The 72,089-nt window shown below is 43.5% G+C and overlaps 1 protein-coding gene across 1 annotated transcript; it reads left to right on the top strand.

Moving 5' to 3' along the window:
* The first annotated feature begins 35,713 nt into the window (after positions 1-35,713).
* Positions 35,714-67,341, top strand: LOC126236601 (facilitated trehalose transporter Tret1-like). Its single transcript, XM_049946039.1, has 3 exons — positions 35,714-35,772; positions 42,287-43,317; positions 66,689-67,341. The coding sequence occupies exons 1-3, from the start codon at positions 35,727-35,729 to the stop codon at positions 67,028-67,030; spliced, it is 1,419 nt and encodes a 472-aa protein (XP_049801996.1). The 5' UTR covers positions 35,714-35,726; the 3' UTR covers positions 67,031-67,341.
* Positions 67,342-72,089: the final 4,748 nt, after the last annotated feature.

The raw sequence follows: 72,089 nt of genomic DNA, 5'->3' as shown, positions 1-72,089 counted from the left end.
ACATAACCCCATGAAGGCGCTCTCATATTACTCGTCTCTGAATCGGCCATCATGATGTTTTATGAGTGAGAACGGTGAGAGCCACGTCTCTTTCCCCGGACAGGCTCCTCTGGCATGGGAGGGACAACTGTAGCTCAAGCAAGTGGCATTCTAACCATCATCGATCATTATGTCATTTTTTCACTGCAACTCATCGCACTGTCATTCTCTCTGGCTATAGCGATAGAGACAAAATGGCGTTATGACAGAATCTGTTCTTGAGCTCTGAAATACTCTCTGTTTAACAGACAGCCTGCTTCTGTGACATAGTGGCTCTGGATACTGTATGAGCGCATTTGTCATCAATTGTCGGTCCTGTCAACGCTCCTTGCCTCACTGTGGCAGTTTCAGTAATGCTTCTGGATCACTGAACTCGTTTTTTTTCTGGTAGCCTAAGTCAATGAAGTTACATGGGGTTACCTCACAGTGCCTTATTAAGTAGCACAGCGATGCTGACGCTTCTGTCTGTTGTGTTCCGAAGTCTGTTGCATCGACGGTAAGACGTGTTGATATAACGATTGACACACCAGCCCAGTGTTAACTTCCTCTGTTCTGAGCTCTTCCATTACAATTTTAGCAAAATTTTAAGCATGTTTAGTAAGACTATTACACTGTGCAACAGTGTGTATTGATGGGGCTCTGTCTCGCTCAACAAGAAATGATATATCTCGTTGTTTAATCTCAGAATGTAATTGACCAGAGTTTATGTAAACTTTACACAACCAATTTACTCCATTTCATATATAATTGCGCTGCTATATACGAGGGCTATCCTCAAAGTACATTACGTTTTGGAATTAAAAATAAAGTATTGGAAATGTTTTTTATTATATACAGATGAAAGCCACACTTAAATACCACTTTTCTACATACTTGTCATTTAAATTAAGGCACTTATCGTAGCGATGGACGAGCTTGGAAATTACTTCGTCGTAAAATTCGGCCGCCTGCGCCTTCAACCACGTGGTTACCTCTTCTTGCAGCTGTGCGTCGTCATCAACCTTCGGTTTCTACGGCATCATCTTGCAAGATTGCATGAGGATGTTCGCTTAGACGAGCGTTAGAGAAAGTGATGTATGCATGATGTAGCTCCAGCACATTTTGCTGATGTGGTGAGACGAGATCTAACGCACCGATAGGATGTAGTGTACACCACTCCGGTTAACATGCACAGGCTTGCATTCGGGTACGAGGACGACACTTTGAACACCTGTAGCTACAAGTGCAGTCATGTAGTGGTTGTGTTCATTCGAGACACCTGCGTTTCTACCAAAGCACCTCTGATAATTTTTCTTAATGATGCGCAGTATTATGACCTTTTCCTTACTGGGACGACGTTTACACAGAATCAAGTCAGTGGTGCTGGTAATCACAAAGTCGCAATTATCTCTCGAACGGTTCGTTTGCGGACCTCTATTTACTGAGAATTTTTTTATTCTAGTATGGTGTATTTTCACCAGTAGGCATTTACGCCTTAGATGTGATGTCCCCTCTGATCAACGTGGGACAGTTGGCTATTAAACTATCACATTGTAAGTTGAATCTGTGATTTTATTTGATGTTATGGTGGTGTAACACATTGTGTTTCCACAGTTTTAAAAATGCTCGTGTGTGTCGAGTGAAACATGTAAGTACAGGAAATTCCCCGTAATAATTAAGTTTCAGGTAATATACTTGCAGCTCTTTGGTGTGTCTATCACGCCTACTAACGTAGACCACTTAGTGACCCTGTTCCAAACATACTTATTACTCCCACGACGTTTATTTCTAAACTGATGTGCTGATAAATGACCAGACACGTGCGAAATGAAAGAAAAGAAATAATGACCAATTTAGATTTTAAATAGATAGCGATAAGTAGTTGATAACATCGGTATTCCGATACGTGTGCTTGTGTAATGTCGTGTCCGGGTGTCAAAGGAGAACTGCTGCTGGCGCCATCTACGGAAACCAGAAGAATTCCTTTCAGCTCTTCTGAAATGATAACGAAAGTCAACAACAGATGGAGTGGTATGTTAGTGCTCTTAGCGCAGCCTGTTGATCTGAAGAAGACGACTTGCGGGTGTGGGTGGTGTCTCTTCTATCGGTCATGTCCGACAGAATAGACATCACTTGTATCTATAATTCTATGGGCGCGACGGCTGTTTGATGAATAAGTTTAAGTGTGAACGCACAACCAGCGCCCTAACTCCTACGGGAATCAGAAATCTGCGAGTAGAAGTTTAATGGGCGGGGGTCGTTACCGTGCGGCGAGCGCGAAGTTGGAAGTTTTGGTCTGTTCCTCAAGCATGGCACCGTAATACCAACTGCGATTCCAGTTATGTATATTTCTCCTCTGTTCACCAAATCATCGTTGTCTTCCTTGGGCAGGCCCAGATAATAGCCTAAGTCCCTCTGTGAACAAAACAGGGAACTGAAAAAATTTGTAAATCCACATGTTATAATTGGCTTCGAGGAGTATGGTATACGCCTACACTCTACTCCTATCTCTTGTCATTCAGTGCATAGCTACCGACTAGGGGGAATGCATGACATGCCTTAGGTTGACTGTCTTGTGGCTACGTCATTGAAGTGCCCATTTGTACATGATTTGACGACTTTCTCGTTGTGGCTTCCTCTCTTCCCTCCCCTCTTTTTTTTTTTTTTTTTTGTTTCTGAAACTCACAAAGCAATGTTAACCAAACGCTTCATATTTCTAATGCAGTAAACTAAAATACAGTGATCAGACATTACATGCATAACGATGTTCATTTTTGCACTACAGTAAATGCTGCTCCTTCCATGGGAACCATGCCGTCGTGTTCTTCGTCTTGGTGACCTATTTTTCATCCTTCGTTCCATGGAGACAGACTTAAATGGCGTTCTGCACTCAGTGTGCGATAAACGACGTCTACAGCGAGAGAGAGAGAGAGAGAGAGAGAGAGAGAGAGAGAGAGCGCAGTTCACACGTACTGAGACGTGGGCCGTTCACAGATCCCTTGCACATCATTAAAAACGGGTCGGACACTGTCCTTGCGGAGACCAAGCCTTTTAGGCTCAGCTCGAGTAATACACGCTCCCATGGCGTGGGCACACCAAAACGCCCACGAGAGAAAAACAGAGGCATAGCACCCCAGTGGCGTGGCGTAACACATTGCTGCAAAACGGAATGTCAGCCACACATCAGCGTAAAACGACGAAGTCTAGCCGTTTGGGCTCATCTCGAATAATACACACAGCCATGGTCTAGACACAACCGAAGACACCCACTAAAATCTAAACCACAAAGCCTCAGTGGCGTCACGAAACGCAACGACACAAAAGGAACACAACGCTGAGTCGCAGCGGGAAGACGACCAAATCATGGAACCCAAACACTCTGGAATACGGAACGTTTTGCAAAACTGAATTTTCTGCTCTATTACAAATTTAACTCTTCGTCTCAACAATCCTGTCTCTGCTAGATGGACGTCCCGATGATGTCACGCCCGTCTCGCTTTCCCTTCTTCTGTTCTGTCGAAAAAACTAAGTTTGTAGCAGTTCTCTGTAACTTGGACCCTGATAGCTTGCCCATAAAACCGAATTCGAATTAATGGTCCTCCTGTAGGACGACCTCACCTCAACCAATGTCTAATATGGCTTTCTGCTCATTAAAGAAATCCGTTCAGATTGTAAGATCGATCGCCAAATGTGGCGCCACCAAGAAATTGGTTTCTAGTGTCAGTCCTTGACGTATAAATTCGAGTCGCGATTGCCGAGTGGCTTCAGTGTGTTTACCCGCTCATGCTCCCTTAGTCTTCGTTTTTTTTGAGAGACAGATTCGGCCATGATCGATTACGATATTTCAAATGCTGATTCCGATATGGCGGTAACGCGGCTTCCATTGTCCACAATGGCTTTTAGCGATAAAGGAATGCACATCGTTCGGTATGACCTCTTTTTCTTCTAACAACTATCTTCCTATATCCTTATTCTCTAACTAATTAACCCGAAAATTTTGCAGAGATATAAAATGTCTATGACCGAAACCCGACGTTCCATAGCGTGTGCACTGATTCCCTCTCTGTGACTCGCATGCGATCTATATTCTGTGAAGCATCTTCCCGTCGACTGTTACATGGCCGTGCGCTTCACTGCTCCCGTCGTAGACATGTCGGTAGTTCCTGTAGTTTCTTTCTTGTCGGTTAAGTGGTGGAGAATTTCTCCCTGAATCGTAACTGCGCGCTGGACCGTTGCGTCTGAAGTTATTCTGTCTCCCGTGATAATAATTGTTTTTGTTCCCATATTGTCTGTTTCTATGGTAATCTCTGTCATATTCATTACTACGGAAATGCGATCTTTCTCTGTAACTATTACTCTGCCAGTGGTTGTCATATGGGTGGTGTCTGTTTTGTTCACGATTTGCGTTGTAAGAATAGCCTTGTCGTGTCCAGTTATTATTTCTTTCATCGCGGAATTGCGACGGATGTGACCTGTAATTCTTGTGTTCCTGTTTTCGCGTTCCGCGATTGTCAGTGTCAATTTCTAATTCTTGTAAGAGTCCCTGAAAAGCTTCAATGTCGTCTTTGTAACGCCCTGCCAAAATAATATTTCTTAAATGTTCAGGCAATTTCATTAAGCAAATTCGGATGAGTTCTGAGGGGCTGAATGGGTTTGAAAGATATTGATTCTTATGCAACATGTCTTCAAAATATTTCACAAGACTGGAAAATTCAGATTGTTCAAAGTGTTTCATCATCATGATGCTATGTTTTACTCGGTCTTGTGTAGCTTGAGACCAATATGCTGAGAGGAAGGAATGGTAAAATTCTCCTTCACTGTGACAATTGTGCATGACCGATCGCATTCTTACAGCTGTTTCATTCTCTAAATAGCCACACATAAATTCTAATCTGTGCTCTAATGACCAGTTGGGAGGAAAACAATGAGAGAATTGATGGAGCCATACTTGTGGATGAATGTCGTTGCCAGAATTCTTAAATGTTTGGAATTTACGTGTAGTAATGAACAGCTTATAGTCAAAATCCTCATTTCGGCGAGTCACATGTCGGTCATTGTTACGTCGTTTCGGCGGTTCCATCTCAAAATTCGGTGTACCTTGCCAATTTCTTTCATAATTTCCGAAGTGCCCTGAGTTATTATTTTGTGGCTGTTCCGTATTTCTATGTCCGTCTTCCCGTATTGGAGCGCGAGTGGCCTCTGAAATACGTAATTCTTGTATTACCTGTGTCAGCTGATCTTGTACTTCCCGGATTTCTCTTTGGTGTTGCGTATTAATTTGATTCTGATTTTGTTTGAATTTCCTAATTTGTTCGCACTCTTCTGTGTCATTAAAGACTACCGTTTTTGTGTCATTCAGATTATCATCTACCTACGTAGATAAATTATTTAGCTGATCCGAAAGTTCAACTACTTTCTCTGATAATGAACTAATTTCCTCCATGTGTCTTTCTACTGTGTCCTTTAAGTTTTCCCGAGTTTTTGCAAGTTGCGTAACCGAATCGGTATATGCAACTGAGTCAATTTTAGCTTGCAAGGTCTCATTATTTTCATGAACAATAGTTTGCAGTTCTTTTATGGCTGCTTCGTGATTCTGTAATGCATTTTCATGACGCGAAAAAATAGGTTGGAAATGCTCACAGATTTGTGTTTTTACGTCATTACAGACTTTTTGCCATTTGGATTCTATTTTATGTAACTCAGTAGTTAAATATTCACGTGTTTGTTCAAGCGTAGTGTGAAGATTTTGTTCCATTGTGTCTAACTTTTGAAGATTTTGCTGTGTTTGCCCCATTTGTTGTATTAATTGTAATAACAATGCAATGGTGTCTGAAACAGGTTCCTCAGTGCTTTTCGGCAGTGAATTTGCACCAGCAACATTCACATTTTGACAAGCAGAAAATGTGTCTTGACTTATTTGAGAAAACGGTGAGGACCCAAAACCTGAATCTACAGTATTTGCGAGATTGTGTCCTGTCCTTTCGGATTCCTGAGGCAAGCTGTTGCCGACCGATCGATCGATAGTGCTTCCCTGTTCACTAATTGTTTCACTGCCTACACCATTATTTGCAGTCCGCTCCATTTCCCTATGCACAATTACCAAATTACTACTTTGAACATTAGTTAATTCATTACACAGTGGCGCTAACACACTGCTTTCGTCTTCACTGTCATGTCTCAGTTTACTTTGGAGCCTAGTATTACGTTTTTCACACGCCATTATTGTCACAATATTTCACACGATAACACAGAAAAACACAATTTGAAGAGCAAAAATAAGAGAACACATTAACATAGCACTGAAAATAATATCTAGTTAATTGCAAGCGCAGCTGCGAAATACTTGGTACAAATCTACATGCATGCCACAACTGTTTTAATGTACAATAATGAAAAACTACAACTACAAAGGAAATGCTCTCTATGATTACGCGCTAGCAATAAACAACAGCTACACTAATTACACATACTACAAGAAAAAATCAGAAGATTCCAGTGAGGTATCCTCGGCTAAGGGTCGACGTATGAAACGTCCCCTTTGAACAATTATACATGACTGTGCTTAAACTGACACACAATATTTTTAGCGCAACGGAATCTGACTTTCAGTAATCCCTACAAAAGAATGGCCCTGACTAACATTAACGAATACCTTTCACAAATCACTTACCTCACAAAAATCTTGGTTACTCGAACTACTGCAATACAGCGAGCGCCACTACTGCCAGCTAAATAAAAGATTCAAACTACGGAAGGCACTAACTACTGATAGGCATAGTTAGCAAATGAAAGATTTTAATAGAGAACAAACAATGTATTTACCTTAATAGTCATCAAAAGTCATAATATATACAGCAGTTCATGACATACAGTCTTACAAATTTCAAAATTCCGCCATCTCTCTCCCCACATCCACCACTCCTGGCGGCTCACCTCAAACTGCGCAACGCTACGCGCTGTTAACAGCCAACTGCCCAACACTACAATAGCCAACAACAATGCAAACCAGCCACAGACTGCACACAGCTCAGCCAGTGATTTTCATACAGAGCGCTATGTGGCGTTACCAATAAAAAAACCTAAACAGCCTACTTACAACCCCTATTGAAGTAAAACTTTGATTATAATCAAAAATGTTTCAAATGGCTCTAAGCACTATGGGACTCAACATCTGAGGTCATCAGTCCCCTAAACTTCTAACTACTTAAACCTAACTAACCTAAGGACGTCACACACATCCATGCCCGAGGCAGGATTCGAACCTGCGACCGTAGTAGCCGTGTGGTTCCGGACTGAAGCGCCTAGAACCGCTCAACCACAGCGACCAGCCGATTATAATCACCCTGTACATACATGATATGTCCAACATCGTGATTTTGGTTATCTGTTTTGCTGGTTCTAAATTGTTGGCACTAAAGAAACTGGAGCACATTTTGATGAGTATGACATCGAAAAACTGTCTATTGCTTACCACCATACTCCAATGTTATCTACGTACATTTAATACACATTGATTGTACCCTAAAGAAGATCTTACAAACGGCATTCTCCAATAACATGTTTCGGTTTCTACCAGTAAGCCCCACACCCCCACCCCATTGACTGCTTAAAGCACGGGCGGACAACTGGTATTATGTGGTCCGGTTACGGGCCTCGATTGGTTTCAGTCCGGCCCACGCAAGAAATTCTTGGGAGAGACAGTGAAGCACTCTTGTTGTACTCAGACCGGGACGCATTGTGGCCCGTCAAATGGTGGTTCTTCCCTAACAAAATTGTTGAATTTTTTATATTGACAGATCTATGTATTTTTCTGGGTGCTGAATCCGAATTTCATGTTTGCTGCCTAGTCGGAATGACTGACTCAGCATATAGAACAGTCAAAACAACCTACGGTGAAATTAAATGGTTCAAATGGCTCTGAACACTATGGAACTTAACATCTGAGGTCATCAGACCTATAGAACTTAGAACTACTTAAATCTAACTAACCTAAGGACGTCACACACATCCATGCCCGAGGCAGGATTCGAACCTGCGACCGTAGCAGTCGCGCGGTTCCGGACTGAAGCGCCTAAAACCACTCGACCACCGCGGCCGGCTTGAAATTAAATGCAACGGTGGCAACATTAAGAATGCGATGGGAATTCCACTGTTAAATGCAGAAGAGAGAGCAGACAGGTCGAAAGAGTACATCGAAGGCATTATACGGGGGAGGACATGTCTGACGACGTAATATAAGAAGAAACAGAAGTCGACAAGAATTCCAACATAAGAATCATAATTTAAAAGAGCTTTGGACGATTTAAGATTGAATCAGCCAGAAGCGATAGATAACAATCACAATTACTAAAATCACTGGAGGAAGTGGCAACAAAATAGCTATGCATTTTGGTGTGTATACTGTACGTGACTGGCGATAAACCAATTCCCAAGATAGCAAGAGCCGACGAGTGCGAGAATTATCGCACAATCAGCTAAACAGCTCATGCATCCAAATTGATGACAAGAATAATGTACAGAAGAATGGAAAAGAAATTTGAGGATCAGTTAAATGACCTTCGGCTTGGCCTTAGGAAAGGTAGAGGCAGCAGAGAGGCAGTTCTGACGTTGCAGCTGGTATTGGAAGCAAAACGAAAGAAAAAAATCAGTCACGAAATTAACTTTCAATTTTCCGGTTTTATTAATTCTTTTGCTAAATTAAGTCAGAGTGTAGCGAAATTTATTACTTCTGACAAACATTCAGTTTTCACACAGCACGTGTCAGTTGCCACGCTTTTAGTGCTAATTATATGTGCATTGTTGTTGTTGTGGTCTTCAGTCCTGAGACTGGTTTGATGCAGCTCTCCATGCTACTCTATCCTGTGCAAGCTTCTTCATCTCCCAGTACCTACTGCAACCTACATCCTTCTGAATCTGCTTAGTGTATTGATCTCTTGGTCTCCCTCTACGATTTTTACCCTCCACGCTGCCCTCCAATGCTAAATTTGTGATCCCTTGATGCCTCAAAACATGTCCTACCAACCGATCCCTTCTTCTAGTCAAGTTGTGCCACAAACTTCTCTTCTCTCCAATCCTATTCAATACCTCCTCATTAGTTACGTGATCTACCCACCTTATCTTCAGCATTCCTCTGTAGCACCACATTTCGAAAGCTTCTATTCTCTTCTTGTCCAAACTAGTTATCGTCCATGTCTCACTTCCATACAAGGCTACACTCCATACAAATACTTTCAGAAACGACTTCCTGACACCTAAATCTATACTCGATGTTAACAAATTTCTCTTCTTGAGAAACGCTTTCCTTGCCATTGCCAGTCTACATTTTATATCCTCTCTACTTCGACCATCATCGGTTATTTTACTCCCTAAATAGCAAAACTCTTTTACTACTTTAAGTGTCTCATTTCCTAGTCTAATTCCCTCAGCATCACCCGACTTAATTTGACTACATTCCATTATCCTCGTTTTGCTTTTGTTGATGTTCATCTTATATCCTCCTTTCAAGACACTGTCCATTCCGTTCAACTGCTCTTCCAAGTCCTTTGCTGTCTCTGACAGAATTACAATGTCATCGGCGAACCTCAAAGTTTTTACTTCTTCTCCATGAATTTTAATACCTACTCCGAATTTTTCTTTTGTTTCCTTTACTGCTTGCTCAACATACAGATTGAATAACATCGGGGAGAGGCTACAACCCTGTCTCACTCCTTTCCCAACCACTGCTTCCCTTTCATGCCCCTCGACTCTTATAACTGCCATCTGGTTTCTGTACAAATTGTAAATAGCCTTTCGCTCCCTGTATTTTACCCCTGCCACCTTCAGAATTTGAAAGAGAGTATTCCAGTCAACATTGTCAAAAGCTTTCTCTAAGTCTACAAATGCTAGAAATGTAGGTTTGCCTTTTCTTAATCTTTCTTCCAAGCTAAGTCGTAAGGTCAGTATTGCCTCACGTGTTCCAACATTCCTACGGAATCCAAACTGATCTTCCCCGAGGTCAGCTTCTACCAGTTTTTCCATTCTTCTGTAAAGAATTCGCGTTAGTATTTTGCAGCTGTGACTTATTAAACTGATAGTTCGGTAATTTTCACATCTGTCAACACCTGCTTTCTTTGGGATTGGAATTATTATATTCTTCTTGAAGTCTGAGGGTATTTCGCCTGTCTCATACATCGTGCTCACCAGATGGTAGAGTTTTGTCATGACTGGCTCTCCCGAAGCCATCAGTAGTTCTAGTGGAATGTTGTCTACTCCCGGGGCCTTGTTTCGACTCAGGTCTTTCAGTGCTCTGTCAAACTCTTCACGCAGTATCTTATCTCCCATTTCGTCTTCATCTACATCCTCTTCCATTTCCATAATATTGTCCTCAAGTACATCACCCTTGTATAAACCCTCTATATACTCCTTCCACCTTTCTACCTTCCCTTCTTTGCTTAGAACTGGGTTTCCATCTGAGCTCTTGATATTCATACAAGTGGTTCTCTTCTCTCCAAAGGTCTCTTTAATTTTCCTGTAGGCAGTATCTATCTTACCCCTAGTGAGACAAGCCTCTACATCCTTACATTTGTCCTCTAGCCATCCCTGCTTAGCCATTTTGCACTTCCTGTCGATCTCATTTTTGAGACGTTTGTATTCCTTTTTGCCTGCTTCATTTACTGCATTTTTATATTTTCTCCTTTCATCAATTAAATTCAATATTTCTTTTGTTACCCAAGGATTTCTATTAGCCCTCGTCTTTTTACCTACTTGATCGTCTGCTGCCTTCACCACTTCATCCCTCAGAGCTACCCATTCTTCTTCTACTGTATTTCTTTCCCCCATTCCTGTCAATTGTTCCCTTATGCTCTCCCTGAAACTCTCTACAACCTCTGGTTCTTTCAGTTTATCCAGGTCCCATCTCCTTAAATTCCCACCTTTTTGCAGTTTCATCAGTTTCAATCTGCAGTTCATAACCAATAGATTGTGGTCAGAATCCACATCTGCCCCAGGAAATGTCTTACAATTTAAAACCTGGTTCCTAAATCTCTGTCTTACCATTATATAATCTATCTGAAACCTGTCAGTATCTCCTGGCTTCTTCCATGTATACAGCCTCCTTTCATGATTCTTGAACCAAGTGTTAATATGTGCATTAATCTTTCATATTCAGTTGTTACAGTAGTTGTCCATAGGACTGGTGACCGTAATTTTCCCCAAATCTCAAATATGTAATTAACGACAATTAATTGTTAACGTAACGACCGCACATTTACTTTCTTTATTAATTTTACCCTTTTCTCAAAATTAATTTTCACCAATTTCATTTGCATTTTTCCTTTCATTAAGATGTAACCCTTTCCTCCCTCTTGACCGACAAATTAACTTCGGTGACGATTGCTTTTCCCAAATTTCCATTAGGTGCACGCGCTTTAATTTTTCACTGTCATTAAGGTCGATAAATGAGGGGGAGGTTACAAATGATGGCAGGCATATCGAACAAGTCATAACCTAAATTAGAACATCTGTAGTGACGTTTACATGTTCGACTAAGTGTGTGCACGCCGTAGTTAGTAACTAATTCAGTTTCTTTCGTATAGTTCCATAACTGTCATCCTGTAAGTGTAAGTGAATGTCGAGCCCAGAATTGTGTCATCGCTTCGAGTAGTTTTTCCATCTGGAAGAGAAAGAAGGCATTTAGTGATAGAATATGGATACAAAAGACAGATAGGTTGTATAGTGGACTGTTAATGTACAAAGAAATGCCTGAACTGGTGTCATGTACGGGACTTCTTTACTCGTCTCCGTTGGCTGGCAATTTTTCTTGGACTCTAGAAGCTCAAGATAAAGGACCTTGGATAGTTCTTCAACAGAAAAAATTGTAGCTGAATGATTAAGTGTTATGATAGAGAAAAATTGATTAGTAAATATTCATAACGCTACAAAAGTATTGCATGAATTAACTCGTTGGGTCGCCTCATCTGTTTCAGTCAGTGGTATTTGAAGGTCCTTGTCCAGTTCGTCTTGGTCTTCTACGTAAAACTGTCGTTGGAGCACGACCTGTCACATTTCTGGTAGGGTTTCGTGCAGAACAGTCATACTCACCTTCTCCCATACTGACCTTGGCAATATGTCTTGCATTTGCAAAATATGTGCTGAAGAAGCGTTTCGGGAGCCGAGGGTTTCAGCGTGTTAATGAGAGCCAATGAATTTTTTTTAAGCTTCACACCAACTTCTCTAGATGAAAACAGAACAGTATATGATATTGACGGGGTCTTTCCGTTACACAGATTAGTATGGGCGAGAAGGTATACCTTTAAACAAATTTGGTACTCATTTGTCTGTTATTTACGAAGTAAATGCAATCAAAGGGCAACAGTTGTGTTCGATGGGCGCTCGGACGTACAGAAAACTACTAATTCCATGGAGAGCTTGAGAAGGTAGACCAAAAAGCAGTCCATGGAAATATACTTTAGCTGCACCAAGACACTAAGTTTCACAAGTAAATTTTCTGTCGGCTGCAAAACACAAGGATAGACTAATCAATGGTAATGGTAAAATGCAATGAAAGTGTAATCGCCTCCAAGGAGGCAGCTGTTGGAGATACACTGTTAGTGCAGACGGCAGAAACACTGGCTTTGGCTCACAAAAGTGTCGCAACTGGAGGAGTAGATGTTGATCTTCTGGTCATAATGATAGGTCTACAAATTGTCCCCAGCCGAACCAATGCATTTCCGGAATACAGATAGAGGTACAGCCCTTCAGCTCCTCTACTAATTGGGAAATGCACTGAACAAGATAGTTGTCAACTACATGATCTTCTCCACGCAATGAGTGGTCGCGACTCTTCGTCCGTGTTATTCAACCAAGGTTAAATTCCTTAAGACCGTCTCCAAACATTCGGGTCCACTCATTCGTTACTATGTTCACTAGCCCTTCCGCCAAGCCATAGGAAATAATGACTGCTGATGAGAGAATTATGATTGCCCTTGAGGTGGGAACCACCCACCCACAACACTCAACAAGCTGAGTCATAAGCAGTATGTAACATCATCCCTCAAGTACCACCAAACAACTTCTATATCTCTCACTGAAGCTGCAGCTCAACAATACAACCGCAGAAGTTTCCATCAGGTAACACAGTTCAGGCGTTGTCCTCAATTTTTTGCCTCGAAGATCTGCCTGAAGTCATACTATCGGTCGACAGCCCTCAGTTCACGTCAAATGAATTTGAAACACTCTGTGCCTGCAATTGCATCCAGCATCTAACTAGTGCACCGTTCCATCCACAGTCAAACGGTGAAGCGGAATGTTTTGTCAGAATCTTCAAGCAGCAGATGGCCAAACTTCGCACCACACATACCAGGGATGAAGCACAACAACTCTTTCTCGCCTCCTATCGTTCGCTTCCACCAGTTTGACTATCGCCGGCGAAATTGCTTCACGGCCGGCGACATCAGACACTGCTCCAACCTCCTCAGCACCCGGCGCCGGAGGAAGACCGCAGGTATCGCTTCGCGCCGCATGATACAGTGTTTTTCAGGGCTTTTAGCGGCAGCAGACGTTGGCGCGAGGCGAGATCCTTCGTCGACTTGGCACATGCACGTATTTCATTTCAGGCTCAGACGGATTGCAGTGCCGACATCACAAGCAAATTCGCCACTGTCATCTACCCAGTGATCCTTTGTATCTCTTCGCGCAGATGCACATATCCCGAGGACAATGCAGCCAGAGCAGCCACCAGAAGGTGTCATCACGACACCGCGGGAGAACCGCATGGAACCGGAGCCTTCGCCTCCTCCGGCCTGCCTCGTACGACAGATGGAGCTGGACCCTCCCACGCCGCAGCAGCCGACGCCTTCGACATCTTCGTATGGACCTCAGGAGGTGGATGCGTACTCATCTGGGCATTCTCTGTCGGACATTTCCACCAGAGCGAATGTCGAGTGGCGGGGTACGACTGGAAGTCTGACGTTCCCTGGAGGCACAGCTTCCAGGCCATCGCAGCGTCCACGCTCCTGCCTCCCCTCCCGTTGTCAGGCCCCTTGTACGACGGCAGTCCGTCGCTTTGGAGGGGGAAGAATGCTACGGCGTAAAGTCAGGCGCCGGCACGCCAGTCGGGAACGAGAGAGAAGAGATGGCTGTGAGAAGAAGTCAGCTAATCGCACGCTGACCGAACCCTCTCCAGGACGACAACGCGACAGCAGCAGACCCTATGTGAAGAGGACGTAAGAGCCGTGCCCGACTGGTCGCAGCCCAGTTCTACAGCAGCTTCACGAGTAGGAACTTGCACAGAAGCGTCAGCTCCAATCACTTGCTATTACTACGTAACACAGAATTGGGAATTGTTATACTGAAGAGATTTATTATTTAACCTGACGCCCTTTACTTGCGATACATCTGTGTGACACAAAGTATTGTATTTTTTTCATTTTGAAATAAAATTCATTAATACAATTTGTTGGAATGTTGTCTAGCGATGCGAGAAAACAGGCTTCCTACACACCCAATATTTGACGAATAAGCTGGATTAACAAAAAGTATTCCAAGGCAGCATAGAGACTCCACTGTTCTGAATGGAGCCGACTTTTATCCAATGGTCATCGTGCACGATTTGGTGATGTTCATGTGGCTGCCCTTTCCGCTCCTGTATTATTCGAGCCGCCGTATTGCCTCTTGAACCTCCTCGTTGGTAGGTACAATGAAGACGAGGTCGCCTGCATAGCCATGGCATTTGAATGATCGTCCTCGCTGGGTAATCCCTGATAAACGACATTGCAGGGCACATAGAAGTGTTCTAGTGCAACGGGATACATGTTCGTTGAAAGTGATAACTGTGTCAGATTGACCGATATTGATCGAGACTGGTACTGTCGTCTGTCCATCGACGAAGCATCACGAAGTAGGCGCATGATTACGAGGACACTGGCAGGTGGGAAAGCCATCCACTCCATCATCTTTGTGAGGAAAGTCTGTTTCACACCATCAAATGCCTGATGGAACTCCACGAAATCATGGCTCCATGCAATCGGCAGCCAGTTGTAATGACAATGACGTCCCTATAATCACACAGCGTTGATTGCATATTAGTATCAACGATGTCTGTGCGGGAGACAGGACCTGATATAGGGCTTGTCTGAGAAGCATCGCGAGGAGACGCGTAGAAATCTTCAAATTCGAATTAAGTGATTGGTCGATAGTTGTCAGGACGCAAGTCGCCAGAGGGTTTGTGTATAGGTATAATTGAACCTTCTAGAAATTCTGGTGGTGGCAGCGTCGTAGTGGACAGACGCTCCTGATGCACTTCCCTCCATTGTGTCCATATTAAGTACTTGAATGTCCTCTAAAATTCTAACAGCAGGCCATTTGGTCGTGGCGATCGATTGAGAGCCCCATTATCGAGCCCATCAGTGATGTCTTCAGAGGAGATGTTTGCTAAAACATTGTATGCCGCTTGGCAATCAAGGGCACAATGGACCATCTGTAGTACATCTGTAAGAGTGCTCCAATGTTAGGGTGTTCTTCACAGAAGTAATGAAGATAGTGAGCTTCGAAGGCTGTTGCGATGATCACCTGTGAAACCAGATTGGGCATCAGGTAAATCTAAAGAACAGATCAGCACTTCTCGACTGCAAAATGGCTCTGAGCACTATGGGACTTAACATCTATGGTCATCAGTCCCGTAGAACTTAGAACTACTTAAACCTAACTAACCTAAGGACATCACACAACACCCAGTCATCACGAGGCAGAGAAAATCCCTGACCCCGCTGGGAATCGAACCCGGGAACCCGGGCGCGGGAAGCGAGAACGCTACCGCACGACCACGAGCTGCGGACTCTCGACTGCATCTGAGATGTGCAACAGGTACACTGAGGGCGTTTCTCCGTAGATGCTGTCTTGGCATTGGACAAATACGCCTTCCAATTGAGGCCAAGTAAGGGCCAAAATTTTAGCGTTGAAGTATTGAACGTTGACGTGATGTTCAGGGGAGGGTGGGGCTCCATAAGATTCCTGAGGATCGTGTAGTAAAATTCTGTCGTGTTTCGGTGCCATTGCATTCTTTCCTTGTCATATTCGACCAGTGTGCGGCTTGTGGCTGGCTTTGCACATTTTACCCACACAGATGTATGGACAAGTGTCATGTGATGTGCCTTCAGCCAGATTCCCATGTAGTCGTGACCATTCTTCGACATTCTGGTTTCTGTAAGTAGGCACAGTTAAGTTTCCACTGACCCTGACTATGCCATATTGTTTGACGTCAAAGGTTGATTGTGCACACATAAACACTAAGGTCCGAGAAGGTCAAAGGCCATCTTTGCAACGTGAGAAGGTAAGTTACTTAGACGTGATCCACTCGACAGGTTGAGTGGTTCGTGAGGTATGTATATCTCAGGTGATTGCCGTGTATCACGTCCCAGGTGTATACAAGATTAAGTCGGTAGAGTAAGTAACGGAATTCGAGACAGGCGGTAAAATCTGGATATTGGTGCTTCCTCGCGAGAACATAGTTGAAATCTCCGACGATAATTCCGTGTTCATATCGCACCCGAGAAAGCGGCGTGATTGTCTCAGAATAAAACTGTGATAATTCTCGTCGTTCGTCTGCGCCGGCAGTATGCATTAGCAGTATGTTACCTTGTGCGCTCATAAAAGTAAGAACGAATGTCATATAGTCTTAAACATTTTTTGCCTCCTGATCATAATCTGTTCACTGGGTCAGCCTGCAGCATTTCTTCTTCCGGTCGCCCACAAAACGGGGCAGTCAGATCCTTCTGGGAATCATCTGGTGGGTGTACAACGGATTCGTTCTGGAAGCACGACTTTGCCGTCGATATCATCCTTCTCTTCTTACGTCGTTTTGGGAACCTCTGTTTTTGGGGGCGCGAGTCAGAGTCACTTGACAGGATGGTGTCGTGACTTTCAGGAATGAAGGAGGCTGTAGGCACAACCATGGCATCAAGATCGATACCATCTTCATATCCGTTGACATCTTCACCCAGCACTGAGATCTGTAGGTGAGAGGTCTTCTCTCATCTGGTCTCTGCAGATTGTGAAACTTATTGTGCAAACATCTGGAGGGTATCAGGTCTCAGTGCTGCCAAGCAGGTGTGTGGAAAGGATGTCATTACCGGATTGGGATAAGCTTTGTTGGTCCACATCTGTGCAATTCTGCATTGGAGGCATTCATTTTGCACATGTTATTCTGTACCACATTCAGAACAGGTCTTTGGCTGCCTGTCTTATATGACTATGGCCTGGCGACCGCCAATGAAGAGATTGGATGGGACATGCTTCTTTAGCTCAATGTTCCCTTGCTGCATTTTGTTCTAAATTGGATGTATAGTGAAGTGTGCTCATTTCTCTGCTACATGCCTGAATACTGTTCCATAAGGGCGCAGTGCCGCCATCACGTCTTCTGTCAGCATTTCGAACAGGAGTTCGAAGATATGGATCATGCATGATCCCAAGCCAGCCTGTTCAACAGTTACTGGGGTGATGTGGGCGGCTGAATCTCGGAATTTTAGGTCATCTCTCATCCAAGCTAACATCTTGTCAGAAGCTGTGTTGAATGTCAATTTGATGTAAACCACGCTACTAACGATGCACAGGTGTATTCCAATCATGTCTTTGCAGGGAATCTTCGTTTCATCACTTAGGAGTTGTCTTAGAGTGCTTTCAGTCACGCATATTCATTCGAAAAGATGGACTTCAGTGTTGTCTTACGGTAGGAGTCGGCTATTCTATCGCTGATCGTAGCATGCGCGAATACCTCTGTGAAGTGAACAACCGCGAGGCACACACCGCAGAGAGGACGAAAGAGCTCCATCCGCACCACTTTGCTGCCGAAGGCGAACTGGCTATCCGCACACGGCTCATGGCCAGACCCAGACTTCAGTACGTCGTAGTTTCTGCATCGTAACCTGTACTTCTACGCGCACTATGTAATTCCCATACAGGTGACTACATATTAATTGAAAGTCGCTGCCCGGTATCGCCGGATAATTACATGTATGTACGTCTGAAGGGACATTACATCGTTCTTCTTAACAACACAGGCATAGAAATATCGTATTTATCCACCAATCCCAGGCATACAACAAAACAAATAAGTATATGATGCTTTATGGGTTTATTACATCTATCTGTAGCCCCAATTATTTTTACTCCTATTGCTGGCATTACTATTACTTTCGGGTTTTGCTTCAAAAGATCAAACACCTTAATTCCGGCTCTGTGTTTATCAAAAAATTGTAGTCCGCGCATGACGGCAGGTACTTAAATCTGTTTATTTAAGTCTGATTTCGATTCTAGAGTTTCCCGTGGCCAATCCTAGTCATTATCCAGGTCATTTCAGAAAAATTCGTCCGTTTCTGTTCCTGATTGCGATTTATCTATTGCTTCTTTCCGCTCTCCTTTCATCAACATCTTTAATTTCTTTCAATTGATTCCTCGACTGTGAAGATCGTAACTATCCCAACACCGTAAGAATTCTGTCCATTTCATCTATCAATGAATCTTATTCTGTTATAAGATCGCTAATTGTTAATTCTGTCCGTGATTCAATGGAAAGATAGTTATCATCTTCCAAACTTCGAGGAACAATGTGTTCTGTTTGTAACAATATTTCGTCCGAGCTACAGTAACTCACTTCGTTCTCGTCCGACTGTACTACGTCTAATTTTACCTCATTAACATTATAGTCTATGTGGCTTTCTAGAAGTTGTACCAGAGCATCCCACGAAAAACCAACTTGCCCCTTCTCACTATTTTCACCGTTGAATTTGCCACAACTAGCTTGGCTATGTTCGATCAGTACCTCCATTTCCTCCAGAAATGCCTGCACCTTTTGAGCCTTTGTACTGTTCTCAACAGTGTTGAGAAGACTCATATTTTGTTCGCTCTTCCCGTTAGCGCAACTCCAATTCCTTCTCCTACAGTACTTCAATCAGTCTTATATCCGACCGAATTGATTGAACCAAACGTCGTCACATGCCGCTTCGTCGTGCTCAGTAACGGGATTTTATCTGCCTCCAGTTTTTTCTATCTCTGTTGGTGAATCACTTCCTACTGGAGCTTGCAGTTCAATTTCTTCATTTTTTTAATTGGCTTTCGGACCGTGCCATTCAGCCAACCAGGTACAAAAAATGTTATATTACAATCTCACAGTTTGGTTTGACAGTAATTCAAATGGTTCAAAATGGTTCAAATGGCTCTGAGCACTATGGGACTTAACATCTGAGGTCATCGGTCCTCTAGAACTTAGAACTACCTAGACCTAACTAACCTAAGGACATTACACACATCCATGCCCGAGGCAGGATTCGAACCAGGAACCGTAGCGGTCGCGCGTTTCCAGACTGAAGCGCCTAGAACCACTCGGCCACATCGGCCGGCTTCAGTAATTCATGGTAGACATTATTTCAAGTCGGATGTAACATAGGATTAATAAATGACTGATACGACATAAAACAAGATTTACAATAAGTATACTGTGTACGAAAACAAACAAACAAAACGAAAATGGAACACAGGATTCACAGTGGCAGTATACTATAAAAAATCCTACTCCGAACACAAGAACAAATGATAGTGCGCGGTTGGTATACATTTGGGTAGTCCCAATTCATTCCACGTTAATGACTATATATCCAAATTAACAATAAAATGGTCTTTGTATGCGCTGAGAGAATTGTTTCAAAGAGTGCGGATAGAGAAATGAACATTTGTGAAAGTCTTTAAGTACCATCTAGCCAATACAGTATACAGTTCCGTTGTTGGTTTAACAATGGCTGACACTTCTTCTGTGACTGGCACTATCTCATCTTTATTTACGGTAAGCTCTTTGCTTGTGCCTGCATCTACACTCCTGGAAATTGAAATAAGAACGTGAATTCATTGTCCCAGGAAGGGGAAACTTTATTGACACATTCCTGGGGTCAGATACATCACATGATCACACTGACAGAACCACAGGCACATAGACACAGGCAACAGAGCATGCACAATGTCGGCACTAGTACAGTGTATATCCACCTTTCGCAGCAATGCAGGCTGCTATTCTCCCATGGAGACGATCGTAGAGATGCTGGATGTAGTCCTGTGGAACGGCTTGCCATGCCATTTCCACCTGGCGCCTCAGTTGGACCAACGTTCGTGCCGGACGTGCAGACCGCGTGAGACGACGCTTCATCCAGTCCCAAACATGCTCAATGGGGGACAGATCCGGAGATCTTGCTGGCCAGGGTAGTTGACTTACACCTTCTAGAGCACGTTGGGTGGCACGGGATACATGCGGACGTGCATTGTCCTGTTGGAACAGCAAGTTCCCTTGCCGGTCTAGGAATGGTAGAACGATGGGTTCGATGACTGTTTGGATGTACCGTGCACTATTCAGTGTCCCCTCGACGATCACTAGTGGTGTACGGCCAGTGTAGGAGATCGCTCCCCACACCATGATGCCGGGTGTTGGCCCTGTGTGCCTCGGTCGTATGCAGTCCTGATTGTGGCGCTCACCTGCACGGCGCCAAACACGCATACGACCATCATTGGCACCAAGGCAGAAGCGACTCTCATCGCTGAAGACGACACGTCTCCATTCGTCCCTCCATTCACGCCTGTCGCGACACCACTGGAGGCGGGCTGCACGATGTTGGGGCGTGAGCGGAAGACGGCCTAACGGTGTGCGGGACCGTAGCCCAGCTTCATGGAGACGGTTGCGAATGGTCCTCGCCGATACCCCAGGAGCAACAGTGTCCCTAATTTGCTGGGAAGTGGCGGTGCGGTCCCCTATGGCACTGCGTAGGATCCTACGGTCTTGGCGTGCATCCGTTCGTCGCTGCGGTCCGGTCCCAGGTCGACGGGCACGTGCACCTTCCGCCGACCACTGGCGACAACATCGATGTACTGTGGAGACCTCACGCCCCACGTGTTGAGCAATTCGGCGGTACGTCCACCCGGCCTCCCGCATGCCCACTATACGCCCTCGCTCAAAGTCCGTCAACTGCACATACGGTTCACGTCCACGCTGTCGCGGCATGCTACCAGTGTTAAAGACTGCGATGGAGCTCCGTACGCCACGGCAAACTGGCTGACACTGACGGCGGCGGTGCACAAATGCTGCGCAGCTAGCGCCATTCGACGGCCAACACCGCGGTTCCTGGTGTGTCCGCTGTGCCGTGCGTGTGATCATTGCTTGTACAGCCCTCTCGCAGTGTCCGGAGCAAGTATGGTGGGTCTGACACACCGGTGTCAATGTGTTCTTTTTTCCATTTCCAGGAGTGTAAATTGTTATGACTGCAGGTATGTTACGCACTATGCCAACGCACACTCTCTGTCTGATAGTAGTTTTACACAACTGGGTTTATTATAACGGTACTTTCATTGCTTATTTCTGGTCAGCCAGTATCCACCCACACCTGCTTGGCCCTTAGCTGACAGGGCTAACGGTTTACCTAGTTTCTATTGACGGTACCGCTTCTTTCGGCCAGCTTGTAATTTTGATTCTTTCTTTGCCAATTACTCTCTCTCCGTGTCCTTGTACCATGTTTACCTGGTACTGGCCTCTTTAATTCCTATGATTATTGCCGCACGGATTGAGGTGCCATGTCACGGATTATACAGCCCCCCCCCCCCCCCCCCCGCCGAGATTCAAGTCCTCCCTCGCGCATGGGTGTGTGTGTTGTGTTGTTCTTAGCATGTGTAAGTCTAGACTGATGACCTCAGCAGTTTGTCCCCTTAGGAAGTCGCACACATTAGAATATCATATGATCATTACTATTATTGTTACTATTGTGATGATTACCACGTTTCTAAAGCTTCCACGGCTATTGCTCCAGTTGTTCTTGTCTTTCACTTTCTCTAAAAATGTGGTAATCGTTCTGTAATCACCACCAATATAGCGCTTTGAGTCGTCCGGAAACTTTTTCCACAGTTCCCAAACTATCTGAGATTCTGAGCGAGTTTCACTCAAATAATCTAATTTGCGGACCCACTTTTCGCAAAACTCTTTCATAGAGATTCGCATATGGGTATCGCAGGTCCTTAATAATACAAAATCCCACCACACGCTCTCTTGCTTCTGTACCGACCAGTATCATTCAAGAAAGCATTTTTAAATGCTTGAAACCTCATGTTAGTAATGTCGAGGTTCAAAGCCCGTCTCTTCGTCTCTCCCGCAAGCTCATCGATTACAGCATTGATCTTTTTGTTCGTCCCACGCTGATGGCAATACCGTTTCATAATTCTTAATGTCTGTCGCATGCAGTCCATTCGCTTTTTGTGTGGATCGAATCACTCATCATTCACTGGTATCTCTATACTATGTACATGGCACGATACATAGTTTTGCCCCACCTGCAAATTCTGTTCTAGTTTTGCCACTTTTCTCATGACCTTGCTAGTGATTCAACGTTTCCACCTCCGACTTCTCCTTTCCGCAGGTGTCGAGCTGTTTAGCAGTCTTAGTATCTACTGTGGGTACCATGCTTTCAAATTTTCGTGTTTTTCTTTTGTACTGCTTGCACCTGCCCCACGAGTCTCTCTCGAAATTCATCGACGTTACTTTCCACACCAGGCCCAAAATTTTCTTCATTCCTAACTATTTCTGAGTCAGATCGACTATTTATGTCAATAGCCTGAGACTGTTCTGTCACCATGTCAAGTTTAAGATTTCTGTTTTCGGTATTCTTAGTTACTATTTCTCTTTTGATTGCATCTACTTTTCTATTTACATTGCTGATAAATTTTAATCGTTTCATTATTAGCGTCCATTTTATTTTTGACCGATTCAGTCTTAGCCTGCATTTTAGTTAAATGAGCATACATTTTACTCGGTTGGGCGTGGATTTGACTTTCGACTGATTCAGTCTGCGCGTTCCTTTTGTTAATGAAGATTTTTAATAAATTCTTCCTATGTCCAGAATGGGCTGGTAGTGACTCTTACTCCGGTTTCCTATTAATTTCATCGACGTGCCCATCGTCAGTTGATTCGGTTTTTATATGTATCCCGTATTCTGCAACATTTGGAAGTGCTAGGAATCCCGCTTCTGTGAAGTGCTTGTGTTGCTGTTACGACGCCTGTGCTGCTTGCCGCCGTGACCTCGACAATGGATCCCGCTGCAAGCAGGATCTTTTTTTCTACCGACTGTTCTCCGTGAAATTCAACTTAATTACCTACTGCCTTATTCTCCACCATTTTTGGTTCACTAATCCCGACAACGTTATCTAAAATTATGAATAAAATTTCGGACCAATAGACAGTACCAAAAGTGATGTCCTGTCATCAGCATTGCCACGTGTAACCTCCCCCTTTACTAACCGGTGAATGCGATAATATGACCGTGTTAGTGTATGCCTAATAAATATGATTTTGGAGAAGGCTATCGTCTCTGAAGAAAATTTGAGCGATTAGTGGAAAGAATTCTAATTAGCATCCTGTTCTACTACAGCACTTTCTACTTACCTGAATTTTGTTTTTACTTAAACAGTGCCGTCACTCACGTAAAATACGAAACGAAAAGGGGTCTCACATGACTCGATCTAATTGAAATAACACATAAAATAATTAATACGGTCGCCAGCCCAATTGCGCACTGTCTGTCCAATATCTGACCAATAATGCGGACAGCAATGAATACGTAACCGTTTAGCTGCTCGTGCGGCAACATAAGGTTCACACACGTTTCTGACAACATAATATGTTTCGAAATAATAATGAATATAGACATCAGTTGATAATACTCAGATGCTAATCTGGAAAAGGTGTTTAAACTTGTTATTGAAAACTACATGATTGATTGGAGGTAGCTCTTGTTACGACAGTAATTTATCATCTCAGATTAACGTTTGTTTACGTTCAATAATTTTCTGAATGTGGCAAACTATGTATTTTGAACAGATTGTAGCTCCTATGAAATTTCTACTGGATCAAATAGGCAACTGTTGGCTTTTAACTGACAACACCGAAATTCGAACTTTGTAAGTTCACAATAGCATTACTGCAATAGACACTGATATATGAAAACTTAATTTATTCTTTTCTTTGACATTGCCAGAATTACTTTGAGTTACTTTACTTTACTTTGTGTTCAGCAATTAGTAAGAATATTACTGGACAACACTGAAAACTTATTGAGGCTTCATTACTAATTACCTTCAATTTTCATTTTAGCAAGGAAAGAAAAGGTAGTGATAGTGTTCTAATACTTCTCTTTTAGCTGTCTGAACAATGACACTCCGTAACTGGAAAGGAATAGGAGCCTAAGTAGGTGACAATGGTTGAGGATAATGAGAGGATCAGAAACCTACAGTTTTTACGTACAACACTTATTACTGAAACAAAATTCACTGAAAATGTTACTGGGTAATGCTTCACGAAGTTTTTAAGGTTAACAAAAATAAAACAATGTTATAATTCGTTGCACATATTAAACTGTCGTCTTCGTTGTCGACAGTGCCCCCATTGCTGCATGTAATATTGCGGGCACACGTTGATTCTCCACGACCAATTATGGGGGGGATCCTGATGTTATTGGAACCTCTTACACCTGCCCACACTCGTCGTGCTCTTGGTGCCTCGCTAGCACGAACTGTGCCTCACACATGCCCGACAGTGCACGCCACATGTTCACTCTTACGTCTCACAACAACGTCAGTCTCCTGCGCCCTCTGCTCCGACGTCACACTCGCGTCCAGAGACAGCGATCCTACACAAGTCCTTACTCTCTGCCAACGATATTGCTTTTCCTAACTTTTCGTAACAGCATTAACCTAGAATAAATAGAACATAATACAAAATAATTTACACAGGTTAATGTAAATATCATGTTTCTGACTAACACATAGTATCTAAAGATTTACAGAATCAAACAAGTACATCACATTTACAGTACACGTAGTGCGCAAAAATTTTAGCTAGCTCATCTGTACTGCAGTGTCACACACCCCTTAAACAGTCAAAATCAGTAACATTGCCTTGTTGATAGCAGCATCGTATGAGGCGGATGGTGAATTATTCGATTTTACTCGTGTATAAAAAAGCTGTTATTCAGCTAAGAATAGTACCACATTTGTTCAGTAAAGATTTGTCGCTACGAGGAAAATTCTTTCGCAGCCATGTTTTATGCTGATATTATACTTACTACTTCATCAGAAGTATTTTCAACATTCGTTTGTGTTTTAGGTAAGAAATGGCACCTCAAAGTAAAGAGTAATCACATGCAAACACCTATTTTCTACAAATGCTATTCTGAATTAATTCCCCATCTTCGGCGAATAAATACGATGTTGCAGCGTCTGCGTCGTTAAGAATAACGATACAAGCAGTTCGGGGACTACAGCCGATACGGGGCAACGAATTTCAATAAAAATATCCTACCCTCTACGGGAATTACATGGTGTGTGTATGAGAAAACGTTGTGTCGCAGGAAGGGCAATATATTTAAGTTTGGGTCTCGCCATGGGTCGTGTATGGATGGCCAAAGTGGTTAAGGCGACCACTCGCTTTAAACGGGAAATCCGGGTTCCGACACAAGTTTTCATTGTCGTCATCTCTTGTATTTCAGTAGTGGCCGCACTGCATGTTCCTACGGACATGATTCCTGGCCGAAGGAACATTGCGTCGTTCTTCCTAACAACACAGACATGCAATATCGTCCAACTTATCTATGAAATGAAATGCTTGCATGACATTGATTTGCCCCGTTACTGCTCAAAAAAGAGAAGGAGACCTCTTCCTCTCATGTAATCCTTTCCATACAGTTAAAGTTTGTGGCTGAATTTGGTGTTAATGCATAGGCGTTGCGACGAAGGAGCCCTCGAAGCATTTGTCAGAGAAATGTTGTAACATTGTGGCCGTAAAAAGATCTAGAGAGAGTCTGTAGTGTCGCAGAAAGTCTAAGCCCGACACAGGCTCATCGATGACAGCCACGTTAAATGTTAAATGTCCAATCAAAACAAAATGCTGGTTGAAATTTAAGTCTAAGATGATAAGAGCCATAGACCGTGAGCGACTAGTTGTTAGCCGTTCGCAGAGTTATGACAGAAGGTGTCGGTGGCACAGTAGACAATGCCGGCACAGTAGACACTAGTATCTGCACTGTTGTCGACCAGTAAGAGTTCCTTGCTGATGAGGTCACGAGTGTACAGTCTGTCTGGCAGTGGTTGTCTATTGTGTGATGACTAGTGCTGATGTAGGTGCTCTGTATAATTCCCGCGAGATGATGCACCTGATTCATCCTGCCGTGCAAGCTGGTGTCCCACGAGCAAAGCGGGCGGTACTTCTGAGCCGCATCCCTGTGGTTGACGTGATACCGACACAGAGGATACATGGAGTGCGGCTGCATTCTGGGGGCGACATCTGTGGTTCCGGCGATGGTCCTGGCTGACAAGGGGAGGCCGCCAATTGTGAAATTCAGATTCGATTCATACTGCGCATAATAAAAGCTCATGGCCAGAGGTGTAATGTGGCAAAGCACCAAGATGCACTTCTCAGCCGTTGTCGAGAAAATCGACAGTTAAAAGAAACCGTTGCGGTGAAATACTCTCTAGGATTATTAACTTTCCACAGCGTCGTGGCGCAGCGGTAAGCGCTCGGGTTCGTAATCCGAAGGTCGCCGGACCGAATCTCGCGCCGAGCAATTTTTTTTTATTATTAGTTTTTTGTAATTCAAATATATATATATATACTATTAATGAATTGCTTATGCATGTTGGTGAAGGCGGATCGCTCTCCAATTGTACCGCCTCCATTTTTCCGTTTTTTTAACAGGGTGTACCAAAGCTTTCCCGTCCACACTGATTTTCGACGATGTTATAAGTTGCGCTAGGGACCGCATCTACAAGGTCCGGCAGAAAAACCTCCCCTTTAAGGAAAGCTAATAAAAACAAAACCAAATAAGGTAGAACAATTTTATTTATACTAAATAAAAGTACATATTATGCCATTTTAGAAAATACTCTTATGGTCTTACTTTTTAAATAAAACATCCCTTAAATGGCTTCCTGCACTGTCGACACACTGATTGAGTCCTTCCCTGAAGTTATTCATTACTCTTTGAGTCATTTCAGGTGGAATAGCTTCAACCTCTTGTGTAATTGCTTCTTTCAGGGCTCGTAAAGATTGTGGACGTTGTTCATAAACTTTTGCTTTTAAATAGCCCCAAAGAAAGAAATCACAGGGCGTTAAGTCCGGCGATCGTGGGGGCCAGCCAATGTCTCCACGCAACGAGATCACATGTCCAGGAAACATTTCCTTCACCAATGCCAGTGACTGCCGCGCTGTGTGGGCTGTAGCACCATCTTGCTGGAACCACACGTTCTCTATTTCACCAAAAAGCTCCCTTAGTTGCGGTTGGAGAAAGTCGTGGAGCATGGCACAATAGCGTTCACTGTTGACGGTTAAATTCCTGTCATTTTCTTCGAAAAAGTAAGGACCGATCACTCCGGAATTGTAAACAGCACACCATACTGTTACTTTAGGGCTATGAAGTGGTCGTTGATGAAGTTCTTGGGGATTGTGTTCACACCAGTACCTGCAATTTTGGCTGTTCACTGTTCCGGCAAGGTGAAAGTGTGCTTCATCAGAAAAAATCACAATATCGTTGGGACGAATGTTCCGAAGAAGGTCTTGGCACAAACTTACACGGACACCACAGTCTCGTTCACTCAGTTCCTGCGTAGTTACAATTTTGTAAGGATGCATTTTAAGATCTCGATGCAAGATTCTTCTCACACTTCGATCAGATATCCGTAATGCTGCCGCATGCTTTTTAGCGGATCGTCGAGGAGATTGTTGAACTGAAGCTCTAACTGCATCAACATTTCCGGGGCCTGTTGCAGTCCGTGGTCGTCCAGGTGGTTTCCTTTTTAATGCGGAACCTGTCTCACGAAAGTTAGCAACCCAAGAATAAATTGTTTTCTTATCGGGAACAGGGTCCCGTCGTCCGAGCGCAAAGCGAACGCGAACGCGAAAAGCACGTTGAGTATTAATAGGCGATTCGCCATTTTGAATAAAATCTTCCACTACGAAGGCACGATGTTCACCAGACCACGCCATGGCGTACACTGAAAACGGCACGTAGGCAGCTACTTAACGACGCGCCCTCCACCACTCTGCTCCTTCTACTGTCCGCTGCACGTTACTTTGTAATCGGGGAGTTTTTTATGCCGGACCCTGTACCTTCTTTCGAAGTTAGCACGCAACTACGCTGTTATGCAGCGGCTCGTTTCGGCCCATTCAACATCTGTCCTTCAAGTGTAACGAGCGAGTAACGGAGTTTATATTTCATACCTGCCATAGCGAATTTGTGTTAGTGGGGTCTGTATTCTAATTCTAACGTTTGACTTACGCTATACGTATTCGTTTCGGAATATCGTTTCTACGTCTTCCGTTAACTATACGTGGTTAACATTATGAAGACAATTAAGAACATTTGTGAAATACAACTTTGTTTGCGGAAAACAATGATGTTCGAAGTCGCCAGTTTTTCCACGACAAACGACTTTCAACAACTTATTATATACATAATTGTTGCAACTGATATATATATATATACATTTGAATTACAAGAAACAAATACTAAAAAAAAGTTGCATGGTGCGAGATTCGATCCCGTGACCTTCGGATCAAAAACCCGAGCGCTTACCGCTGCGCCACGACGCTGTGGAAAGTTATTAATCCTAGAGAGTATTTCACCGCAACGGTTTCTTTTAACTGTCGATTTTCTCGACAACGGCTGAGAAGTGCATCTTGGTGCTTTGCCACATTACACCTCTGGCCATGAGCTTTTATTATGCGCAGTATGAATCGAATCTGAATTTCACAATTGGCGGCCTCCCCTTGTGAGGCCGTGTTGGAAGCCGCGCGAACTAGATTGGTGGGGGCAGCAGGCCTACTATTGCTGTTGCCAAGTAGCAGCTCGACCAAGGTTGTCCAACGGGGCGACTTCCAGCGCCCGGGCGTGAAATTGCGTGCTGAAGTGTTTAGGACTGCGAACCGTCGGCAGTGTCGATAACTTGGCACAGAGGCGAGCTGATCATACCTTATGATTTTGTAGGTATCATCAGCTGTAAATGCGTTTCTAGGGGGTCGATATTATAAGAGTTGTAGTCGGAGGGCTGACGGTATTTCAACTATCCACAGCGACAACAGCTCTTCGTATGATAAGAATGAATTGTCTATTAATGCTCCAACCTTTTGCCAAAACTGAGACGGTGTGAGTTCACCGACAGGTATTTCATGCACTATGGGATGAATTGCCTCTTGCAGGCTTCTCGACATTCGTTCGAGAATTGTGGATTTTGCATGTTCATAACAGTCCCACATTGGTGCGGTGAGGATAAGATCGGATGTTAAATCCGTATGCTCACGTAGCGCTGTAAACAATGCAACGAACCGCGCTTCGTCGAGCAGAATGCCGTGAACTTCAGAATACTGTCCACTAGAGAAAGCCACGTCTTTGGACTATCCTTAGTAAGTTGTGGCAGTTGTGGTAAACGTCCTGAGAAAGATGGCAGGACAGATGGAGCAAACACTGACGAAGGTGTTAAGACTGTAGATAGTGGCGTCGTTTCTGGGCACTCGGCTTTATACTGTTCTTGAGGTACATACACATATAAACTGTAGGGACAGGCGTTGTGGCAGACACGACAGGTGCGGTAGGAACGACCGCGGTCGTCGAAAAATTCGGTATGCACGACTTAGCGCACTGTGCATTGTTTACAGGTTCAGGTGCAGTAAAAATGCTGGATGTAGGAGAACCGGACGAGGCGGAAACTGCAAAAGTCACATTGTTCCTTGGTAAAAGTACACTGCTCATGCACTGCTGCGGTTGCACTGGGTTGAGAACTTGTGGATTGTCCTCAAATCTGACGACGTTATGTGTGTATGTCGACAATATGGCGTCGTGGAGGAAAGCCGGCGGCCTGGGTTTTAGTTTAGGTGCCGAGGTTGTTGATGAAGACAGTTGCTGTGTTGCAGTAGTCGCTGTTGTCAGCTGCATTGTCCTGTGTTATTTCGCAAGCGGAAATTGCCCAGATGGGTCACCAGTGTGGGTGTGGATGGTTTTCGTAGCAAAATAACGTCCCGAACACCACTTTAAATGAATAATGCTTTATTATAAGTAACACATTTACACAAGTCAACCAGACAGTTCAGCCATAAAAAAGACTGCCCGAGTCGTCGTTACATGCCAAAGATCTTAGTACACATATTTCATATTACTCTATATATTTATCCACCAGAGTCTTAACATAATTTCGCCGTTCAGATTGTTATTTCATTATAAAACTATTTTCTTTCTTAACTTTTGCTACATAATTGAAGTTGCTTGAAGTGCGCTGTTAACTTTCAATGTAGCTTTGTTGACTCACCATTGATAATCTTGCATTAGCCCTAAGAACCAAGACTAATCCCACGTGTGAATTATTTCTTGTAGCCTTGCAGATGTAAAAATCCTAAACTGAAGGTGCGATGAAACTATAATGTGATTCATTGAATGTAACTCCATCTTCTGTCTGAAGCATGGGACTATGGCTGGTCAATATTCAATAAAACATTACCACTCGCCGTTATTTAGGTTTTATTTTTAGGCTACCAGTTTCAACGATACACTACGTCTTCTTCAGGCCAGCTTCAGTCGAGTAACCTTCCTGTTACAAAATACAGCAGCACTTTTAACTGGACTCGTAATGATTATTCTGCGTTGTGGTATATGAGGCACCCATACTCTATAACGGAACAGAGAATTCCTATGTACATGAGCACAACGAAGTTCCGTTTATAGCTGTCGTTTTTCCAGTGTTATAGATACAAGATTTTTGTTCAGTGTACCGGCGTAAGCTAGTTTCAAACTTGCAGATATTTGTTATGCGAAGAGAACACCATTGACAAGAGCGCAAAATTTATGTCTTTAAATTGGATCGCATTGGAGAATTTAATTTTAGTCAAGAGAATCGTACAAACTGTCAAAAGCTGGGAAATATCCTGAGCTTGATGCCTGAACTTGCTTTTGTACAACACGAGAGGCAAAAATGGGATACCCATCTCTCCACATAATCCAGGTGAAAGCCTTTAAAATTACGAAGAAGGGAATGTAGATAGGTAGGTGTACCGACATCTTATCGATGACACGGTTAGTACACTGTTTATGAGATGCAATAGAAATGGTTTGATTCACCTCTACTGTTGAACCTATACTGATTAACCTCTACCGATAATCGCTGCCGCCAGAATACGTGAACATTTACATCCAGAATCAGTATCCAATTCGTGGACAGTTTCTTAGCAACATTCCTAGTAAGAACGGTTTCCTGATGTCGACCTCATATCATCCAGCTGCAGTAAGCACACTGTATCTTCAGGGGGTACTACAGTTCGGGGGCTAAAGCTGCCTGACCCAGCGTTTCTAATTGTAACAGAGAGCGGCATCACGACTGTTGAAGCTAGGTACCATACAGATATCGTCACTGTCCTTATCACGGGCACTCACAACAATGATTATGTTTGTTGAAACTTCCTGGCAGATTAAAACTGTGTGCCCGACCGAGACTCGAACTCGGGACCTTTGCCTTTTCGCGGGCAAGTGCTCTACCAACTGAGCTACCGAAGCACGACTCAAGCCCGGTAATCACAGCTTTACTTCTGCCAGTATCTCGTCTCCTACCTTCCAAACTTTACAGAAGCTCTCCTGCGCAGAGGTGTAATGTGGCAAAGCACCAAGATGCACTTCTCAGCTGTTGTCGAGAAAATCGACATTTAAAAGAAACTGCTGCGGTGAAATACTTTCTACGATTAATAATTTTCTACAGCGTCGTGGCGCAGCGGTAAGCGCTCGGCTTCGTAATCCGAAGGTCGCCGGATCGAATCTCGCGACATGCAAACTTTTTTTTAGTATTTGTTTTTTGTAATTCAAATGTGTGTACACACACACACACACACACACACACACACACACACACACTATATATATATATATATATATACACTCCTGGAAATGGAAAAAAAGAACACATTGACACCGGTGTGTCAGACCCACCATACTTGCTCCGGACACTGCGAGAGGGCTGTACAAGCAATGATCACACGCACGGCACAGCGGACACACCAGGAACCGCGGTGTTGGCCGTCGAATGGCGCTAGCTGCGCAGCATTTGTGCACCGCCGCCGTCAGTGTCAGCCAGTTTGCCGTGGCATACGGAGCTCCATCGCAGTCTTTAACACTGGTAGCATGCCGCGACAGCGTGGACGTGAACCGTATGTGCAGTTGACGGACTTTGAGCGAGGGCGTATAGTGGGCATGCGGGAGGCCGGGTGGACGTACCGCCGAATTGCTCATCACGTGGGGCGTGAGGTCTCCACAGTACATCGATGTTGTCGCCAGTGGTCGGCGGAAGGTGCACGTGCCCGTCGACCCGGGACCGGACCGCAGCGACGCACGGATGCACGCCAAGACCGTAGGATCCTACGCAGTGCCGTAGGGGACCGCACCGCCACTTCCCAGCAAATTAGGGACACTGTTGCTCCTGGGGTATCGGCGAGGACCATTCGCAACCGTCTCCATGAAGCTGGGCTACGGTCCCGCACACCGTTAGGGCGTCTTCCGCTCACGCCCCAACATCGTGCAGCCCGCCTCCAGTGGTGTCGCGACAGGCGTGAATGGAGGGACGAATGGAGACGTGTCGTCTTCAGCGATGAGAGTCGCTTCTGCCTTGGTGCCAATGATGGTCGTATGCGTGTTTGGCGCCGTGCAGGTGAGCGCCACAATCAGGACTGCATACGACCGAGGCACACAGGGCCAACACCCGGCATCATGGTGTGGGGAGCGATCTCCTACACTGGCCGTACACCACTGGTGATCGTCGAGGGGACACTGAATAGTGCACGGTACATCCAAACCGTCATCGAACCCATCGTTCTACCATTCCTAGACCGGCAAGGGAACTTGCTGTTCCAACAGGACAATGCACGTCCGCATGTATCCCGTGCCACCCAACGTGCTCTAGAAGGTGTAAGTCAACTACCCTGGCCAGCAAGATCTCCGGATCTGTCCCCCATTGAGCATGTTTGGGACTGGATGAAGCGTCGTCTCACGCGGTCTGTACGTCCAGCACGAACGCTGGTCCAACTGAGGCGCCAGGTGGAAATGGCATGGCAAGCCGTTCCACAGGACTACATCCAGCATCTCTACGATCGTCTCCATGGGAGAATAGCAGCCTGCATTGCTGCAAAAGGTGGATATACACTGTACTAGTGCCGACATTGTGCATGCTCTGTTGCCTGTGTCTATGTGCCTGTGGTTCTGTCAGTGTGATCATGTGATGTATCTGACGCCAGGAATGTGTCAATAAAGTTTCCCCTTCGTGGGACAATGAATTCACGGTGTTCTTATTTCAATTTCCAGGAGTGTATATATAATTCCCGGCAATCTGTTGCAACAATTATGCTTATAATAATTTGTTGAAAGTCGTTTGTCGTGGAAAGACTGGCGACTTCGAACATCATCATGTTTTCCGCAAACAAAGTTGTATTTCATAAATGTTATTAATTGTCCTCATAATGTTAACCACGTATACTTAATGGAAGACGTAGAAACGATATTCCGAAACGAATACGTATAGCGTAAGTCAAACGTTAGAATTAGAATGGAGACCCCACTAACACAAATTTGCTGTGGCAGGTATGAAATATAAACTCCGTTACTCGCTCGTTACACTTTAAGGACAGATGTTGAATGGGACGAAACGAGCCGCCGCATAACAGCGTAGTTGCCTGCTAACTTCGAAAGAAGGTAGATGCGGTCCCTAGCGCAACTTATAACATCGTCGAAAATCCTTGCGGACGTGAGAGCTTTGGTACACCCTGTTAAACGAACGGAAAAATGGAGGCGGTACAATTGGAGAGCGATCCGCCTTCACCAACATGCATAAGCAATTCATTAATAGTTTATATATTTGAATTACAAAAAACTAATAATAAAAAAATTGCATGGCGCGAGATCCGATCCGGCGACCTTCGGATTACGAACCCGAGCGCTTACCGCTGCGCCACGACGTTGTAGAAAATTATTCATCGTAGAGAGTATTTCACCGCAACGGTTTCTTTTAACTGTCGATTGAAGTGCATCTTGGTGCTTTGCCACATTACACCTCAGGCCATGAGGTTTTATTATGCGCAGTATGAATCGAATCTGAATTTCACAATTGGCGGCCTCCCCTTGTCAGTTGGTGCCGGCACGGTAGCTCAGCGTGTTCGGTCAGAGGGTTAGCTGCCCTCAAAAATACAAAAACTGAGTAAATCGATCAACAAATAACTTAAACGGATGTCTTACGACGACCGCCCCGAGCATATGCAAGGAACAAAAGCGAACAAATTGAGATTAAAGAAAAAAAAAAAGTTGGTAGAGCACTTCCCCGCGAAAGACAAAGGTCCCGAGTTCGAGTCTCGGTCGGGCACACAGTTTTAATCTGCCAGGAAGTTTCATATCAGCACACACTCCGCTGCAGAGTGAAAATCTCATTCTGGATTATGTTTGTTGTTCGTAAATTGCAATAATTAACTTTCGAACAGTAACTAACCATTAGTCTGCAACACGCGGCTAGCACCGTCTAATAATTTCTTTTATTCTAACAATCACACATTAAATTTTGTAATAGATGCGGTTAACTAAACCGTCGAACTACTTTTGATACGTGTTTCTTTAGAGCATAGTTATTCTTGTTCAATATGGTTATAACGAGAACATGCTGCTAAAAATGTGATTGTCCGATTTAACGTGAGGAATTCTATGTCTTGTTATTAAGTGTCATTATTACTGTTAGCTATATTGTAACTGGCGTTGTCACCGTCTCTTTTGACTTACCTGCTCTCTGCTAAAGGTCGCTTTTATTAAAAAACTGTGGAAAATATTAAGTGTGTAGTTTTTTTTAGTTTATTCTGTGTTTGTCACATGCATGACTTTGATTTAGATGATTGCTTGGAAATGAACTGAAAATGATAATTAGTCCTGAATGTTTCTACGTCACTTGGAAACCAAAAATCAGCTTCTAAAAACAGTGTTCTGGTTCGTGTAGAGCAAAGCCTATATTATAGATAGATTTGGTTTAATTTGTAGTCAGTGATATTATAGTGTCCGTGGTGCTGCTTTGCTAACTGAAATTATAGCACGAAGTGGTATGATAATGACTCATGAAGGGTGAACGTATCAATATCCAAATAATAGCGACCTGCCTACACTTTATTTAATACACGAAGAGTTATGCTAATGTTGTAAGTGATTTCTGCTGTCGACTGTTAACATACGTGCACTACGTTTCCTGATACATATATGTGAGTCCAACTGTAATACACTTCTTAATGACATTTAGAATTTATTTAAGTACGATGTTATCAATTGCGTGGTCTGCGCTGGACGGATACCTATCTCTCGTTGCGATAAGTTGTCAATATTATCGATAACTGTCACTTGAGAGAAAAAGCTATCAATTGTGGACGAATAGCATTTTCTGCGGGATTTCCATAATAAGAACTGATATGACAAAACCATCCCGCTACTGTGATTACCCATCTCTTTAGTATCAGATAAGAGCAGTATTGACGTGTGAAAAAACAACGGTACGTGATTGTCTCGTCGTGAGTGATGAGTATTTGCATGTTATCTGAAGTGGCACCACTTTACTTATATAGCCAGTTCAAGGAGCCTCGAATTCTCTATCTGCATTGGAGAACCTTATACACCATGCTGAACCGAAGCCGCCGTAAGCAGTTGGTGATTGCGGCAACAGGTAAAATAGCACAACGAATTTCCATTTATAGCTGTCGTTTTACCAGTGTTATAGATGCGAGATTTTCGTTCAGTGCACCGGCGTACGCTAGTTTCAAACCTGCAGATATTTGTAGTGCGAAGAGAATACTTAATACAGAAGAACGAAAAGTTTATGTCTTAAAGTTGGATCGCATTGGAGAACTTAATTTTAGTCAAGAGAATCCTACAGACGGCCAAAAGCTGGGAAATGTCCTGAGCTTGAAGCCTGAACTTGCTTTTGTACAACACGAGATGCAAAAATGGAATACCCCATCTCTCCAAATAATTACGAAGAAAGCTTTAAATATACCATGAAAATGTAGATAGGTGCCGGAGATTTGTGTATAGAAGTGGGAACTCTACCCGACAAAGAACTTCACTTGCACGGGGACTGTCGGAATATTTCACAGAGAAGCTCATTAACTTCCAGAGGTACGTAATCGAAATACGTTGGTGTCAATCTTACTCTCTACACCTGATGGGACGTGCCGAGCAATACGTCAGTGGACTACAAAGGCACAAAAAGTATCTCACTAACCACTGAGGATGAAAATCAAGGAAATTCCGTGACGCTAGTAGTTATTGTAGAGGGAGGAAAATGGGGACCCCTCACTTTATTCTGAAGTGTAAACCGTAGTCCATGGAAAATTGCCAGGAAAGAGGCAGTATGACAACAGCATTAACGATGGACTGTTCTGAATTGCAGATCCATGCGATACTTAAGTCAGCCTTTAAAGGTCAACGCACAACTGACGTAAGGAATAAATGGCTACACTGAAGCCAGACCTGGTTGTTATAATGGGGAGACATGTTTTAAAACTACAGCTACTTGGTGACTTCATAAACAAGCTATTTAAAAACTGTCTTGGAAAATAATATTCCTACTGGCTTTAACATGGGGATCATGCACTCACCCCATATGGCAACATTAAAAAGATATCAGCCATACTTACGAGAGGATTCTCTTTTCATGATGCACATTATCACCAGACTCTATTGTCAAATGGTTGGAAGAAGTGCTACGTGACCAGTGACCAATGCCCATGATGGTAGTGAGGACAGGGTGGGGGAGAGGGCGAAAATATTGACAGTGATGAGAAAAATACAGGTAGTGAAGTTAACAGCATCGTCAGTAAGGATTGCGATTGCAAGTCTGATATTTCTGTATAATTTATCTACACGAATACATAAAAAAATGTGATTAAGAGTGATCATACTCTGAACAGTTTTTGTAAACTGGTACTGTCATAAAAAGTTTATGCCCACTAGATTTCCCTCTTTTTTGCCCCTTCAAAATTAAAGATGCAGTTTCCACTCAGATGCAGACTATATTCTGACTAATATAGAAATTTAGAAACAACACTTGAATTACTAATAAAAAATACAATTTTTGGCCAGTTGTGGTGAGTACAAAGTAGTAACAGGTGCGCCATGACGCCCTGTGGAATCACGAGGTGGTAACGCTTCCACAATCACTGAAAACTCAACTGTCTGTGTTACCTAGAAAAATACTTTGTGGACTACCTAGAATCAGTGCATACAAATTGGCCACGTCGAATCCAGCTTCGTAGCTCAGTGGCACTTTTTAAATAAGGTTAGCATGGTTGTTAGTACCATTGGAAGAAAAGAGAACACATTTCCTCGACAGTGCAGATCATAGCAGGGATGGATCCTGCATAAGTTCGCAGTTTTGCGCTACACCCGGGAAATAATTTTGTTCAACTACGTTTGGAATGCCTGGGCCATAAGTGCCGAACGCAGCCAAATGGGGCGGAAACGTGCCGACGGCGCCTTTAGTGTTGCACTGTGCTTGCAGACAGAAACTATGGTGTCTCGGCGGGACGGAGGGGAGGTGGGTACGGCGTGTGGTGGCAACACTGTATTCGTATAAAGTCCTTGTGAGGATAAAGATTTCGCCTGAGCCACCGAGCCACCCTGCTACCCACAGAAACACGGCACATACTCTTCCGAAGATAACCCGAAATGTCACATCGTCGAACAAAGCCGGATTCTCGCATTTCCTTGCCAGTTCACGTGCTACTGCGAGGGAAGGAATTATTTCCTATGCGTCGTGCCCGTTATTTTAGTGTCCTATAGCGAATTTTGCGGTTCAAGTAACAAATGAATATGTGAAATAGTAACTCGTATGATCTCCTTACTCTCTGAACCCTTCACTCTACCCAAGTGCGAAGAACAATTAGAAATCATTAGGCTTGATAGACCGACTCCTGCTTTAACAGTTTCGCAGACAGTTAAAAAGGAAAGTCTCAATTCAACAGAAAATTTATCTCTGAACTGTAGAAGCATGAATGGCTGTATGGTTATGATTCTAAAAGCGCCTTTCTTCTTTATTATTTGAAGGAGAGCTTTCGAGGGCTAAACATGCAGACTGTGGCATTCAGCACTTCCAGAACAAAATTAGGAAACATGAACATTTTTCGGTGCATGTGAATAACTTTTTTAATCTGGCAAGTCCAGCCAATGCAAATATGGATACCCTATTAAGGTAGTGGGTGCAGAAGGTCCGTGGCATTACACAACCTAAAAGTTACCGATAAAGCATACATACTAAAGGAACGAGCATGTGAGAAATGGGGTAAGGAAAGCAAATGGTCGACTTCGGTTTACTGGGTGAATTTCAGGAAAGTGCCGGCCGAAGTGGCCGTGCCGTTCTAGGCGCTTCAGTCTGGAACTGCGCGACCGCTACGGTCGCAGGTTCGAATCCTGCCTCGGGCATAGATGTGTGTGATGTCCTTAGGTTAGTTAGGTTTAATTAGTTCTAAGTTCTAGGCGACTGATGACCTCATATGTTAAGTCGCATAGTGCTCAGAGCCATTTGAACTTTTTAGGAAAGTGTGGTTTACATGTAAGGGAGACTGATCCCCTAGAACTTAGAACTACTTAAACCTAACTAACCTAAGGACATTACACACATCCATGCCGGAGGCCGAATTCGAACCTGCGACCGTAGTGGTCGCGCGGCTCCAGGCTGTAGAACCGCTCGGCCACTCCGGCCGGCATGAAAAACACAACAGCTAGCCTACACTAGATAGCACGATTACGTTACGCCCAATAATTCATTTTGTAGGTTTAATGTCCAGGCTTATCTTCACAGTGCCAGTGCCGGCCGGTGTGGCCGAGCGGTTCTAGGCGCTTTAGTCTGGAACTGCGAGACCGCTACGGTCGCAGGTTCGAATCCTGCCTCGGGCGTAGGTGTGTGTGATGTCCTTAGGTTAGTTAGGTTTAAGTAGTTTTAAGTTCTAGGGGACTGATGATGTCAGATGTTAAGTCCCAGAGTGCTCAGAGCCATTTGAACAGTGGCAGTATCTACAAGTACGAGTAACATTAACTTGAGAAAAGATTTTTAAATCCATCACCTTACATTTGGAAACCCTTCGCCACTCTCTGGATCATACTTTGCTGGACCATACGCAACACATGTGCAGCCACCATTGCCGAAGTAGCATGCACGCAAGCTATTATGCCGTGTACATCCATGAATGGAGTTCTATAAACTTGTCCTTTTACGTGTCCCCACAAATAGAAATCTGGTGGTTTAAGGTCCGGAGGACGTGGAGGTCTGAACATTGCAACTCCACGACCAGTCCATTTCTCTGGAAACGCTGCATTAAAATAGTAACGTTAATTCATTCCAAAGCCTGGCACTGCGCCGCCATGCTAAAACCCCAGCTGTTGCCGAACACCAACTGGGACGTTTCCTAATGCATCAAGCAAAGAATTGCAAATAAATATACGATACAGGAGCGCATTCAAGTTGTCCAGCAACAGGTTAGGACCAAAAAGCACTCATCCCACTCCAGACTGCAAGTTTATATAAAGTGTGCCTGAAAGCCAAGTTCACGGGTGACACGCGGGTTGTGCTCCAACTAATAACGTCTGTTGCGAAGGCTGAAAATACCTTCATGAGTGAAGCTACATTCGTCAGTCCATATCACGTTACTTATAAAACGTTCGTTATCTTACACTTGGTGCAAAAGCCATTCACAAATCTGCTCTTTTCTGGCTGCTGCTGTTGAGTTAACGTGTAATGACATGGGTGCAGTTCTTCATCGTACAACACATCAACAACCCGGTTTCGTGGTAACTGGAACTGCCTTGGAATATCACGGGTACTTCGTCAAGCTGATTGGACGACCTCCGACCGTTACTTGTGGACGAAGGTTGCCGGTTTCCCAGAGTCATTGCTCCATGCTATGGAAAACATTCTTGTCGGCATGACGCCCTTGAGGCTACCGTGCAGTATAAGCACGAGCAGCAGAAGCAGCGTGGCTACCGGATACACCCAGCAAAAAAAGCCTGTCGACGTAATCGTCGTTTGTGTACTCCATCGGAAATCCGCCCCACAGGAACTTGACAGGATCAATTACAGTTGTGCACTGCGCGATTAGTAGACACATGCATGCAGTTTACTTCCTCTCACTGTCATGTGATAGGCTGTTGTCGTGTGACCAAATGATGTCATGCTTATAAACGTCGAGAACTAGAGAACGGACGGCTAAAAAATGAAAAGGAACCTGACGAGAATTCTAGCCACAGCTCCATGGTGGATGGGCGTTTGATGTCCGAAGCAATATAGCCAGTGAGATACGATGGCTGGTACTGTAGTGCGGGGCGTACAGATTCCTTTGTACATTCCAATGCGCTGCACGATGTGACAGTGTATTGGAGCTTCTCGTTTTCATACATGTGTTTAAAAATGCACCCCATCTGATTTTGCTACATAAACTTTTGTCTTCAAAAAAAATGTCGTGTGACTAGGGCCTCCCGTCGGGTAGACCGTTCGCCGGGTGCAAGTCTTTCGATTTGACGCCACTTCGGCGTCTTGCGCGTCGATGGGGATGAAACGATGAGGACAACACAACACCCAGTCCCTGAGCAGAGAAGATCTCCGACCCAGCCGGTAATCGAACCCGGGCCCTTAGGATTGACATTCTGTCGCGCTGACCACTCAGCTACCAGGGGCGGACAACTTTTGTCTTGAATCTGGATGAGGAATCCCATGTCGACCTCCAAGGCCGGCACTTTTTATTCATCCTATACTTTGTAATCATTCAGACACTATAAATGAGACGTCTTTGTGCAAATATTAGAATGTGCTCCATAATTCTCTAGTGTCATTCATGAATGCCACTCTGAAAATAAATTGTTGTTGTTGTTGTTGTTGTCTTCAGTCCTGAGACTGGTTTGATGCAGCTCTCCATCCTACTCTATCCTGTGCAAGCTTCTTCATCTCCCAGTACCTATTGCAACCTACATCCTTCTGAATCTGTTTAGTGTATTCATCTCTTGGTCTCCCTCAACGATTTTTACCCTCCACGCTGCCCTCCAATGCTAAATTGGTGATCCCTTGATGCCTCAGAACATGTCCTACCAATCTGTCCCTTCTTCTAGTCAAGTTGTGTCACAAACTTCTCTTCTCCCCAATCCTATTCAATACCTCCTCATTAGTTATATGATCTACCCATTTAATCTTCAGCATTCTTCTGTAGTACCACATTTCGAAAGCTTCTATTCTCTTCTTGTCCAAACTAGTTATCATCCATGTTTCACTTCCATACGTGGCTACGCTCCATACAAATACTTTCAGAAACGACTTCCTGACACTTAAATCAATACTCGATGTTAGCAAATTTCTCTTCTTCAGAAACGCTTTCCTTGCCATTGCCAGTCTACATTTTATATCCTCTCTACTTCGACCATCATCAGTTATTTTGCTCCCCAAATAGCAAAACTCCTTTACTACTTTAAGTGTCTCATTTCCTAATCTAATTCCCTCAGCATCACCCGACTTAATTCGACTACATTCCATTATCCTCGTTTTGCTTTTGTTGATGTTCATCTTATATCCTCCTTTCAAGACACTGTCCATTCCGATCAACTGCTCTTCCAAGTCCTTTGCTCTCTCTGACAGAATTACGATGTCATTTATACAGTAAAGCTGCATGCCCTCGGGAAAAATTACGGCTGTAGTTTCCCCTTGCTTTCAGCCGTTCGCAGTACCAGCACAGCAAGGCCGTTTTGGTTAGTGTTACAAGGCCAGATCAGTCAATCATCCAGACTGCTGCGCCTGCAACTACTGAAAAGGCTCCTGCCCCTCTTCAGGAACGACACGTTTGTCTGGCCTCTCAACAGATACCCCTTCGTTGTGGTTGCACCTACGGTACGGCTATCTGTATCGCTGAGGCACGCAAGCCTCCCCACCAACGGCAATGTCCATGGTTCTTGGAGGGGGGGGGAGGGAGGGAAACAAATTATCAGTGGTAATATCGTCCAGAAAGTGCTGAAGGATAAGCTCTAGGTTCTAGAAACGACTCCGCTCAGTTTTTCTGTGAATTTAATTACTTGGGAACAAGTTATCGAAGAAGCCTCTCAGCAATAACGTTTCAAAAACATACACACTGTGCATCTGTATCGCCAAAAACGTTTCCGATGCTAAAACGGTATCTACATATGGTATTACCTGTCTGTTGTAGCGTCGCTGCTCTATGCGTCGTACGGGTCGTTCATGGGATGGCCCGCGCCGACTCTGCTCATCCTGGAGGCGGAGGACTCGCCGGTTCCCCTGACCGCTGACGAGGGCTCGTGGCTGGCGTCCATCAACTCCCTCACCATGCTGGTCGCCATATTCGCCGCCGGGTTCACCGTGGACCGCGTGGGCCGGAAGAAGTTGCTGCTGGCCGGCGCCGTGCCCCTCCTCATCTGGTGGCTGATGGTCGCCTTCGCAGAGTCCTACGGCATGCTGCTAGCCGCGAGGTCAATCGGCAGCCTCAGTGGCGGACTTACCAGCACCACGGCGACCATCTACCTGTCCGAAATCGCAGACGCCGACATACGGGGTGCAGTCATAACTATTCACATGGTGCTGATGAACGGTGGCAGTTTGCTGATCTACTGTCTCGCTCCTTACTTGTCTATTACAAATACCGCTGCTATTTGTGCAGTCTTGCCCATTATTTTCTTCGTCTCCTTCGTATGGATGCCCGAATCACCGTACTTCCTTTTAATGCGAGGCAGGGAACAAGACGCTATCAACACACTTTTGAAGATAAAGGGAGATCTCAGCCCCGAAGAGCTGAAGGCAGAACTGGACATGATGCACGACAGCATACGTCGGAAGCAAGAGACGAAAGGAAAACTCAAAGACCTGTTCACTGTACCAGTGCATCGTCGGACACTGCTCATAACAGTAGGGTTCATTATACTGCAAATGTCCACCGGGGCTATAGCACTGATGACTTACACAAACTCCATACTCGAAATGAGCGGCAGTGAACTCGATCCGAACTTGTCTTCTATAATGCAGGTCGCTGTCCAGCTCTTGTCGAGTGTCGGTGCGTCGCTAGTGATTGACCGGTTCGGTCGGAAGACGCTCGCCATGGTCTCTTTTGTAATCTGTGGCGTCTGCGTCGCTGTTGAAGGCGCCTACTTCTACATCAACGACGTCCAAGGAGACGTCCCTTCCGCTTTCTCCTGGGTGCCACTCGCTGCCTTGATTGGCTTCCATGTAAGAAACAGCTATTTTTATATACCGTTAAGCTAGAGCGTAAGCATGTTACCATAACTAGTTACACATATTTGCTGGAGGACAACTTCTCAGGATAAAGATCTGACTGATTACACAAAATTCCTCGATTACCTTTTTATCCCATTTCCACAAGTCAAAGATTGGAAATAAGTTTTCTGGCTACTTTATTTAATCGTTGTATTTGACTTAACTTTGACTTCAATGACGTCAGAACGGTCGGCACCTGAAACTATGTCTTGGGAACTAGTACAGACAGTTTTTTATTGATTATCACGTATTTTCTTCTCCACTCCCATATCCGTTGCTACGAAAACTGTGGGTCTTATCTGTACTTTTTTCGCGGTAGTATGTCACTATTTTTATACGACTCCGCATTTCTCCCCATTTGGAATTTTACTGAGGGATTCTGAGCACCACAGCAATCTTTTACATGTAGCAAGTCACCAGTGACACTCCCTCCTCCCCTCCCACCTTCCGCGCCTCCATTATCACCACCACCATCCCAGACTCTTTAAAACCTTGAATTCGGTTTTATGAAAAGCTAATTTTTCACGTGCTCTCCTGAACTACGTTTCTCTCAATGACAATTTTGCGGGTGGATTCAGCGCTATATGTGGATACTGTCTGAAAAATATGTTGTGAACAGAGTTAGCAGTAAAGAATTGATAAATTGAAACGACATGCCCGATGGAGAAGTTTTACTGCAGGAATAGTGAATATGTAGCAAGCGACAAACTTTCTTGCCTTCAACATTCTGTTTGAGACGTGAGCTAGAAAAAGGTTCGTAAAGGTTTGAAATTATGTGCAAAGTTTCTTGAAAGTTCAATACTGTGTCCTAGGGTGGAGTATGATGGGTTTTTGAGTTATTTTTCTTTGAACATCATACCCAGAGAACAGTATGCGAGCTGGCGCAGTAGTAAAGACATCCAGCTGACCTCTTATGCGTCCATCCCTTAAACACAGGTGTACTGGGATGGTACTCTCACTCACGTCACAGTGGATTTCTTATCCTCTACTTCGCCGTCCGAGCAACAGCTTCGTCTGTAACAAGCTAGGTGTTCATGGGAAATTAGCCTCTTACCTTTCTCTCTACCGTCTTTGAAAAGGATTGTGTGACAAAATATGTCGAGACATTTCAGGTTTATCGCTAAGACTGTAACCAGAGATTACAATACATAGGAGAACGATTCCGAAACTCTCTGGGAACATAAACGAAAAACTCTGGGCTAAAAATAGTATCCCTCTCACAAAAATTCCACTAAATCGTGTTTAAGATTTCCTGTACTAGGTTTCTGCTACCTCCGTTATGCGCCTGGTGTGCTCGTCATAGGATAAAACCGAGCAAGGTGATGTGGTGATTAGTCATTAGAATCATATTCGCCTAAGGACAATGACAGGATGGTTTCTTTGAAAGGCCTTGGCCCATTTCCTTCCACATCCTTCCTGTGTCATAATGTTAACTCATAATGTTAACCCTAAGCTTCCTTCCATCGCAGGACAAAGTAGGTGACTGTTGATCCCGTATAAATTACGACAGGCTATCATCTCCTTCTGTCAATATGAAGTTTAAATATGATTCAGCTCGGACCTTTTAGTCCACGCTCGATTACGCTTTGACACAGATGCTGAATGTTGTTTTCGAAGTTTTAATTTTTGAACTGATGATGACAGTAATAGAAATGGCTACATTAATAAAGGAATATATTAAGAGATGTTGACGGCTTTATTCACAAGATATCCATATTGATCCCAGATTCATTCTATTAAATTGCTTCCTTCGTGAATATAGTAAAAAAAATCGTTTTTCTCGCACACCTTCAGTGTATAGATCAGAAAGAAATCTTAATACACCACACAATTAACATACCCTCCAGCGAATATTTACAGAGTGCAAATATAGATGCCGACGTGGTAGTCTATATGCAAAAGGAAATCTGTGGGTGCCACATCTCGGCTGCGGTGACTACAAATCCGACAGGCCTAGTAGTGGTCGTCTCTTCGGGTAACTGAGAAAGCATTTTGACTCTAGGTGGGTTATAACCGATACAGATTTTCAATGTGCCATTTTGGGCAGTGAAATGTTTTTAATTTCGTGCAACATCGATACCTTGGTGTATAGATGAAACACACCTGAACAAGCATCGTAACTAAAAACGAATAATTTTTAATGGAAAAAAAATTCGTTTCTCATTTCGTCGAACAGACGTTAAGACTTACGTCACCAGTTTCTCTGCACTACTCTTTTCAGCTCCTCATATACCTCTCCCATCTACGAGATTATAAGCTAAATCAAATTTGAGAATTCGTGTACTTCCCCCCCCTCCCCCTCTGTACTAATTAATACCACGTTTTTATTTCTTCTACATTCAATCGCTACTGCTGTCAACTCGTGTCGGAGAGTTTCGTTTATTTTGTAGTCTAATAATATTTTTGTTCGCATGATCATATTTCGCAGAAGCTGTTGAATCTAAATTATTATTGTTTGTTTGCCAACCGTAAGTTCACTGCGATTTAAGAGTGGTCATCCTGGAAATATGGTGTACATAAAACATTTAAACATTTTGTCATTAATAGATTAAAAAGAGTTTTTTCTGTACAAATTTGGTGTGCAATTTACTTTCGAACCTTTTGCCTCTTGTTTGCATGTTTTGAATTCCGATGTTATGTATTTATTTGGTTGTTAACCGGCCTGAACTGCAAAGAGGATTTTTCGACTTCAGTCTCCGGTAACAATAAGGGGAAAACTGTGGACTTGAGAATATGTATCCGAGCGGAAGAATCAGCAACAGTAAATACATTATGTATACCGTATTTCCAGAGTGACCAATGAAAATAATTCGTACTGTAAATAATGGTGAACGTGTCTGGCTAAAAACGCTGAAACTGCAGTAATCTTAAGACGAGGAAAGACAATTATGACTGATTCTGTAGTGTGTCTTTGAATAATGCCTCGCATTCAGTAATTTGATTTCTGTATGAAATTTCCAAGCACGACTCACAACCCACCCTCACAGCTTTATTTCCGCCAGTACCTCACAGAAGTTCTCTTGCACACCTTGCGGGACTAGCGTTCCTGAAACAAAACATACTGTTATTATTTTAATGGATGTGCTTTCTTTCAGGAATGCTAGGCCCGCAAGGAGAACTTCTGTGCAGTTTGGAAAGTAGGAGATGAGGTACTCGCCAAAATAACGTTGTGAGGGGTCGTGAGTCGTACTTGCATTGCTCAGTCGACAGAGCACTTGCTCGCGAAAGCTTAAGTTTGCGGGTTCGAGTCCAAGTCCGGCACACAGATTTAATATGCCAGGAACTTTCATACCAGCGCACTCGCCGCTGCAGAGTGATAATTCCTTTTTCATTTCTATATTTCGTGTTTTACTTACTGCTATTCTTACACGTAGCCAGTATTCACTCCCATGAAGCTCTAAATTAGCCTCATTTTTAAAAAAATTTCACTTATTTTTGTCTAATTTCATTTTTCAACATATTTTGAATGGTGCAACTTATCCTTATGAAATGGGTCTCTTTTGCTTCTAGACAGGCCTTTTTATTAGTGTCTACAACAGGCCAAACAGCTAAAGGAAGATATTTGTACCAGTATTATCCTACCAACGATTGATTTTGGTTCCGACCAGATCTTTGCCCAAAACTCACCATTTTAGGCCGGCCGCGGTGGCCGTGCGGTTCTAGGCTCTCCAGACCGGCGCCGCGCTGCTGCTATGGTCGCAGGTTCGAATCCTGCCTCGGGCATGGGTGTGTGTGATGTCCTTAGGTTAGTTAGGTTTAAGTAGTTCTAAGTTCTAGGGGACTGATGACCACAGCAGTTGAGTCCCATAGTACTCACAGCCATTTTTTTTCACCATTTTAACTTTAGTTTTAGAGATCTCAGCACTGCACTGATTCAGTAGATGATGCAAATGGTGACGTGTGTATTGTTAGTTACATTCCTTTCATCAGCGTTCCAAGGCGTTATATGCATAAACAAAATCACGTAAAATACCCTCTTTTAATACTTTGCTACCCTTTCGTTAACTTTCCTTCAAATTTTGGGTAACGTATTTAATACGTAAGTTAAAAAAAAAGAGTTGATGATATTTGACGGACACCCTTCGTTTATTAAAATTTCATTATTCTTTATTTTCCTGTGTTAGTTAAAGGTTTCAATTTTGTGCGTAGACTCTTTAAGACTCTCGTTAATTTGCTGGGATATCCCCTATTTGGAAGAAATATTTGCTTTAGTCTATGATGGCGCTTTTATTTTGTTTAATGTCTACCAGTTTCCGCGACAAGTACCATCACCAGGCCATCCGATGAACAAAATCATCATCATACATATTAAAATTACACTTTATAAAAAAAAAAAAAATTATAAGAACTTAGAAAATACAGTCTGCCCCGTACCGCAGGCATGCAGTCGTCACCCTTTCTTACCCAAGTAGTTGCATCACATACCATTTGTTATACTCTGTTACTGCCCAAGCTTAATTACTTTTCTTTAGGCAGCTACCTCAGTCGCACAAAATTTCTGAAAGGACAATCTTTTGCCCCTTCGACTGTCTATTTTATAATAATTATATTTTGGAAACATGTAGTATGTTCCTATGGGACTAAACTGCTGAGGTCATCGTTCCCTAGGCTTGCACACTACTTAATCTAACTTAAATTAACTTATACTAAGGACAACACACACCCATGCCCGAGGGAGGACTCGAACCTACGACGGGGGGAGCTGCGCGAACCGTGGCAAGGCGACCGAGAGCGGGCGACTAGTAATTATGATCAAATTCGAAAGTGGAGTGAGCTATCATTTCAGAAATGTTCGAAGACTGTTTCTATTTATATTATCAAATAGTTTTACTGAGTCTACAAGGGATGCAGATAGATTTTTTGATAACAGGGTGTATGAACTGAACATAATTTGTTCCAGCTAAAGATTGTAGCTCTAAACAGCGTACTTTCTGATCTAATTAGCACAAGACAATTGTTTAAGCTGAACAATGGAAACTACATCTGCATTTACATCTGCATGTAAACACACTTACGTGTCTAGTAGAGGATTCATCGAACCACCTTCATACTAGTTCTCTGTTATTCCACTCTCGAACAGCACGCCGAAAAAAAAGAACCGTGGGATCTTTGGTTTCCCTTATTTCATTATGATAATCGTTTCTCCCTAAGTAGGTGCGTCCGGCCATCCTGATTTAGGTTTTCCGTGATTTCCCTAAATCGCTCCAGGCAAATGCCGGGATGGTTCCTTTCAAAGGGCACGGCCGATCTCCTTCCCCGTCCTTTCCTAATCCGATGAGACCGATGACCTCGCTGTCTGGTCTCCTTCCCCAAAACAACCCAATCCCCAAAGTAGGTCGGCGCCTTCCACCCCAGATCCCATATCATGCCCATGACGCTCTCTCCCCTATTTCTCGATTATATAAAACGTACTGTTCATCTTTGAATTTTCTCTATGCAGTCTGTTAATCCTATCTGGTAAGGATTCCACACCACCCAGCAGTACTCCAAAAGAACACGGACAAGCTTACTATACGTGGTCTCCTTAAGAGATCTGTTGCATTTTCTAAGTATTTTGCCAATAAAGCGAAGTCTTTAGTTCGCATTCCCTACCTTACTTTCTATGTGTTATTTCCAATTTAAATTTTCATAATTGTAATTGATAGACATTTAGCTGAATTTATGTCATTTGGATTTGACTGGTTTATCGTGCAACCGAAGTTTAACAGAGTCCTTTTAGCACTCATGCGAACGACCTTACACTTTTCATTATTTAGGGTCAACTGCCAATTTTATCACCATACAAATATCTTATCTAAGTCGTTTTGCGATTTATTACGCGATAAACGACAACATCATCCACAAACAATCTAAGACGGCTATTCTGATTGTCTCGTAAGTCGTTTATAAAGATAAGGAACAGCATAGAGCTTATAACACTACCTTAGGAAACGCCAGAAATCAATTCTGTTTTACTCGATGACTTTCCATTAGCTACTACTAACTGTGACTTCTCTAACAGGAAACTACGAATCCAGTCACATAACTGAGACGATATTCCATAAGCACGCTATTTGATTTCAAGCCGCTTTTGAGGTACAGTCAAAAGACTTCTAGAAATCTAGAAATACCGAATCAATATGAAATCGCCTGTCGATAGGAGTCAACACTTCGTATGAGTTAAGGGCTAGTTGTGTTTCAAAGGAATAGTGTTTTCTAAGTCCGTGTTGACTACGTATCAATAGACCGTTCTCTTCGAGGTATTTCATAACGTTCGAACACAATATATGTTCCAAAGTCCTCCTGCATACCGACCGACGTTAATGATATGGTCCTTTCTTAAATATTGGTGTGACCTGCGCAGCTTTCCAGTCCTTTGGTACGGATCTTTCGTATGTGATTGTTATGTATGGAGCTATTCCATCAGCATACTCTGAAAGGAACCTAACCGGTATACAATCCGGACCGAGGATGTCTGCTTCTAAGTTAGTCATGTTGGCAGCTGCTCTTTATTCGAATTCTGGATCATTTTCTTCGTATTCTCTGGTGAAAAAATTTCGGAAGGCTGTGAGGTGAGTTTAGTAATTCTGTTTTAGCGGCACTGTCACCGCTAGTATTTCCATTGCTATCGCGCAGAGAACATATCCGTGAATGGTTCCCTTAACCGCAGTTTTCTATCATGTTTCCTTGATAAAGCTTGACTGTTAAATCAACAAAGCCTGAAATACTGGAATTTTATTAATTAGTTAAACCAATTAGTTGCACCACATACACAGCTCTACAATAGGCAGTCGTCATGTGATACTATGAGGCACGTTTTTCATAATTAAATCTGAAGTTTATATTTTTTAACTCTTGTTGACGAACGGAGGACATGAGTAAATACTCATCCCAACAAGTAGATCAGTAACTACAAAGAAGACACTGATGAAAAAGAAACATAAATTAATTTCATAACGCTTATGTTTCCTCAGATATCGCATTTTACAGTAAATGTGTAAATACCTACTTGCAACATCGGTACAACTTCGCAGAAACCATTGGATCAACCATTCAAATGTTCCTGGCCTTTCCCAAATGACTGCCGTTGGCGCAAATATTTTATTCCCAGCTCTTCATCGGTGTTGACTTGCGCGTTCTCGTCGCTGACTGACGGCCGTTCTCTGTACCGTAGCCCCACAACGGTGCATTTCCTACCTACGGTTATGCGACAGTTTTGCTTCCTTGGACGTCTCTCCCCCTGATCTACACATATGATTAGTCTTTTCTGCCCCCTGTATTTGCATACAAGTTGAATTTTCTTTCGTCTTCAACTTGGTACACAATAAATATGTTTATGTAATTCTAATTACCTTTCCAAATCCATTCTGTGCTTTGTCGATAATAATTTAAAAGTTATTTTAAGCATGCTATTTATTTTTATTGATATAACTTATACTGTCACTTGAAATTACCCAGACCCCTGTAACTATTACAATACCTTTCTGAAACAAACTTAATATTTCTGCCATTTTCCATGACTCAGGTATTTTATTTGTTTTGAAGCATAGATTGACTGTGTGTATCAACCTCCTTTGTAGTGTTATGACTCCACAGTCTTATGTTTCTGTGTTTATTTTATCCCGTTTTTTTTTTTTAATTTCGCCTAAAGGGTTCTACTGTCCATGTACTGAATCGTTTTATTGTTTAGATAAGTCTTCATGTTCTGCCTGGTTCATTATCAGTATTTAGTTCACAATGGGAAGAGAGATCATAGTGAAAAGTTTCTTATCGTCAATGTGCTCATATCGATAGAGGACATGTTACTCTGTTGGTGTTGGTCCGTCCATCGGGTGGACACACCTCCGTGCTATTTGAGTCAAGAAGCCAATTTTGTGGAATGGGTTTTACGCTTACACTAATAGAAAGGCTTACTGCTAAAAATCAGAGACATCACAGTGGAAGACGACCCAGGCAACCTTACTTCTTCCCACATCTTCAGTAACGAAGATGACTGCTAAATGCGAGAAAACCGAGCTATTACAGAAGTCAGCTGACACATGTGTTCCCTGGGCACAGTGTACGAATGGAACAGATGACGGGGTATCGCATAAAGGATAGCAGGGTTAAATAACAGTTTAACCTCACGTATCCGCCATCATACATCATAAACTAGCTGGCGAAGATGCATGTGGTCCATCATCCTTATAAATACACTTAGGTGACAGAAGTCAGGCGATAGCGGTACGAACATACATAGATGACGGCAGTATCGCCTAGCTGTCATTTGTACTCAAGCGATTCATATGAAAAGGTTTCCGACGTGACTGTGGCCGCATGAAGGGAATTAACAGACTTCGACGGCGGAATGGTAGTTGTAATAAGACGCATGAGACATTGCGTTTCGGAAATTGTTAGGGAATTCAATATTACGAGATCCATAATGTCAAGAGTGTGCCGAGAATACCAGATTTCACGTATTACCTCTCGCCACAGAAAACGCAGTGGCCGACGGCCTTCACTTAACGAACGAGAGCAGCGGCGTTTGCGTAGAGTTTTCAGTGCCAAAAGAACAGCAACACTGCTTTAAATAACCGCAGAAATCAATTTGGGACGTACGACGAACGTATCCATTAGGACAGTGCCGCAAAATTTTGCGTTAATGGGCTATGGCAGTAGGCGACCAACGCGAGTACCCTTGCTGACAGCACATCATCGCCTGCAGCGCCTCTCCTGGGCTCGTGACCACATCGGTTGGACCCTAGACCACCAGAAAACTGTGACCTTGTCATATGAGTCCGAATTCAGTTGTTAAGAGCTGATGGTAGGGCTCGAGCGTGGCCAGACCCCACGAAGCCATGGATCCAAGCTTTCAATAAGGCACTGTGCAAGCTGATGGTGGCTCCTTAATGGTGTGGGTTGTGTTTACATGGAATTGACTGGATCTTCTGGTCCAACTGAACAGACCATTGACCGGAAATGGCTATGCTCGGGTACTTCGAGACCATTTGCAGCCATTCATGGATTCCTTGTTACCAAACAGGAATGGAATTTTTATGGATGAGTTTGCGCCATATTATCAGGTCACAATTGTTCGCGATTGGTTTGAAGAACATTCTGGACAATCCGAACGAATGATCAGGCCATCCAACTCCCCGATATGAACCCCATCGGACATTTATGGGATATAATCGATGGGTCAATTCGTGTACAAAATCCTGTACCGGCAGCAGCTTCGCATTTATGGACGGCTATAAAGGCAGGATTACTCATTATTTCTGCAGGGGACTTCCAACGACTTGTTGAGTCCATGCCAAGTCGAGCTGCTGCACTACGTCGGCCAAAAGAAGGTCTGACACGATATCAGGACTTTTGTCACTTTAGTGTACAACAGTGCACTCCACATGGATTTATCTCAGTCATGTATATTACACAGGCGCACGGAAAAACACACGAATCTGCCTCCTCCCTCCCCCAAATCAGTTCTCTATGAGTGCATTCGAAAGGAAAATTTCCAGTTTAACTACCTACATCGCCCGAGAAGTATCTGCCGAATAATGCGAAATGGTATTTATATTTCTAGTAAGAATGTGTTAAAATATTCTTGCCAAAATTCAAGTACATTCATAACTGGGAACTGTGCAATGATTCGAATGACATAAAGTGTCTCGAGCAGTTTTCTGTAACATCTGCAACCAGTACTTACAATACTCAGATAATCAGGTGATTACAGTCATGACAATAACTTCGAAATAATGTGTATTCTAAAAATACATCTTATTCGATCTGCACATACCAATATTTCTGAAGGTTTGACCTGCCACTAACAAAGAAAACGAACACCTCGTAACAGCTACTAAACGTTCCTATATTAATCACGACGTATTTTGAAGGATTAGTTCTCCCTTCAGACGACAGACTGGGCTTTCAGATAATTATTCTAGGTCATGATAAAACCAAGTCGTTAGAAGACATTTCAATTTCCCAATAAATAATATAGGATAATTGTGCAATATGAAATACTGCGTACACTTCTTTCGAAGGGTATCACGTAAATATTGGGGTACAGTAGTATCCCGAAGAGCTCTGCACTTCAGCGTAAGCCCCTCTAGGAATATTTGTAACTTTAAACCTGCACGAAACGTTAAAAACATTTTGTACTAATCACAATAGTAAGATATATGTTAAAGTTTTCTTTCAGAATAAATATACGAGGCGTATTTTTTTAAGTAAGTACCGTTTTGAAATTTAAAAAAGACGTGCTAAGATATCTCAATAATTTTATTTTTACGTGAAAGCCTGTACCTTAATCTACTTTTCTACATAATTTCCGTCAATATTGAGGCACTTGTCATAACGTTGTACCAGTTTTTGAATACCCTTCTCATAGAAGTCTGCCGCCTGACTTGTTAACCACTGCATCACCACTGTTTTGATTTCGTCATCGAATTTCTGCCTCGTAATGAGACAATCAATGCAGCAGCTTACTGTAAGACATTGCACAATCTGCGCCGTTCAATTCAGAACAAAAGACGTGGCAAGTTGAGCAAGAGCATCGTTTTGCTGCAAGACAATGCCCGTCCGCATGTGGCGAATCAGACCAAGGATCTCATCACATCTTTTCGATGGGAAACTCTAGATCATCCTCCGTACAGCCCCGATCTTGCGCCCAGTGACTACCATCTGTTCCTGCACTTGAAGAAACACCTGGGCGGTCAGCGTCTTCAAGACGATGACGAAGTCAAAACAGTGGTGATACAGTGGTTAACAAGTCAGGCGGCAGACTTCTATGAGGAGGGTATTCAAAAACTGGTACAACGTTATTACATGTGCCTCAATATTGACGGAAATTATGTAGAAAAGTAGACTAAAGTACAGCCTTTCATGTAAAAATAAAATTATTGAGATATCTTAGCAGGTCTTTTTTTAATTTCAAAACGGTACTTACTTAAAAAACAGGCCTCGTACAACACAAATCTAATTAAATTGCTGTTGTTATGCAGCAGTCCTAAGAGAGAAGCACACATAGTCTTGAACAAGTGTTATTGGTTGGTTGCTTGGGGAAGGAGACCAGAGAGCGTGGTTATCGGTCTCATCGGATTAGGGAAGGATGGGGAAGGAAGTCGGCCGTGCCCTTTCAGAGGAACCATCCCGGCATTTGCCTGGAGTGATTTAGGGAAATCACGAAGAAGTGTTATTCCATGATATTGTAGGTAAAATTGAATTACCTTAGATTTTTAAGGATTTTGTGTTCATCTGAGGTGCAATTCACGACTATCACCAGAAGGTGAAACTAAGCCTTCGAAGCGCGTCACGATAGAAGGAAAAATACGATAGAGTTGCGAAAAGGAAGATAGATAATATTGCGCCATGCAAAAATAAATTATGGATTCAAAAATAAGGGCAAAAGACAGACGCAGAGGATATGCCTGGAAATATTGAACAAGAACCGAAAGTGAAAAACTTAGTGAATGATAAAGTACTGTTACTATCCACTACATCGTAAATTTCATGCAACCATCCTGAATCGATAACTTGGCACATTTTCGCTCCCACCTGTAAGGAACGAGACCTACGTTCCTGAAAAGAAATCTGTAACTCTCCTTTTTTTGACGTAGATTTAATACAGAAAAGGTTTAATACAGAAAACTGGGGAACGACATTCATTTAAGACAGAGTTGATTACTCATTACAAGTTGTGAAGCAAGCATCATTTTATTTTGTTCTTCGGTTTCCTTTCGTCGTCTGTCATACCCTTCAAATTACTAGGCTAGTATTAATATTCGTCCTTGCAAATGGCGGCTTAACTGCGGTAACAGCTGCTTCACTCCTCCGCTATCGCCTGGTTGGGACTTGGCCTCCACGCACAATACTGCTTACCAATTATAACCGAAGCCGCCCTGCAAGTACACAAAGCGGCAAAAGGCGGTGCTTGAGGCGCTGTGACGGGCACCACAATTGTATGATTTCTGTGTAGGACGTATTACAATTATTCGTAATAGCGGTCGCTTGGGACGCAAGGCTGATAGGGTTACTTAAGTGCAAGATTTGTATGTTTGCGTGTCACGGTTATTAGTGAAAACTGACATGTATGAAAGTGATGAGAGAAAAAAGGGGGGAGGGGAGCGGCAGATGATAGATCGCTTGAGAGAAATGATGGTCTCCAACCGGCCCTGCAGCGACACAGAACTCAGGCGTATGCACATCGCTACTGTCTCGTTCTCGTAACACACTAGAAATCTACTCTGTAGGAATCAGCATGGGTTTCGAAAAAGACGGTCGTGTGAAACCCAGCTCGCGCTTTTCGTCCACGAGACTCAGAGGGCCATAGACACGGGTTCACAGATAGATGCCGTGTTTCTTGACTTCCGCAAGGCGTTCGATACAGTTCCCCACAGTCGTTTAATGAACAAAGTAAGAGCATATGGACTATCAGACCAATTGGGTGATTGGATTGAGGAGTTCTTAGATAACAGAACGCAGCATGTCATTCTCAATGGAGGGAAGTCTTCCGAAGTAAGAGTGATTTCAGGTGTGCCGCAGGGGAGTGTCATAGGACCGTTGCTATTCACAATATACATAAATGACCTTGTGGATGACATCGGAAGTCCACTGAGGCTTTTTGCGGATGATGCTGCGGTGTATCGAGAGGTTGTAACAATGGAAAATTGTACTGAAATGTAGGAGGATCTGCAGCAAATTGACGCATGGTGCAGGGAATGGCAATTGAATCTCAATGTAGACAAGTGTAATGTGCTGCGAATACATAGAAAGATAGTTCCCTTTTCATTTAGCTACAAAATAGCAGGTCATCAACTGGAAGCAGTAAATTCCATAAATTATCTGGGAGTACGCATTAGGAGTGATTTAAAATGGAATGATCATATAAAGTTGATGCCAGACAGATTCATTGGAAGAATCCTAAGGAAATGCAATCCGAAAACAAAGGAAGTAGGTTACAGTACGCTTGTTCGTCCACTGCTTGAATACTGCTCAGCAGTGTGGGATCCGTACCAGATAGGGTTGACAGAAGAGAGAGAGAGAAGATCCAACGGAGAGCAGCGCGCTTCGTTACAGGATCATTTAGTAATCGCGAAAGCGTTACGGAGATGATAGATAAACTCAAGTGGAAGACTCTGCAGGAGAGACGCTCAGTAGCTCGGTATGGGCTTTTGTTAAAGTTTCGAGAACATACCTTCACCGAAGAGTCAAGCAGTATATTGCTCCCTCCTACGTATATCTCGCGAAGAGACCACGAGGATAAAATCAGAGAGATTAGAGCTCACACAGAAGCATACCGACAATCCTTCTTTCCACGAACAATACGAGACTGGAATAGAAGGGAGAACCGATAGAGGTACTCAGGGTACCCTCCGCCACACACCGTCAGGTGGCTTGCAGAGTATGGATGTAGATGTAGACACCACTGGTTCTCGGTCTCCACTTACGCAACGTCTCAGGTTCTCTGTCTCCGGATTACTAGTTAGACTTTGTCTGTCTGTATTGCCGTCATCGCTAGTACATTTCCTTGTTGTTGCCTTTTCTGTTCCCACTCGCCGATCTGCAGTTGACGGCACCCGATCGATCGGCCCACCTTATCGGATTTCTCTCAAAGTCATTGTCGACATTCACTCGAATCTCACAGTAAGGTACAATGTTAGCTTAGTGCTACGATAAAAATGCTCGTGAGACTCTTGAAAAAGCAACTGCTACAACTGTAGCAGCAATTGACACAGCAGTTTCAAAAACAGCAAAAACATCAGCAACTAAATGAGTTTCTCCATCAAGATGAGTTGTCTAGGTTGATGGCTAATGCGCCTACTTCCAGAGAGGGAGCCAACTGGACAACTACGTCTCTAATTCGGCATATGTCATTTTGCATTCTGGGTTCGCACAACTGATATCTCATCGGCGATTTAAAATTTTGTAAATTAATCACCAAGAAGTGAAACGATTGACCAGGCTGTTTGTGGTAATGACGAAATTCGACTCGCGATGTGACAACATGAATTCGTTGCGAGTAATAATTCGAAAGTAACTTGCGCATTTCCTCTAATTTGAGGGCAACTGGATTCGAGAGAAGGGCCACTTCTGAAGGATCAGCTGCACATAGAGGGTGCCCCAACCCCTACCCCCCCCCCCTCTCACCCCAATACAGGCAGCGATCACTTCCCAGGCAGGGAGCCACCCACATGCTGTCTGCCATTTAACGATGCCAAAGAGGGTTAGAACATGTATTTTCAGCTGCTAAAACAGCACTTCGTCGACTTTCAGACTACTGACGACAGTCAGCAACGACCGCTGTCTTTGGCGTGCCTCTTTCTTAAAAAGTTGGCCCTTCTCTCAAATACAGTTGCCCTCAAATTCGAGGAAATGTGCAATTTACTTTCGGATTATTATTCGGAACGATTTCATGTTTACAGTTGCCCTCAAATTCGAGGAAATGTGCAATTTACTTTCAGATTATTATTCGGAACGATTTCATGTTGTCGCATCGCGACTCGAATTTCGTAATTGCCACAAACGGCCTGGTGTCAATTCTCAGTCACTCAGCCGGAAACATTTTCGGTCTGGATACCTTCCAGTTGTTTGTATCGTCCATCAAACACGAAGTTCAGGTTGACTCTTCCAATAACTTGACGATCGTCTGTGCCATATCCACATTTGCACTGAATCTGGCCTGGAAAGCGCCATCAGACGCGGTGCCTCATTTCTGCTGAGCACAGCCGATTCCGGTCTCTCTATACAGTCGTTCAGCAGGAACTCTATCAACTCCATGAGGTTGATGTTAAAACAAACGCTTGGTCTACTACCATGGCGGCAGTGCAGAAACTCAATGGCTCTCTCAGACTATGTGGAGACTTTAAATCAAGGATCAGTTCCCAAGCACAAGCAAAAACCTGCTCTTTTCCACGTCCCCAAGACCTTCTCACAAGAAGGTCGACACTGCTGACACATGTTTAGAAATACCGCTAATGAGGAGTTGCATAACATCGCGGATATTACCACTCACTTTGACTTGCAGTAACAGAAGCGCATACCTTTTAGGATCTCTTTTGCTTCAGAAATCTTCCAGAGATACCTGGAACTGTTGGTCAAGTCTGTCCACACTTGCACTAACTACCTAGACTAATCAGTTGTCACGGGAGCTACGCATCAGGAACACATGTGAAATGTTTGTTCAATGGCTCTGAGCAACATGGGACTCAACTGCTGTGGTCATCAGTCCCCTAGAACTTAGAACTACTTAAACCTAACTAACCTAAGGACATCACACACATCCATGCCCGAGGCAGGATTCGAACCTGCGACCGTAGCAGTCGCACGGTTCCGGACTGCGCGCCTAGAACCGCGAGACCACCGCGGCCGGCGAAATGTTTGTACTACATTATTCGACGCAGGGCTAGAGAGTCATTTAGACAAATGCCAGCGTTCCAGAAGCAAGGGGAGTACATCGGGCACTTACTAACCAAACAAAGGATCCAGCTCCCTGATCACAACATACGAACTATCGATCTCCTAACCCCCCCCCCCCCCCCCCCTCAAAACTTACTGGAGCTGCAAGCCGGTTTGGGAAAGGTGAATTTTTATTCGAAGTTCCTACCACAAGCGGTCCATATCACTCAGTCACTAAAGCACTTGAGTGATAAACGTGTTCAGTACAGGAGGACAGGTGGTAGGCACTTTTCCTGAGCTCTTACAGTTCTGCAATTAAGTACAAGGTAACAGCATAACAGACAAATGCGGATGCTATGTCTGGCCTTCTCGCAGGACCATACCTGGCCTTTGACTAGTAGTAAATCTTATGGTTAGTTAGTTAGTTAGTTAGTTACTTTCATGTTCCATGGATCATTTTGCACGACAAATCTTCATGATGTGGAACGAGTCATTTTACATTCATATTGCAAATTAATTTGTACATCTATTTGTACTCTCAACATCACCATATTATTATTATTATTATTATTATTTTTCCCCACCACCTTTTACACATTACAAACGTAGAAATTCTTCTACGGAATAGAAAGAGTTATCATGGAGAAACTTTTTCAATTAATTTTCGGATTTTATCTTGCCGTCTGTTAAACATTTTATGTTGTTGTTGTGGTCTTCAGTCCTGAGACTGGTTTGATGCAGCTCTCCATGCTACTCTATCCTGTGCAAGCTTCTTCATCTCCCAGTACCTACTGCAACCTACATCCTTCTGAATCTGCTTAGTGTATGCATCTCTTGGTCTCCCCCTACGATTTTTACCCTCCACGCTGCCCTCCAATACTAAATTGGTGATCCCTTGATGCCTCAGAACATGTCCTACCAACCGATCCCTTCTTCTGGTCAAGTTGTGCCACAAACTCCTCTTCTCCCCAATCCTATTCAGTACCTCCTCATTAGTTATGTGATCTACCCATCTAATCTTCAGCATTCTTCTGTAGCACCACATTTCGAAAGCTTCTATTCTCTTCTTGTCCAAACTATTTATCGTCCATGTTTCACTTCCATACATGGCTACACTCCATACAAATACTTTCAGAAAAGACTTCCTGACACTTAAATCTATACTCGATGTTAACAAATTTCTCTTCTTCAGAAACGCTTTCCTTGCCATTGCCAGTCTACATTTTATATCCTCTCTACTTCGTCCATCATCAGTTATTTTGCTCCCCAAATAGCAAAACTCCTTTACTACTTTAAGTGTCTCATTTCCTAATCTAATACCTTCAACATCACCCGACTTAATTCGACTACATTCCATTATCCTCGTTTTGCTTTTGTTGATGTTCATCTTATACCCTCCTTTCAAGACACTGTCCATTCCGTTCAACTGCTCTTCCAAGTCCTTTGCTGTCTCTGACAGAATTACAATGTCATCGGCGAACCTCAAAGTTTTTATTTCTTCTCCATGGATTTTAATACCTACTCCGAATTTTTCTTTTGTTTCCTTTACTGCTTGCTCAATATACAGATTGAATAACATCGGGGAGAGGCTACAACCCTGTCTTACTCCCTTCCCAACCACTGCTTCCCTTTCATGCCCCTCGACTCTTATAACCGCCATCTGGTTTCTGTACAAATTGTAAATAGCCTTTCGCTCCCTGTATTTTACCCCTGCCACCTTTAGAATTTGAAAGAGAGTATTCCAGTCAACATTGTCAAAAGCTTTCTCTAAGTCTACAAATGCTAGAAACGTAGGTTTGCCTTTCCTTAATCTTTCTTCTAAGATAAGTCGTAAGGTCAGTATTGCCTCACGTGTTCCAGTATTTCTACGGAATCCAAACTGATCTTCCCCGAGGTCGGCTTCTACTAGTTTTTCCATTCGTCTGTAAAGAATTCGTGTTAGTATTTTGCAGCTGTGGCTTATTAAACTGATTGTCCGGTAATTCTCACATCTGTCAACACCTGCTTTCTTTGGAATTGGAATTATTATATTCTTCTTGAAGTCTGAGGGTATTTCGCCTGTTTCATACATCTTGCTTACCAGATGGTAGAGTTTCGTCAGGGCTGGCTCTCCCAAAGCCGTCAGTAGTTCCAATGGAATGTTGTCTACTCCGGGGGCCTTGTTTCGACTCAGGTCTTTCAGTGCTCTGTCAAATTCTTCACGCAGTATCGTATCTCCCATTTCATCTTCATCTACATCCTCTTCCATTTCCATAATATTGTCCTCAAGTACATGGCCCTTGTATAGACCCTCTATATACTCCTTCCACCTTTCTGCTTTCCCTTCTTTGCTTAGAACTGGGTTTCCATCTGAGCTCTTGATGTTCATACAAGTGGTTCTCTTATCTCCAAAGGTCTCTTTAATTTTCCTGTAGGCAGTATCTATCTTACCCCTAGTGAGATAAGCCTCTACATCCTTACATTTGTCCTCTAGCCATCCCTGCTTAGCCATTTTGCACTTCCTGTCGATCTCATTTTTGAGACGTTTGTATTCCTTTTTGCCTGCTTCATTTACTGCATTTTTATATTTTCTCCTTTCATCAATTAAATTCAATATTTCTTCTGTTACCCAAGGATTTCTACTAGCCCTCGTCTTTTTACCTACTTGATCCTCTGCTGCCTTCACTACTTCATCCCTCAAAGCTACCCATTCTTCTTCTACTGTATTTCTTTCCCCCATTCCCGTCAATTGTTCCCTTATGCTCTCCCTGAAACTCTGTACAACCTCTGGTTCTTTCAGTTTATCCAGGTCCCATCTCCTTAAATTCCCACCTTTTTGCAGTTTCTTCAGTTTTAATCTACAGGTCATAACCAATAGATTGTGGTCAGAGTCCACATCTGCCCCTGGAAATGTCTTACAATTTAAAACCTGGTTCCTAAATCTCTGTCTTACCATTATATAATCTATCTGATACCTTTTAGTATCTCCAGGGTTCTTCCATGTATACAACCTTCTATCATGATTCTTAAACCAAGTATTAGCTATGATTAAGTTGTGCTCTGTGCAAAATTCTACCAGGCGGCTTCCTCTTTCATTTCTTAGCCCCAATCCATATTCACCTACTACGTTTCCTTCTCTCCCTTTCCCTACACTCGAATTCCAGTCACCCATGACTATTAAATTTTCGTCTCCCTTCACTATCTGAATAATTTCTTTTATTTCATCATACATTTCTTCAATTTCTTCGTCATCTGCAGAGCTAGTTGGCATATAAACTTGTACTACTGTAGTAGGTGTGGGCTTCGTATCTATCTTGGCCACAATAATGCGTTCACTAAGCTGTTTGTAGTAGCTTACCCGCGTTCCTATTTTCCTATTCATTATTAAACCTACTCCTGCATTACCCCTATTTGACTTTGTGTTTATAACCCTGTAATCACCTGACCAGAAGTCTTGTTCCTCCTGCCACCGAACTTCACTAATTCCCACTATATCTAACTTTAACCTATCCATTTCCCTTTTCAAATTTTCTAACCTACCTGCCCGATTAAGGGACCTGACATTCCACGCTCCGATCCGTAGAACGCCATTTTTCTTTCTCCTGATAACGACATCCTCTTGAGTAGTCCCCGCCCGGAGATCCGAATGGGGGACTATTTTACCTCCGGAATATTTTACCCAAGAGGATGCCATCATCATTTAATCATACAGTAAAGCTGCATGCCCTCGGGAAAAATTACGGCCGTAGTTTCCCCTTGCTTTCAGCCGTTCGCAGTACCAGCACAGCAAGGCCGTTTTGGTTATTGTTACAAGGCCAGATCAGTCAATCATCCAGACTGTTGCCCTTGCAACTACTGAAAAGGCTGCTGCCCCTCTTCAGGAACCACACGTTTGTCTGGCCTCTCAACAGATACCCCTCCGTTGTGGTTGTACCTACGGTACGGCTATCTGTATCGCTGAGGCACGCAAGCCTCCCCACCAACGGCAAGGTCCATGGTTCATGGTTCATATCACTGAGTAAGTGGTCAAAAATTTTTGTGTCAGTGTTGTGCAACCCTTTCTGTGCTAAAGACAACCTTAACGAATGTAATTTTTCCTTCTAGTATTGTAATTATCTGCCTCATTGTTCCTTTTGAATTGTAGTGGATTATTTGCAAACTTCATAAGGTAATAAATATACTGTGGAACAGTAGTCAGAATGCCAAACTCCTTAAACAGATGTCTTCAAGATGATCGCCGGTGAGCACCACATATTACTCTTACAGCATGCTTTTGGGCGATGAAGACCTTTCTTAAAGATGAGTCACCCCAGAACATTAATCCATATGACACTATTGAGTGAAAATATGCAAAATATGTCAACTTAGTTATTTGTCTCTCTCCAAAATTTGCAATGATTCCAAGCACAAATGTGACTGAACTAAGTTGTTTTAGGAGTTCCAAAACGTATGTTTTCCTATTTAAATTCTCATCAATAAGGACACATAAGAAATGTGAAGTTCCCATGCTATGTATTATTTCATCACCATGTGTTACACTTATTATTGCTACATTACCCCTAGGTATGCAGAATTGAATATGATGTGTTTTTGGGAAATTAAGGATGAGACCATTTGCAGAAAACCAGTCAATGATACTTCTGAGAACTTCCATTTCTGTATGTATATTGGGAGCGATTACAGTACTGTCGTCATCTGCAAATAGAACTAATTCTGCTTGTTGTACATTAGACGGTAGATAATTTACATATATGAGAAACAGTAGTGGACCTAAGATTAAGCCTAGGGGAATCCCAAGCGTCATTTCTCCCCAGTCAGAATTACATCCCTGCATTCTGTTGGTTGAATTACTGCTAAGTACAACTTTCTGCTTTCTTTTGGTTAGGTATTGGCTGTCTCAATCAACCCTATAAAACTTCAATTTATCTAGGAGTATACTATGAATCATACAATCAAGGTCACAGAAAATACCTACTGGTATTATTTTCTTACTTAATGCTTGTAATATCTGGTGTGTGGACATGTAAATGGGATTCTCAGTAGAGCTGCCCTTCTGAAACCCAAATGTGATTTTCTGAGAATATTATTGTTGCCAAGGTGAGATACTATTCTAGAATACATCACCTTGTCAAAAGTTTTGGAAAATGATGTCAGCAGTGAAATATGTCGATAGTTTTGACATCTCTCTTATCACCTTTCTTAAAGAGGGATTTAACAGCGGCTTATTTTAGTCTCTCTGGAAAAATGCTTTGCGTTAGTGATGCATTACATATTTCGAACAATACTGGACTTATATGGGAACAAATCTTTAGTACTCTATTGGAAACACCAACAAAACCAGAAGAGCTTTTATTCTTGAGAGAATGTATGACCCTCTTAATTTCAGAAGTAGATGTTGGTGGTACATTCATATGATGGAATATTATGAGAGTTACTTCTTCGACATATTTCTGTGATATTTCTCTTGAAGTGTTGGTCCCTAAGCTTTCTACTATGTTCAAGAAATGATTATTAAATACATTTGCTACCTGTGACTTGTCATTTATAACCCTTCCATTCAGTACGATAGTAATAATGTTCTCATCTGTGGTTGGTTGTCCTATCTCTTGCTTCACTATATTCCATATTGCCTTAACTCTGTTTACAGACGTACTGATTTCTGACATTATGTGCGTGTTTCTTGATTTTTTAATAACCTTTCTTAGTAATTGAGTAGTTTTTGTAGTTCGCGACTACTGCAGGGTTTCTACTTGTTCTTACGAAAAGATACATTTCCTTTCACAAGATACTTTAATCCCCTTAGTGATCCATGGTTTTTTACATGGCTGTTCAGTGTCCCTTCTGATTAGCTTAAGCGGAAAGCTATTTTCAAATACTGATACGGTTCACATATAAACAGAAAGGAAACCACATTGGATGGATTTTCTATGACAGTGGCACGAATTGCTGCAAGCACACGCTGCGACCTGATCTTATGACAAGTCATGCGCTGTGTGCTCCACAGGTGTGCTCCCTCACACATTTCGAAAAATAAAAAAATCAAAGCTCCAGATGTCGTCCCGCATCTACAGTCTAGCAGTCATCAACAGTGTCCACATAACAGATGCTGAGACTGATATACACCATTTTGCCATCCTTGACGCTCTGTGGCCTCAAGTATTACAACTATTTCAACGCAAGCACTGGGGAATGTCATGATGAAAGCCGCTAACCAAACGACAGGCTTATGGCCACACTAAAACAGGAAACCGTGGTTCAACTTGCACCCAGCAGTGGGCAACGCCACCACAGCCTTTCGCCCCCCCCTGGCCTGCCCCGCATTCGTTTGTACTTTGCAGGCCCATTTCTAGACTCTATGTGGCTAACAGTCACACCTACGCTAAATTCCCGTATGCGGCAAACTTAGTATCCACCACAAGAGCCATAATGAATGCGCTATTCGGATTCTAGCTATTGAGGAGCTTCCCCAAGTTTATAATATCGGACAACGGACGCCAGTTCATGGCAACGAATTTCACGTAGTACTGGACGTCAAACTGCATAAAACACCTTTTTAGTGCGTCATTTCACCGATCCTGCAAACGGAGTGGCCGAGCGGTTCTAGGCGCTTCAGTCTGGAACCGCGCGACCGCTACGGTCGCAGGTTCGAATCCTGCCTCGGGCATGGATGTGTGTGATGTCGTTACGCTAGTTGGGTTTAAGTAGTTCTAAGTTCTAGGGGACTGATGACCTCAGATGTTAAGTCCCGTAGTGCTCAGAGCCATTTGAACCATTTGAAATGGCAAAGTGAAGTGTGTGGTGTGAACATGAAAGTAGCAAACGTTGAAAACAGTGGGGACTACCACCAACAACAGTAGCGCTCACGCTGTTCCTGAGCTCGTTCAGGACTGCCCCCATCCAAGATCGTAGCCCAGCAGAACTTCAGGAGACACCTGCAAACAATCCATCTCCTGGCCCCAAGGCCCCAGGAAACTCTGACACCGCACTCCGGGCAATACACATTAGAAACATTAGTGTGGGCACAGTCGTACAGAGCAAAGAACACGTAGAAACCAGCAACTCCCATGAGTGACGCAACATCAGTCAACACACACAAGGGTTAAAGTGCCATCATACAAGTCAGCTCCATCCACATCTACCAATTGCACCAGCACCAGAGATACACGTTGAACTAGAATTACAATCATTCCTAGTCCCCCTGCTTAATAGATGTAACTTGTGCCCAAGAAAACCTGTAGCTGTTTCGGTGGACACAGACACGGAGGGCTCCAGACGGCCTCCACAACAACAGTAAACGACACGCATATTGCCATGACTCAGCATGGTGCAGGATGCTCCCAGTTCCTCACACCAACAGTTCCCCTTCGCAAACACAATGCTTCGAGCCGTATGCACTCATTTCAAGTGGATAGATCTGCTATCCCAATCCAGTGACTTATAAAGCCCACCAGAGAGCAAGGAACTGGGGCTCCGCTCCTAGGTGGACGTGTTACATCCGCGAGCACTAGCGGAGCTGACCGCGTCGTCACACACTATTCTGTTAGCCAGTTAGAACTGGTGGCCATGCAGCGAGACAGACCTCAATGGTGTATTCACTATTGTGTCATTGTAACACAACGTTGATTGTTGATCTCAGGTGCGCTCTCTCCGAATTACTCGTTGGACTTTGTGTATCTGTTTACCTATCCCAACTTGTCCGTTTCCTCATTGTTGTCTTTTTCTGCCGTTGACGGCAAGTGTCCAGTCAGTCTTCCATCATGGGGTTAATCTTCAGTCGTTCCCAATTTTCGTCGACACTCTGTTACAGTAATTATGAAGTGTTTATTTCTGTAAAAGAGTTTATTACCACCTCCACCACGTGGTGGTGTTATTACCCCATATAAGTGCGTCGTGTTAACAATATCTACGTTACCTACCCTACATTTCTACTGTTGCTGATACAACGATGTACCACTGAACTCTCTTGTAAATGTCTGTACTTCTGTTGCAGGTCTCCTTCACGTTCGGCGCAGGTACAGTGCTCTATCCGATAATAGGCGAGATATACCACGTGTCTGTAAAGGGCGCCGCCACATCCATCAACACGACGGTGATAGCGCTGTACGGCTTCTTCCTGAAGAAGATGTTCCAGGTGGTTTCGGACAGCGTGGGTGCCTATTGGTCGTTCTGGGCCTTCTCCGTGCTGTGTGTGTGCGGCGCCGTGTACACCTACTTCCTGCTGCCCGAGACCAAGGGCAAGACGTTCGCGCAGATCAACCAGGAGATGGACGCCCGATTCGGCGGAAGTAGTCGACAACTTACTGCTGATCTCGGAAATGTGGAACCAAAGTGAGATGCAGGGATTCCAATCTTAACGAAAAGTACACCATCACTGTGCCACAGAAGATCTTAGATGTCTCCCAGACATGCAGCCGCGATCTTCATTCTGTGAATGAAACACTGTAATACCTCATGCGCTAGTGAGAGATCTGAACCGTGTAGTGGAAACTAATATTTGCTAACCATTTTAAAAATGTTTGCAGCCTCTGTGTATGATCACGTGTTAGGTTTTTATTTTCACTTTTTGGAAAGCTTTGACCTCCAAAAGTAACTGTAGAGTAGAGTTTGTCACTCAGATCTGAAAAATAATAATAAATCGTATGTCTCTGCTATGAAAACATTTATATTGCCTCACCGTTGATACTTATATGCACCTTAATGTACAAACAACGTGTAAGAAACACAAAGAAGTACCTCTGTAGACCAACACATGGTACAGTACTAAACCATATTAAAGGGTTCTGCTCCTGTAAAGCCTTGTATAAATCTGAGTAATCTGGATCAATGTTGGCCGCAACAAAAATTTTCTGAGGATGGGAGTTCTGGCATTTCCACTTCTAATGACGAACTTGTATGGCTAAAAATTTTGATTCGAAGGCGGTTCACTGGAAACGGTAACGATTTAAGTAAATAAATATGTTCTGTTCCTAATTGGTAGAAGACTTTTGATTGCTAGGACAGAAGGAAACTATCAAACAGTGAGGTTATTGAAATCTGGGTTTCGCAGGACAGAGCGGATCAGGTTGTGGAAAGGGGACAAGATCAGTTACCGTTAGTTACACAAGAACACGAAAACACACTGCACAATTTTCTCTTAAAAAAAAAACAAAGATCAATTGACGGCTGAGGGCCCAAGTAACTTCTCAACAATAAAGTTTAAATAATTCCTTTTAAAACACAAGCATTTAGAGAAACGGCTGAAGGCCTTACTTAAAATCAGAGCAGCAAAGGAAATTCTTAAAAGGCAAGCATTTACAAATTTCGTCTAAAAGTCACATTTTAATTAATTCCTCGGCTGAAAGCCCAGTAATATTTCAACACAATAAAAGGGAACCTTTAAGGATAAGCATTTACACAGCACAACAGAAAACCATCTTAAGAAGACTTGGAATATCTTGACTGCTGCAGACCCAAAGAATTACTCAAAATAATTAAAGACAAACCTTACGATAAGCAATTACACAGTATGGCTGAAGGCCATTTTAAGATTTCAAGACAATTAAAGAGAAACCTTATTGACAGGAATTTACAGATTATAGGCTGAAAGCCACAAACTTTAAAACAAACGTGGCTGAAGGCCTAAATAGAGAGCAAACAAGGATTTTAAATGAAACACGGCTGAAGACTTGATCTTAAAATACTTCACATAAGGTTCGGCTGAAGGCCATATACTGAACATAGAACAGACAATAGAATGAGATTTTCACTCTGCAGCGGAGTGTGCGCTCATATGACAGTTCCTGGCAGATTAAAACTGTGTGCCGGAGCGAGACTCGAACTCGGGACCTTTGCCTTTCGCGGGCAAGTGCTCTACCATCTGAGCTACCCAAGCACGACTCCAACCCTGTCCTCACAGTTTTACTTCCGCCAGTACCTCGTCTCCTACTTTCCAAACTTTACAGACGCTCTCCTGCTAACACTTGCCCGCGAAAGGCAATGGTCCCGAGTTCGAGTCTCGGCCCGGCAAACAGTTTTAATCTGCCAGGCAGTTTCATAGAACAGACAAATTAATACACGGCTGAAGGCCTGGCGCAGTACTTGCGACAAAAGAAAATCACAATCACAAACAGCAGAACAGTGGCGCTCAGAAGTGTTCCAAGGGTCGGCCTAGGGAGGAAACTCTAATAACAGTTTATGTGAGACAGGCAGCAAAGCTTAACACTAAATAATCGGGTGGCAGCACGACCCCGGGACGGCTGACGAACCAACCAACAACCTAATCAGTTCCCGCAACCGACCGACTGGCTACTCCAGTACGCAGACAGCATTCATCTGCTCAGCGGAAATCACAGAAGCTACACACAGTACCACGTAAACACTTGCACCAAGAACTCCGACAATGATAAAACCAATCACCGTCGAAGAACAAGGAGAAATGACAAGTCATACATACACAGAGTTTCCATAAGCGGTCAGCGACCAAATGCACGTTGTCCGATGAGACGACCGACCGAACGACCAACCAAGGTCATCCCCATTCAAGTTATGAGTGTTGGCAACGGTCTTGGCTGTCCGAAGCTCACAGCAGCTCCAACCCGACTCAACTCTATGTCCGTTCGGAACTCGGAGACACGGCGACCCGGGCACACTGGCTCGGACCGACCCATGCAGAGGGAACTCTTGCCCATCGGCGACGCCATCTCTGCACGAGGAAGGAACCGACCCATGTCTGGCAAGATGACCAACTGACGAGGCCCAGAAACGGCCAAAAGACCAAATACACGTCGTGCAATGAGACTACCAACCGAACGACCAACCGACGGTCGTTCCCGCTCCAATCTCCTTCCGTCGGACAGTTCATGTGTGTGGCCAGCGGTCAGCAAGTACTGGCTGTCCGCACCTCACTGACGATCCGTCCCCGACTTCCTTGATGTCCGTTCGCAACCCGGACACACGACGACCCAGAAACACTGGCAGGGACCCAACCATGCATAGCGAACACCGGCCCATTGGCCACCAAACAACTCTGCACGAGGAAGGAACCGACCCAACTGTCCGGCCCTCGCTGTAGCTCCATCCCGACTGAACCCCAGACACACGACGCCCCGGAAATAATTGCGGTCGCTCCAGAGATGGTACGACAGTGCATTTATCGATAAGCGCTGCTGCTGCTACTCACGGGCAAGAAAATCAGCAACCTAGTGACGCCAGCAAATCGGATTAACAGAAAAACAAGGCGACAGAACCACAAAAACAAGATGAACAATAAACTGCATGACCGCGAGCCGCGCACGGCTCAGTTATTTGTATAATCTAAAACTGCCAGATGCTGGTATGTCTGGCTCTAAGAATGGCACATGTGTGGATAAAAACTTTATTCGATAGCATTTCACAGAAAATCGATGGCATTTTAATAAACAAACCCATTCTGTGTTAATGACAGCTCAGTTTCCATGACAAATTGTATAAATATTTTGTGGTAGAGGAACGAAAGGCTTTCCTACGTTCCCTGTTATTGAAAAGACATTTGCCTTTTATACGGGATACTTTGGGTAACTTAAGCGTCATGCAATTTTTTTGTGATTTTTTAAGCTTGAAACACTAACTGGTTTATGCTCTATGAATATCTGTTTATTTCGATACAACTTATGACGTATTGGGCGATCATCGCAAAAGAACTGGCTAGTTCGCAGAAGAAAAAGCAGTGCTTAAAAAACAAAACTTAGAAACAAATATACTACAACACACACAGAACATAAGGACATGACGTTAGACTGGAATCATCAAATCGAGCGCTCATAGCTAGTGTCACACACTAAAAATCTTAAACTAAGGTGTTAAATTACAAGTTCAAAGATGGATTTAAGAAACAGTACGTAACAAAAACTCAGAGTATTAAAATATGCACTACTGTTTGTAAAAAGTTAAACTCTCAAAAGTAATGGTCTGCAAGACACCACGATAAGAGGACATGTAGAACGGTGGAACCATAATAAGGGATTTAAATGCTAGAAAGACGACATGCACGTACGCCGAACTGCGCCCTTTTTTCTGTGATCCGACAGCTCAGTGTTATGCGTCTCTTACTCAGTGAGGAGCGGACATACGAAGTGGAAAGGTGTAATGAAGTGCCACTATCCCTCGCCGACATCGCATGGTGGAATATCCGCATGAATGTGTGCGTTCGAACAGGGCAGAATGATTGGTCTCGAGGAGATGGGTCTGTCGTTCCGTGACACTGCGGCTCGTATACTGCACGCTTCTTCAACAGTGAGAAATATGTCCAACCAGTTGCGAATAGGGTCGTACACAGCGCCGACAGGGTACTGAGCGACACAATACGACCACAGCACGAGATGACCGCCATCTTGTCCACTTGGCCGTAATAGACAGAACCGCTTCGTCCACATTGTTGGTGCGATGTTGGAGTACTGCTACGGGTGTGGCCACGCCTGCATCGACAATTCGACGCTGCCTTCTGTGGTCTGGACTGGTGACGCGCATGCCCCTGGGCCAGCTTCCACAGACCAGAACCCGTCAACGCTGCAGACTGCAATGTCAGGTTCCCGCCGCCACTGGGGTGCTGTGTGGCAAAATTCAGTGTTTTATTACGAGTTCCGCTTCAGCTTTTCTTACAGTGATGGCAGCATAAGCGTTAGACGTCGTCGTGGTGGACGCAATAGGACAGAATGCATTGTTTGGCGGCATAGCGGACAAATGCCAAGTGTTATGGTTTGGGGCGCCATAACCTATAACACGCGATCTCGCCTCCTACGAGGGCAATATGAACATCTACCGCTACACCAGGGAGGATTTACAGCCCGAGACAATGTTCCTCCTCCATATCCTCCACATGCATTTCAGCAGGAAAACGCCCTGCCGAATGTGGCGAAGAATTTGCAAGCATTCTTCGAATGAAGACGGGTACCACTTCTTCCCTGACCTGCCCGTCCGCCTATTAAGTCGCACTGTGAACATGTCTAACACATGTGTAGGTCTGTAAAGCTAATTATTTGTGTAGTATCATGTCCCTAATCGGAGGAATAAATTTCATTGCGATCAGTTGTATTGGTCTCAGTGTTTGACTTTCTTCAAACAATATTGTTCATGTTGTATGTATGTAACACTGAAGGTTGCAAAGAAAAACAAAGTATAGTATAATGACAATTCTAATGTGGTACTAGTTCCTTGGAGAAGAACGTGATTATTGCAATTTAGGAAAGTGTGTGGCTGGCTGAATGGATCATATTACGCTCCAGAGAATGGATGTTCTCAGGTGCAATTGCTATGTCAAGTGCTTCTGGTAGGATATGTTTCCTCCCTTTGCTGGCTAAACGTAGCATTTTTGTGTCAACTTTGTATCTATGACCTTCCTGCAGCACATTTTCAACAAAAGTGGAGTCTGGTTAATC

This window comes from Schistocerca nitens, chromosome 1, assembly GCF_023898315.1.
Source record: "Schistocerca nitens isolate TAMUIC-IGC-003100 chromosome 1, iqSchNite1.1, whole genome shotgun sequence".
NCBI classification, from domain to species: domain Eukaryota; kingdom Metazoa; phylum Arthropoda; class Insecta; order Orthoptera; family Acrididae; genus Schistocerca; species Schistocerca nitens.
This window is presented reverse-complemented; position numbering and strand designations above follow the sequence as displayed.

What these genes read in the sequence shown, in the direction of transcription:
- LOC126236601 (XM_049946039.1), top strand. Translation starts at nt 35,727, where the DNA reads ATGCTGAACCGAAGCCGCCGTAAGCAGTTGGTGATTGCGGCAACAG. An exon ending in GTTGGTGATTGCGGCAACAG is followed by an intron (nt 35,773 to 42,286) that starts GTAAAATAGCAC and finishes TGTCTGTTGTAG; the next exon opens with CGTCGCTGCTCTATGCGTCG. An exon ending in CTGCCTTGATTGGCTTCCAT is followed by an intron (nt 43,318 to 66,688) that starts GTAAGAAACAGC and finishes CTTCTGTTGCAG; the next exon opens with GTCTCCTTCACGTTCGGCGC.